This window comes from Bidens hawaiensis, unplaced genomic scaffold, assembly GCF_021521415.1.
Source record: "Bidens hawaiensis isolate Kalapana, Puna unplaced genomic scaffold, B.hawaiensis_p1.1 tig00011955_1, whole genome shotgun sequence".
Taxonomy (NCBI): domain Eukaryota; kingdom Viridiplantae; phylum Streptophyta; class Magnoliopsida; order Asterales; family Asteraceae; genus Bidens; species Bidens hawaiensis.
In genome coordinates this window covers 526,667-598,755 of record NW_027491959.1, presented here as the reverse complement: position 1 = coordinate 598,755, position 72,089 = coordinate 526,667, and the positions used below count along the sequence as shown (strand labels likewise).

The following is a 72,089-nucleotide window of genomic DNA, read 5'->3' as shown; positions in this document are numbered from 1 at the left end:
TCTTAATTTCATCATCAAGAGAATAAGTGAGAAAACTCGTCTAGCGTAACCTGAAACCCCTCTTTTTGTCACATAAAAGAGTTGAGCACAAGATCTTACTTTTTTAAAATAATACTAGGTTATTGCCCCGTGGGCGCCACAGGTGAAAATATAGAAATCGTCTAATAAACACATAAATTTCAAACCAATATTTCCCGTCCTCGAAAGTAAGTTAATAGAACTTGTCTAAATTTGAAGGATAGACAAAGTCTATTAAATCAGATATTGGATATAATGAATTGTTAATTAGAAGATCATCGGAATTTGTAAAATCATCTGTCGTCATTTGAACACCCCCTCCCCCACATTCCCTTCACCTATATCCAATAGTCAATTCACAAATTATTTTATCTCTTCAACATGTAAGGATTGGCAGCTAACTGTGAGACTCGTGTTTTTTTGATAGTTTAAGTACCTTGTGCTATTACAAGGTGTATGAAGAACTACTTAAATGGTAATTTAAAATAAACATGAAGAAAATTCTATACAATTTAACTATTTATTTAACAAAAGTATCATAAATTTAGTATCTACAACTCCCTAAATACTTCCTTGTATATAAGGTTTATACTTTAATTTGTAATTAATCAATTTAAAGGTCAAAATTAAATTAACTACGCAATTGATGAATATAAAGTAAGAAATTACCTTGTATTCAAATTCCACTGTCAAGCTCCTGATATGTAATTATAATAAAAATATAGTTTATAAAGCTTTCGATAAATAAAGTAAAAAATCTTATACAACAAACACCAAATAAATTGAGGTTTTTACCTAACACCCGATTAGAGATTGAGCATGAGTGATAGTTTATATAGTCTTTTGATATCTTATTTTCCATTAGTAAGATACTAATAATGTATTCATTTTTTAATACATACAAAAGGTGAATAAAATACCTTTAGTGGTTCTTAAATATTTAGTAGTAATTGAAGCTTACTATTGTATAATAGTATTATTCCTCCTAATCATTATATCTCCACATGGGGTGTCATCACCATAAAACTGCCTCAAAAAAGCTTTTAAAAATTCCTACAAAAGTAAATGATATAAATTTAAGTAAACATAATAAATAAATTAAATATGAAAATATGTTATTAAGCTTGGTACCAAATGTTGTGAAACTGAATCTCTTAATTTCTTAAAATTAAAAAAGTCAATACATTTTTCCATTTATATAGAGAATAATTAAAGATTTTAATTACAGTTAATTCATAAACTGATAATTTTGTATAATTATGGTAGATTGGATGATATGTGGTTTTGGTAATTGAATGTGATTTTAATCCGGTTATTCAAATGATTTTGAATTTTGGGATATTAATGATATTAGAAAAGTTAGTCTCACCATTTTTATTATAGAAAATAATTAATTTTGATAAATGACTATTATAAAGTAAATTAAGAAAACTATTAAATGATTTATCATCAAGTAAATTATCTCTTCTTTAGTAAACATCATTTTAATAAAGAAATATAGCATATACATAGGCTTAATTAATTGTATCAATCTTGTATAATAAACATCCTTTGAAGTTAGTTTATACATTTATTTTTAATTAGTTGACTCAATTAAAATTTTCAATTTCATATCCCGTCTCTAGTAAAAATTATTTTAATATATAGACTTAATTAGTATACATTATTTTTTTATAAAGCTAAACAAAGTTATATTCTAGGCTTAATTATTTATATTATTGTTAACTGGGTCTAATTTTAGATGTATGGGAATCGACAGTTCATACCAGTTACCAAATTTCGTTTAATTGATATGATTAATTATATTAATGGTAATAAATATCAATTACTAACTTATTCTTGTACATTACTAATTTTATGCTCTAGCTTGAAATATGGTGTAGAGTTAAACATATCAATTTTAATTATATTGTAATTAATCGTGTTTAAAACATTATATCACCTAACCTAACTAAAACACGTATTATAACAATCTTTATAAAAACATAAATACATTAATTAATTAACAATAATAATTTATTGGTTACCTTAATTAAAACACGGTAATTAAAAAATTATAATAAAGACATATTAAATTGGTCAAATGTATTAAAGATTCCATAATGTACGTGAGCACCGTATTATTAACTATATAATCTATTTTTGTAAGTGGTCAAGAATTCGAATTTCAAAATGGTTCAAATAAATAATTTTTATTATTCACTTAAGAAATTTTGTTGAAATTGACATTAAATTCACAATAACTTGAAATATTTATAAGAAACTAATACTTTTTATTTAATGCATGAATATTGAATAATTATGAAATGAGTTTATATTTATGGACGGTATTCAAAAAAATAAAAAGGGTTGAAAAAAATAAGTCAAATTAGGAATGAGAATTATGTTTATATATGTAAATTTTATTTAAACCTATTCAATATAAATGGTCAAATTGAGTCAAATCGTTAATTTATTCAAATTGTTGTTATTTAAACCTATTCAATATAATCAAATATGTAAATGTTATTTAAACATATTCAATATAACTGGACTTTGATCAATACCAATATAAGATTGATTATCTTACTATAGATAATTTAATGTATTATAGAATAATCAACTAAATTTCATTTCGGGATTATATAATAATCAATTAAATTATGAAAATAAATAAATACATGAATACTAACATAAATATAAATCAATATTAAACAAAAATAAAAGACATTATCAAACAATTCTCAATCCATGAAATTAGCTATACCAAGTTGGGGACAATAACCTAAAATGATAAAATTAAATACTAATATTAATCTAACTAACTATTAAAGCAATAAGCTTTAAGTTCATATACCGCCTTCCTATTGGTTGATTCTTATACTTTCCATGTATATCAATGTCTTCTCTAATTTTCAAGTGAATAAAATAAATCAATAATATATTAAAATAAGATTCATCAATGCTATTTAATTATTATCTTTCCTCTTTCCTTTGATCTTTAATTTTTCATTTTGAATACTTAAATAATAATGTAATAATGTAATATTTTAATATTACATTTAGCTAAAAGTGTAAATTTAGATTAATTAAATAACAACACAAAATATTCTAATTAATGTAATATTTTAAAATCATAGCTATAGTTTGAATACGAAATATTCAAAATTTATTTTTGAAAATTTTATTATTTTTGGTTGATTTCTTCACCACATTTGTTATTTTTTAGTTGATTTCATTCACCACATTTGTTAATTTTATAGATAATATATAATAAATAATTTAATTAATTATTTGTTATTTCATCAATAGAAGAGATTACGGATTTAATATAGAGATTACGGATAATATATATATATATATATATATATATATATATATATATATATATATATAGAGATACCGATTTAAAATATTATAATTCCGTTAAATATTATATTATTTAAATTATATTTGTCAAACTCGTAAGGAAATTAAGGAAATTAGGAAATGATGACCCATTTTATTAAGGAAAGTTTTAATTACGGATTTGTAAATTTGATATCCCCCCCCCCTTCCTATTTGAATTAATTATTGTCTAAATTATGTTCTAAATTTGAATATAAATTTTATTTAATTAACAATCATTAAGTTTTACTATAATTACGTTAGTTGACCCATTGGCCCATTGACCCACTGATTTAATTACAGTCATTTACCTTTAAGAATTAAAATACAAATCCATTGACTTAGTTTTGTTTAACAATAACAATTCAGTTACAAATCCATTGTTGACTCATTCACTTATTATTGTTAACATTGACTTAGAATTGCGATTTACTAATTAACAAGTGAGTTACATATATATAACTAAATTAGTAAATTTTTATTTTCACACCTTATATGAATTACAATACATACTATATAATTAGTAACTTACATTTTTACATTATGTAACATTGCATTTTACGGAACTATCATTACATAAAATTCAAAAATTTGGAAATATATTATTTGTATTTCGAATCTGATTACGTAAGATTGCATATTATTTGAAAATCCATTAATTACGATATCAATTCTATTCCTTCTTACTATAATTTTTTTGAAAATTTTTGAAATTTCCAAAATTTATGTTTCTAATCAATTACATTTATACCTTCCTTCTATAATTTTCTCTACCCTAATTCGTTTCGTATAAATATGTACATTTGATAGGCTAATTCTTACACCATCAAAGCCTCTTTAGTAAACACGAGTAGCTTTGTGCAAGGTTTTTAGTTTTTGTTGTTTATATATCTTCCATTTTCATATTTCATTGTTGAGGCTTAAAAGTGTTATTGTTATTAAATTTTATTTTTTTTGGGTTTTTGTTAAATTATTCTAGCAAGATGGAGCCAACAAATATCACCATGTTGAACCAACTTGATATTCTTAACAGTGAGTGTATCCTAAAGGTCCGTATTTTGAAACTTTGGCTGCTGAAGGACAACTCAAAGCCCGGGCAAGATTGGTCCATCGAAATGATTGTTCAAGACGAAATGGTATTGTTAACACATTCATTAATTTACTATATTATTCATACAACTTTTTAGTAATCTTAATAATAATTTGCAGGGCAACAAAATGCAAACCTATGTAAGGAAGCCTTGCATTCCTAAACTGATTTAGGTGCTATTTACAATTATTCTCTTAGATATGGTTGATTTAGGTGGTCATTAGAATTATTGTCTTACATATTCTGGTTAAATCCACTATTAGTTCTTGCTAAACCAAAATATGTGTTTTTAATTTTTAATTTAGTATATATAAATTATAAAATTATTATGTAACATTAATTTGATTTTATTCATTTCAGCTTCTGGTGGTCCAAGATTGTGAATTAGCAAATTGTCTCAAATAAGTGTGGATGTTATTGAAAATTTCTACTAATTGTAAACATGTTTTGATTGTTAATATGCGTGGATCTTATAGAAAATTTCTATCAAATTTAAACATGTTTGTCATTATTTTTTTAATATGCTTTTTACATAAAACCTTTTCCAGCTTTATTACAGAATTACCTTTTAAAATATAAATTAATGAATTCAGTTGATATTTAAGTTTCAAATGAAGATAGTCATTTGACTTTTCTTTACAATCTTACTTAAAATACAAGTCTTTGTTTCTTAAATTTTGCTTAATATTCATGACACAATTAATCAAGATTAAGTACGTATAAAATTAAAGCATTTTTGATGCCTAAAATATGTTCCAGCATTATTACCGAATTCCAGCATTAATGATTTTAAATACATAGCTTGACCAAAACATAAGTATTATCGTTGTTGCTTAATTTATTTTTAACTAATAAATAATTAATATTCATAACATATATATTTCCAATTAAATACGGAATTTTACTAATTACGTACTAACAAACTTTTAAAGCTTTCCATATTCTTCAATGTCAACAAACTTTCCATTTGTTTATATTTGACCATTTTTAATTACGCATAAATGTTAAAATTAATGTCTAAAAATAAACCCCCAAATTAATAATTTCAATTTTCTATTCGAAATTCAAATTAGAATCATTATTATAACTTACTTTTAATTTTAATGTTACTGAAAATATAGTAAGCGTTGCTTAAATACGGAATTTGAGATAAATCATTTCGAATTTATATTTAAATTTCAAATTTTAAATAGTCACTATAATTGCTTAATTTATGGTTAATAGTCATAACATATTTAAACCCGATTAAATAAGGAATTTTACAAATTAAATACAAGCTTTTAAAGCTTTCCATAGTCTTCAATCTCAACAAACTTTCCATTCTTTTATATTTGACCATTTTTATTATGCCTAAATGTAAAAAATAATGTCTAAACTAAACCCCTAATTATAATTCTTCAAAAATCAAAAACCTTTCCATAATTTTTTGAAGTTGACTAATTAACCATTTTTTTATATTTTGTAATTATTTTGAAACAGGTTGTTTTAATTTTAAAAGAATATCAAATTTGTTCGGTAAGAATTCGTGTCATCACAAGTTATTTTTAAGATATACTATTTTTTTAACTAAAAAGACATATTCATTTTTCATATATAAATCATTTCGTAACCAAATTTGACAAAATATGAATATTCAAATTAAACCGAAACTGATACACATTAATATTCAAATTTAATATTCAGATTTAGACAAAAACTGACATCATAATTAATTCTATCACATCCTTACAAAGTTTATCTAAATCATCTATAAATAAAAATCGTGTAATAATTTTGTCAAACAACTTTTATTAAAGCGTATGATATGATGACTACCTCTATATAATTCTTATCATAAAATTAATTCTTTCATTCCAAGGATGTATATAAAGATTTATGATTTGTTTATAAGCTTGTGAATTGTATTTGTACCTTTATTTCTCTTATTGACAATACACTGAATTTGATATTGTGGTGATTTTAGTTTTCTTTTTTGCAAGTATAAAAATTACAACACATTTTTTTCTTTTTCGATGATTGTTTAATAAACAAGACTTTATGACTTCATATATCATGATGTAATATTTATTGATATATCTTTTTGGCCTCATGGTTTAAGTTAGAAAGATGTTTTAAGTTGGAAATTTACTTTGTATGTTATTTTGTTTTACTAAAAACAACGTTGTAATACATTCTAATGATGTAAAATTATTTGTTCTTATAAATATTACACTATCAATTTATTATTATTATTATTATTATTATCATCATCATCATCATCGTCATCATCATCATCATCATCATCATCAATGTCGCTATATATATTTATATACAATTTTCACGCGTATGATACACATGTAACTAGTCATTGAAAGATATTGAAATTGTTTATTATTATTTGAGTCTTCGTCTCCAATTCTTCCAACGTTATAGAAAGACATTTTTTAATATGTGACAACATTTTTTTCTAAAAATCATTTTTATACACATAAAATGAATAATAATATCGGTATGAATGTTTTGTTTTAAAATATATCAAACATCAAGGTTTGGTTTGCAAATTATAATTTATAATTAATAGTATATAAATATATCAAAAACTTATTATAAAAGTCATAAATAAAACTAATTATATAATATAACTCAATTTACATATTAAATGTAATATTTTTTTTACTTTTATTATAACTTTCATCCGCGGTAACACGAGATTTCATTATTAAACATGTTATTATATTAATGGTATATTTAATTTGAATGATATTGGTTTTTTAAAGTTTCAGGTGTTGAAGCAAAATGAGTTTCTTTTGATAGAATATTTAAAGAAGTTAATGGTGGTTTAATATGAAATAACATGTTTAGGTTTTTTGTTGATTTTTTTGGGTGGTTTGGTGCACACTAACTTATTGTAACTTTAAACTTTTAATATCTAGACATTATAAATGGTTAACGTTTTGGTTTGAAAGTTGAAGAAATTTTGTGTTTCTTAATTTCTTGTTTAAATTTATTATGTTTGTTGACATGTTTTTCCACCTGTGTGTAACACGGGTCTACACCCAAACTGGCCCGAAATCAAACGATTTTTACAAAAGAAAAATAGCAATTCCAAAGACATGCCAGATATATTGTATAGGTTTTTCAAAATGAAGCTTGATTCGTTAATGAAAGACTTGAAGGATAGAGCTTTGTTTAGAAAGCTTCAAGCAGGTAATTGTGTGGTATTAGTTCGTTATCATAATTTTTAAAATGTTAATATTCATTACCATCGTCAAAATTATGTTAGTATACCATATATCGTTAACATATATTATATTGGTATTCAATAACTTATATAATCTACTACTACTTGTCATGTGCAGTTGTTTACACAATTGAATTTCAGAAACGCGGATTGCCCCATGCACATATATGCCTGTTTTTGCATTTCGATCACAAAATTTATAATCCGGAGAATATAGAAAAATTTATCTCAGCCAAATTCCAGATAAGAATGAAGACCTGGAGTTTTATTCGCTTGTAATCGACCACATGATGCATGGTCCTTGTGGTGTTGCTAACCCTAAATGCTCTTGCATGGTCGATAACTCATGTTCTAAAAAATTCCCAAAAAATTTCAGAATGAGACGTCAACTGATTATAATGGGTTTCCTATTTATCGAAGAAGAGATTTGGGTAATGTTGTTGTGAAGTCTGCGGTCAATTTAGACAACAGACATGTTGTTCCATATAACAAGAAATTGTTAAAAAAAATATCAGGCCCATATCAATGTTGAATGGTGTAATCAAGAGGGTTCTATAAAGTATTTGTTTAAGTACATTAATAAAGGTCCGGATCGTGCTACTATATCACTTGTACAAGAAAAGACTGACAATCAAAATGAAGTGGTAGACGAAGCTAAGGCATTTTATAATTGCAGATATCTATCTGCATGTGAGGCTGCATGAAGAATTTTTTCTTTTGACGTCCTTTATAGAGTTCCTTCTGTTACCCGGCTACCGTTTCATTTACCTGGACAACAAACAGTTGTGTTCGTAGATGATAATGATATGGAAGATGTTTTAAACAAGCCGACTGTTGGTTCTTCAAGATTCACAGCTTGGATGGAGTGTAATGAGAAATATGGTCTTGCTCGACGCTAACTTACATTGAGTTTCCAAAAAAATTGTTTTGAAACAAGATGAACGACATTGGGAATGATATAATGCTAAATATTTATGTTTCCTTTGTTTATTTTATTTAATATTTAAATTATTTTTGTTCGTTTTTAGTCAAGATTTGTATACTACTAACGTTTTTGTGTGTCGTAGGTTCTGGGATTTGATCGTGATTAAAAAGGACGAAAAACGAGCTAAAACGAGCCGAAACGGAGATCCGGAACGCGTCAGGAAGAACTGGAACAGAGAACCGGTCAGACCGGGCCGGACTGACCGGCCCCATTGGAGAAGCACGCCGCGCCGCGCCTAGGGGAAAGGCAAAAAGCCCTTAGCGCGGCGCCTAGGCACTACTGATGGGTTTTTAATTCGTTTTTGGTTATTGTCGGGCCTTGTTTTCGCTATTTAAACACCTTTAACTTAAACCTGACATAACCTGAAAGCCACCAGCCGATTTTGGAGAGTTCTTGGAGCTATTTTACGCGTTTTTGGTGATTTTGAAGGCGAGAGAACATCCGGTGAAGAGCTACACGTTCACGTTCGAGTTTACGGGTTTTATCATCTTCGATTCCCCGTTTCTTATACTTTCACCATGTTTTCGTTATTATTTGTTTTGTTTCATTTAGATTTTAATATGTTAGGCTAAATTCCATAAACTGCCTAGGTCGTGATGAACCTTAGTTCGGTTTGATTTTATTTGGATTTTCGTTTCGTTATGGATTTTATGTTCTAAGTAAACGGTTGAGTTTTATTTAGTTGATGCGTATGATTGCTTGGTTTTGTTTACTTGAATTTATTGTTTCACATTGCCCTTGTTGATTGTTTCATAAGATAGGGTTCTGGTCATTTACTGTGTGTTCTTGACTAGTTTATGATTGATATCGATTAAGATCATAGAAACAATAAAATCAATTTAACAAATAAAAGTGAACTGCTAGTCTAAAAAGCTGTAAAGTGATAGGCTATTAATAGATCTTTGCTTGTCGGGATTGCTAGATTTAGTTCTTCGTAAGGAGTCCGTCTAGATTTGATTGTCAGCTTAGTCTATTAAATTAATTGGGTTTGCTTTGCTATCTTTTGAATTCCGCACTGTAAGGTAGGTTTTCGTCATAAAAGAAACTTAGACATAAGCAATTAAATAACCTTAAGGAAGTTTAATATAAAACTGGTGAGTCTTAAAACTTGTTAGAAATCCATAGGCGTCTTCTTGAAGTTCAAGGGTCCTGTTCGTGTTTTCTGTCAAGGGTCTATCTTATGATCCCGGCTCCATAACTTGCATTATTTCATTTAAATTAATAACCATAACTTTGGGGATTCCGGCCTGGGTAGTTATTTTAATCATCTGAATTAATCCAAGTTTTCTAAATTGTTTATTAGTTAAAATTAATTAGGGTTTAAGTTTTATTAATTAATTAATAAGTAATGATTATGTTTTATTATTATTATAATAATTAGGGTTTGTTTTATTATTATATTAATTAGTTTATTAATAGTTAAATTAAAGTAATCATTAGGTAATTATTATTAGAGTTTTAAGTAATTAGTTTTAAAATCCCCCTCAAATATTATTAATAAGTAGTCGCGTCTTGTAGTTGAGTCTAATTTAGCTAGTTTACGTAATTAAAAGATCGTGGGTTCGATATCCGGACTTACTTAGCTGTACTAGAGTCGACCGGTTCACTTGCCGGTTAGTAGTTTAAGGGTCTAGAGTATTAATTTGTGTCTAGATTAGTTTATTTTTAGTTAATAATTATTTGACTACTTCAAGAACATCAAGTTTTTGGCGCCGTTGCCGGGGACTTTTGGCGATTGCATTGCTAGCTTTGGTTGGACTTATTTGCTATATACCTGCTATTGTGTTTTTGCTTTTTTGTTTTTAGGGTTTTAGTTAATTAGATAATTACGTGTTTATTTATTTATTTATTTATTTTCTTTGAGTCGTAGGTGTCTAGTTGTCCGTGTCTTTTGCTTGTTTAGATTCTTGTAATTATGTGTGAAATTTGTAATGGACCTCAGTCTACCATTAAATGTCCATACAATAGTAACCTTAACTGCGATACGTGTGGTGATCCTCATTTACACTATGATTGTCCATACAAGGGTTCTCGCTTTATTTGTTATAGATACGATGGTTGTCATATGACTCATGCATGTCCATATAATCGTACTAACCCTTCTGTGCAGCCGGTACAAAATTTTTCACAAGGACCTTTTCCATATTATTTTGATAATTCGTATAAGCAACCTCAGCAAAACCAGGAGCAGTGTTATGATAAATTTTCTAATAGTCTTACTGATGAGGATGTAGCTGCTATGGGTAGGTGTAGGTTCCGTGGACGGATCACACGAGATATCCCGATATACACAGGTGCGGAATCCCTGTGTAGATCGTTACGGACGTAGAACACAATCACACGAACACACGAATACGATACGAACAAACTCACGTTATATTAATAACCCAACACGTGATACTTACAGACTCTCGACCTCACGTCACTTGACTCACTGAATTACACGTAACTCGAACTCTAAAACCAACACTAAAACCGTAATCCGTAACCTATATAAATACACGACAACTTCGCCTCAGGAGAAGTTGTCCATAACTTCACTCGTTCAACAAGTTCGCCTAGGCGAACTTGTCAACAACTTCGCTTGGTTAACAAGTTCGCCTAAGCGAACTTGTCAACAACTTCGCTTTAAACAAACAAATACATAAACAATATTACAGACTCGATTACAGACATTAGACATATGAACTACTGACATTTATGTACCAACAGACTCCCCCTTGGCAGTAGCTTCATATCTTGATCTTTCAGCTCTTGTCTCGTAATCCTGTATCTTCACGCGTGCACTCCTTCTCTAACACACACCGTGACTACTCGCTGATATTTCCTTGCTTCATCCTTCCAAGCAGGAATATAGAATATCTTCATTTCATTCAACACTTGCAGATCAGCTTTCGATAAGTTAACAAGATGCATCGGATCATACACCCTCAGCACTTCTTGTTCGTCTTCGTCTTCCATCACGGCTTCAGCGGTCTGGCAATCAACGTACCACCATTTTAGATTCTTCAACACATCTTGAGGCATAGTCTTCATTGGAACCTCCTTGATGCATCGGATCGGTTTGTACTTCATCACCATCCATGGCTTGCCATCTGCTCTCATTCCCCTTTCAGTATCCTCCACGAGCTTTCCCTTCTGTGGCTTTAATAATTCAAACTTCTTCTTTTTTACGCTTTCTTTCCACACGATCTTCCCAATCACTCTTGCCATGTTGTCGTCACTTCTATTTATCAGGCCCAACCTGGCCAAATCCTTCACCTCACATTCCGGCAACGTATTGAGAGATCTCAACATTCTTTTGAAGTATTGAATACCATCATAACGCTTTACCACAAACAACTTTATCTGTTCATCATATATCCAACAGATAATTCCCTTCTTCGACTCAGCATAGCCTTTGATGTTATAACTCTTCTTGAACATGGCTGGAACAGCAGGCTTCTTGGTCTTAATAAACCAATGAGCACAGCCTTCCTTCCACCTAGGCTGCTCCTCCCACTCAGTCTCATCCATCTCAGTACCCATGTCGGCTTTCTCAACATCAGGGATCTCGTGTTCAACGTCTTCTTCTACTATCTCCCCCTTTTCTATCCCATCTTCAATCACAATCTGCTCACCGATCTTCTCAATCACATCACTCGGCAGCACAACTTCATCAAACAACGCATCATCGCTGAACATATCATCGTCAAGTTCCTTCAACGCATCAATCACTTCATCATCAACCAACACCACATCATCACCACCAGCCACGTCGGTAGACTCCCCCTCAGCTGTGGAAGTACCAAGAGCTTGAGAAGTTCTTGGCAGCTCACCACCTGCATCTTTCGATGCATTGGGATCATCGTCTCGGTCATTTCTTCTTTTCGTCCTGAGCTCGTCGCCTTTACAGCTCATCTCCCCCTGAGATGCCAAGAACTCCTTCAAGGCATCTATAATTTTCCCATGCTCAACCAGGAGGGATGACTGTAGTTGATTTGCTTCCACTAGGCGTTGAATAGTCTTCGATTGCTCTGCCACGATCCGCTCTAGTGAATCTATTCTCTCTGAGTCTGACATAGGCGAAGGCGAGACATCAGAAGCAGGCGTAACCGCAGGTGGTACCATACCTGATAACCCTGCAGCAGTAACGACCGTTGACTCTACAAATCGTGCAGCTACCACCGACTGAGTATGCGTTGGAGGTGGTAGAGACACAATCTCCGGAGTCGACGTCTGGATAGCAGTGATGGATGGAGTGCCGGCCGATGATGTAGCCACCACGGGAACATCCGCAGCGCTTGTACTTGTAACCTGTACAGAAGAAGGAACGATAGACATACCAGACAGTGCGGCCGGAGCAAAACGTACCATCCTTGAAGTCTCTCCAGCTCCCATGCCAGCACCTGTCCTTTCCCGTCTTGATCTTCTTATCAGCTTATGTATATCTTCTTCCTCTTCTGACTCTTCATCATCCTCCGTTCTCTTTCTCTTCCCAAAAGTTCTCTCTCGAGACACCATCAACCGTCTCCCCTCATCCATGATCTCATCCAAATCGGAGTCAGCCATCGATGTAGCTACTCTAGTAGCTCTCACACCCGAACCTTGTGCAGCCGAGACCTGCACCTCTTCAACTTGATCCATATCAAAATAACCTTGACCTCCAAAGACAGCGTCAAGATCTATATCCTCTGCAGCCGACACAACAGGCACAGCAGGAGCAGGAACAGCTTGAGTTGCTCTTGCCTGTTGCGGTTGAGGATCTCTGAACTCGTCCCCACCAGCAGGAACATACTCTGGGTTGATTAAAAACCCAAACAGTGGAGTATGCCTGGGACAACGTTCAGGGTTGCTCCTCGCACTTGAAGTGCGGCATTGAGCAAAGATACGTTTGCTCACAGATTCCACGTATCTTATCGGGCGTCTCTGAGGTAGATTCGGAGCCACATGGTTCAACATCATCTGGATAAAACGTGGATACATAATGAACCGCTCCCGAGACATCGCCCTTCTCTGTCTGTCTATCTCGTAAAAGACCATCTGACTGAAACTGTAGCGTTTATTGTAAGTCAGTGCAGTCATTGCAGACTGCATGGTCGCACCCATACCGTCAGTGCCCGCCTTCCTCCCAGACATGCAAACTATCATAACGTGCATGAGGAAGCGCCACTGATCTAGAAGGAAACCCTTCCTCCTCTGAGTATCACCTAATGGACCAGAGTAGCCCATTCGGAGAAACGCTCCATCACGGAAAGGAGCCACAAACTCAGTTGGGTCGTCCCTCGTCTCTTCTCCAAACCGTAATGCCACCCGAATCTGTTCAGAATTGAACTGAACTTGCTGATTGTTCACAGTCGCTCGCATGACCGGGGGCTCAACACGACAATCATATTCTACCGTCTGCCAAAAGTCTTCAATATTTGGTAGAGATATCGGCAGAGTGTTTGTGATGGCATGAAAAATCCTCGAGCGTAGGAGGAAAGTTATGATCTCGCGGTAATCGTCTACACTGCTCGCCTCCGGGTCTAAAGTGATGTACATATTGTGACCCGGGAAAAATTGACGTTGGTTATCACCATCGTCTCCTCCTGCACCTCCAGCACCAGCTACCGCAGCCATATCTGCAACAAACTAACCAGGTTAGATAAACGTTAATGAATAACACAAGTTCGCTGGTTACCATGAGCGAAGTTGTGATAAACTTTGTATAGGCGAAGTTAAAGTTGAGGCGAAGTTGGGAACAACTTCGCTTCAGCTTTAAGTTCGACTAATTAATATTAAGTAAAAATGATCTAGGCGAAGTTAATGTTAACTTCGCCTCATCTCAACATCGCCTCAGGCGAATTTAAGTTTCAGGCGAAGTTACGGATAACTTCGCCTCAGGCGAACTTAAGCTTCAGGCGAAGTTACGGATAACTTCGCCTCAGGCGAACTTAAGCTTCAGGCGAAGTTACGGATAACTTCGCCTAAACCCTAACTTCGCCTGAATCTGAATCGGCGACAGTGAGGATTATGGAACAACGTGCAGTTGATGTTTTCGTGATTAAGGAATCCGGAAAACATGAATGAACATGGAATATATGATAAATCGACATCTCGAACCTTGAACTTAATGAAATCTGGGAAAAATAACTCGGGATCGAAATAAAACAACAAGTTCGTCAGAGAATCGGTAAGTTCGCCGGATAAGTTCGCTGGATATTGAAAAGTGATGAACAGTTTTCCTGTTGAACATCCTTATATAGGGTTTGGGTTATACAGGCGAAGTTACGGATAACTTCGCCTAGGCGAAGTTATTCACAACTTCGCCTGTTTAACAACATCGCCTATATTTACAAAATCAAACCTTATAATTTGAACATTTTTCAATTAACTCTTTAAAACTTCCCTTTAAGGAATAAATGACATGATCAATTGTAAGTAACCAGTTAAAAAATCATAAAACTATCTAAGTACAAAAACTTAAAAAATTTAAAGTATAAGGGATCAAATTTCAGTCTCGATAGGGACTGCTACGTTTTAGAAAAGATCCGAACAGGAATCATACTAAGTATGTGACTGTCACATAGATCCGTGTTTAGCTGTATTATGACATATAGAGACAGGTTGTAAGCAGGTATAACTTAAAGTAGTTTTCATCGTTTCTGTGATACGAGTTAGGTTCGATTTAGTCTCAAAATTTAAGTGGGCAACAACTCAGAGATATTGATGCCTCCTATCTATCCTCAAAGCGTATTTGGCTTTCCCCAAGTCACCCCGAATTGACTTCGACCCATAGTGTCTGATTAAGTTGTAAGTATTCTTGATCTCCTTCCCGTTCTTCTCTCTTACTCAATGATTGTGAAGTCTTGATTTTGTCATCTCTAATATGTTTCAATAACTCCAAATATATATATATATATATATATATATATATATATATTTTTAAATAAACATAGACTTCAAAGTAGAAATGAACTGCAAGTCCCGAATCTGGATCACTGCAGTATCTTGAGACGCTATATTCACGGGAATCAGAACACACATAGGCTCGTGTATGACTGGGTAATCGCTTTTCTGCCTATCATTCGGAAAGATATATATGAAGACATGCAAAACTCTTAAGGAGTTTCCACGTAAAATCAAGTAAATTTAGTTTGTATCACGTCTACTTTTACGCACCATAAAAAGTTACCTTGACATACAATGACTGTCCTAAAGCCTTTTAAGCCTAATAACTTCACTAGTTAAGCACATAAAGTTAGTATATCTATCATTTTCCAAGGTTGGATCAATTTTCCGTTTAACATAGCTAACGAACTTCTTACGAAGTAACAGACTTGAAAAATAATTTCATTTCCCTTTTCTTTCCAAATTTTAACATTAATCGCCCCGACCAAAACAAAGTCTTCAGGTAAACGGCTATCCCGAAGATCCAATGGATCAGCTGGACCGACCACATACTAGTATGTGTCCTTCTAACTAAGTATGATCGACTAATTTTAAGCTAAAGAATGAAAAACTCATCATAAACCGCCCCGGTCACTATCAGTAATCTGGTTAATGGCTATCCTCAAAATCTACAAGTAGAAAATGAGGACCAAAACATATCCGAAGACAAGTCCTTCAAACTAATATAACCGACATATTTTTAAGCGATTAGTGACGTTTTTTTTTTTTTTTTTTTTTTAAATATCACAAGAAAAGCATGGTTACACGGGATTGATCATCCCATTCAGTTCAATAAGGTTTTGAAATCTGGATTTGTCAAACGCTTTAGTATATAAATCAGCGAAATTATCAAGCGTATCCACCTTTTCAAGCATTATCAGTTTCTTCTCAGCACAATCCCGTATGAAATGATGACGTATGTCAATGTGTTTGGTTTTACTATGTTTCACGGGATTGTTAGTTACTGAGATAGCAGCTGTGTTATCAATGCAAATAGGAGTAAGTAAGAAATTCAGACCATAGTCGCGCAACTGTTGTTGAATCCAAAGAACCTGAGAGCAGCAGTTGGATGCTGCCATGTATTCTGCCTCACAGGTTGAAATTGCGACTGAAGTCTGCTTCTTGCATTGCCACGACACCAATCTGCCACCAAGAAACTGACATCCTCCAGTTGTTGACTTCCGACTCTGATTGCACCCTCCATAATCAGAATCTGTGTAAGCGACCAGCTCCAAGTCTCCTCCTCTTGGGTACCACAACCCCAGCTTCGGCTTGCCCATGAGATACCGCAGTATCCTCTTTGCACCTTTCAAATGAGATTCTTTTGGATTTGCCTGAAAACGTGCACAAAGACAAACAGCAAACATTATATCAGGCCTAGATGCAGTTAAGTACATTAAAGAACCTATTATTGCCCGATATTGAGTTGGGTCCACATCTGCATCACCGTCTACTTCAGCACCCAATTTGTGATTGACGCAGATTGGAGTATCATATGGAGAACTGTCCTCCATCTTGAAACGCTTGAGCACATCATGAACATACTTTGTCTGATGAATGAACATCCCGTCCTTCTTCTGATCAACCTGCAATCCTAGAAAGAAAGTTAGTTCACCCATAGCACTCATTTCGAACCTTTTCTTCATGACGGCTTCAAACTCCTGACACATGGAGACTTTTGATGCAGCAAAAATAATGTCATCCACGTAGACTTGTACCAGCAGGAAGTCGCTTCCATCTCTTTTGAAGAACAACGTGCTATCAATTTTCCCTCTTTCAAAACCATTCTCGAGCAAGTAATCCGATAAAGTTGAATACCAGGCACGAGGTGCCTGATGTAATCCATACAACGCCTTGCTCAACCTGTACACATGATCTGGAAAGTCTGGGTCAGGAAAACCCGGAGGTTGCTCAACATACACAACCTCATCAACTTTCCCATTCAAAAACGCACTCTTCACATTTAGCTGAAACACCTTCATCTTTTCATAAGCAGCAAACGCTAAAAACAATCTTATGGCTTCCAACCTGGCGACAGGAGCGAACACTTCGTTATAATCAATCCCCTCTTGTTGATTAAAACCTTTAACGACTAGCCTCGCCTTGTTTCTTATAATAATCCCCTTATCATCTCTCTTGCACTTAAACACCCATTTTGTGCCTATCGCATGCACATTCTTTGGTTTTTCAACCAAAGTCCAAACTTCCATCTTCTCGAATTGAGCCAACTCTTCTTGCATGGCTTCGACCCACGAGCTGTCCTTTAAAGCCATTTGATAATTCTTCGGTTCAATCTGGCTTATAAAGCAGGTATACAGGCATTCATTGATTATTCCTATCTCCTTAATGCTTGTATAAACACAGGTGTGTTCATTCAAGCTACTTCTCGTTTGTACACCTGAGGACACATCACCAATCACATTATCCAAAGGGAGATCTTTATGAATTCTCGTGGTCGGAACAGAACCGACATGCAAATTATCTTCCAAATTAGAAGAGATCTCGTCAATGGTTGTTTCATGCTGAGAGTGAAAAGGATTGATAAATTCTTCTTCAGCAGAGGCAGCAGGGGTACCGATAGTGTTTGATGAGGAAGGTTGACATTTATCAATCAGCTGTCTTTGCAATAGATTTTCTTCCTCATCGAGTATCATCTTCGTCGCAACTCTTTCTTCTTCTTCAGAAATTTCCAAATCCGGTACGTTAAACGACTTAAAAAGCTTAACATAGTCGAAAAGCTCAGCAGGTCCATTGCTAGGTTTTGGCGGTTGGTAACTTGTGATGTCGGTGTTACACACCACCTCCACCTTGCAGGTCGAAGTATTGAAGACACGTCTGTTGGGAGTACCAACAACATAACCGACTAAGATTCCTTCATCAGCTACTTCGCCAAATTTAGAGTTTGTCTTCAAGATCGAACAAGGGGACCCGAATGGTTCAAGACCACTCAAGTTGGGCTTCCTTCCATGCATAAGCTCGTAACATGTTTTACCAAGTCACTTAACAGTTAACACTCTATTCAGAACATAGCAGGCTGTAGCAACTGCTTCAGCCCAGAACATCACAGGAAGCTTCGAATCTGCCAGCATAGTTCTGGCTCCTTCAATTAAAGTTCGGTTCTTCCTTTCAGCCACTCCATTCTGTTGCGGAGTATACGGAGCGCTGTATTGATGTTCAATTCCTTTCTGAAGACAGAAGATTTCCATCTCAAAATTCTTGAACTCCGTCCCATTGTCACTTCTGATGAACTTAACTGTTTTACTCATGACGTTCTCAACTTTGGTAATCAAATTCTTCACCATTTGAGCCGTCTCATCTTTCGATTTCAGAAAATATACCCACGAATATCGCGAGTAGTCATCAGTGATCACCAAGCAGTAAGAAGTACCTCCTAGACTTTTTACATTCACGGGACCGAAGAGATCCATGTGAAGCAGTTCTAGAGTACTGGCAATAGAGTTGACCTTCTTGGTGAGATGGGATTTCTTGTGTTGCTTTCCCTTCTTGCATGCAATACATTTGTCTTCAAAGTTAAAACTTTTCAAGGGAACGCCAATCACAAGTCCATTCCTGACAATGTGGTTCATCTTCCGAAGATGAATGTGCCCCATCCTCCTGTGCCATAGTTCGGATTCCGATTCGCTTGCTTTCGTCATTAAACATGGTTCTCCCGTGGCCATTTCAGTAGACCTCATATCCATCACATAAGTATTTGTATCACGTGGAGCTTTCATCACTATCCACTCATCTGGTATCTGAAAACCAGGCTTCAACACGATCGCCTCATTCTTCGTGAAATGAACAGTGTATTCCTTATCACAAATCTGCGACACACTCAGCAGATTGTGCTTCAACTCTTCTACAAAATTCACATTCTCAAGAGTCATTTTTCCATTAGACACCGTTCCTCTTCCAGTAATTCTTCCTCCACTTTCACCGGCAAAGCTAACTCTCGCTCCTTGAACAGGTTTTAAGTCGTGCAACAAGTATTTTTTACCCGTCATGTGTCGGGAACAGCCGCTATCTACAATCCAAAGACTGTGGGCAGCCCTGTTCAACTGTTCCTGCACAATAAAGCAAAGAATTAGAATCTAGGGACCCAAGACCAATTGGTCTTGGGTCTATACATCCCGTACTTCTGCTTTCCAAAGTTAGCATCTGGATAATTCCTGTCAGTCCTATTAGGAAATCTCCTTGGAAATTGAGTGTGAGGCCTTCCAAACCTATGTATATTGAAAGTATTATATCTAGCGGTTTGGTTATTAGCATTGTTAAACTGAGGTTTGTTTCTGTGAAAACCTGAATTAGTTACATTTCGAAACTTTGAAGGGTTTTCATTTTTAGCAGTATTAAAATTACCATTAGCCTTACTCTCAGTTTTAATAGGCCTCACACCTCTGAATTTCGGCGTCAGAAGGCAATCTGCAACAAGATGTCCTAACTTATTACACCTAAAACAACACCTATGCTCCATTTTCTTTTCAAAGGTTGTTTTGGATGTCGAGGCTGTGTTACCGGCCGTTCGTCTCACATATGGTGGAACGTACGGGTTGAGTGGAGTACTCTTTTTATAAGTTTTATCTTTTTCTCCACCAGTGGGTAACACTACCTTCTCTTTTGTCTTACCCGATTCGGACAACTTATCCGAATCTGATGAGACTGGACTCGTAACAGAAATTTTCACACTTGAAACAGGCGAACTCGTTTCGCCACTACTAACACTTGGTTCTTTACTCGTAACCTTGATTGGAACTGTCTGAGGAACTTCAAAATCAACAGATTTCTGAACACTAGGATTAAAAGTGTAATTGTGGTTATAAGGTGGTGGAACCTCGTGATAACCAATTCCTCCCCTCTTTGTAGAGGTACCTTGATCACTAACAAGGTGATCAAGAATAGCTGAGGAATTTCTGAACTGTTCAAGTTTTCGGTTCAGTTCCACCACTTTCACCTGGTGGTCAGCAATCTGTTTTTCTCGTTCAGCAATCAGTTTAGTCTTTTCTTCTAAAACCTCATAACTTAGATCAATTACTTCAATTTTTTCAGCAAGTTTTGTTTTTAAGCTTTTAACATCTTTTTCACACGCTTTTATTTTAACTTTGTAACTGTTTTCTCTTGCTTTCATAAAGTGATGATCTTCTTTAAGAGTTTTAAATTCAGCATCTAAACGAACATACTGATCAGTTATGGTAGCAAGTTGCTCAGACAAATTCTCACATTTAGTACAAAAAGATTTAGAACTTACCTCGGAGAGTTTATCATTGTTATCTGCCATGAAAGCTTTTTCCTTACCAGTAGCTTTCTCTTCTCCGGTAATCTTCTCACATTCTTCATTCTCAACCTTAGCCATATTTGCCTGTTCACTAGTTTCATTCGAATGCAGGTTCCAGTTGTATTCACCTGCTTCTCTGGACATCATGGCATTGACTTCTTTACTACTCCCAGTGTGCTGTGCAGACCGGCCTAGACCACGTTCAACTCGCTCGTTTCTGCACTCTTTGGCAAAGTGCCCATTTTGTTGACAGTTATAGCATCTCACCTTAGACTTGTCGAACCCTGGCCTGCCACCAACAAACTTTCTCCCCGTCTTTCTCATAAACTTCTTCACTCTCCTCACTATCATGGCCATCTGCCATTGTAAATCCATTTCCTCCAGATCATCAGCATCGATCTGGTCATAGTCTTCATCCAGCTTCGCTGGATCAACAACCTTTCCTTGAATATAGTTTTCATATGAAGCAATAAACGAAGCATAGAGGCCAAACTGCTCTTCAGCAGATTTGACGCTCATTGGCATCTTAGAGTAATTATTGCTTGAGGAACTTGAAGATCCACTAATCTTGCTTGCTGTCTGTTGAGTACCACTTGATCCACCTGCAACAAAGCAAACATCCCCATTTGAGTTTACTGACACATGCCCCTCCTGTGAAGAATTGGCACCCGACTCACCCTTCGAGTAGTAGGCGGCAGAATCAGTCTTTGAACTTGTATTGGAGTTTACTTTAGCACCGTACATGCCTGGATCTTGAACCTGATCCATAGATGTTTCTTTTCTTACCATATTAAGCTCAAAAGTTCTGAGCTTGTTGACAGCGGTTTCAAGATCATAAGTAGGGAAGTCCTTGTCTTCCCTCATCAGCACAGTATACATCTCCCATTTTGGTGGGAGGGCATCGAGAAGCTTTTCCACAATCTCTTCTTCTCGGTAGGAAATGGAGTAGTTACTCAATTCAGTCATTAGATGATAATATCGAGTGATAATATCATCAAGAGATTCGTTCTTTAAGTACTTAAAGACTGAAAATTGAGTTTTGAGCAACTTTATCTTTGAAGCCCGAATACCTATATTCCCCTCAAATCTGTTCTCAAGAGCTTCCCAAAGCTCTCTAGCTGATATATACTTTCTGAACGTATGGAGGATCTCCTGTGGAAGAGCCATTGTGATTGCAGCATGAGCCTTGCTTTCGGCTTCATACATCTTTTTCTCCTCCTCTTCCATTTTACTGTATTTCTTGATTTGGTCTCGACCCTCATACTCCATGACTGGTGGAATATATCCATCTTGGATTCATACCCACATTTTCGCATCCTGGTACTTAACGTATTGTATGAACCGATCCTTCCACGCGACAAAATCGGTTCCCTTCAGCAACCTTGGGGCCTTTGTAGCTGACCCCGCTTCAACTTCCATCTTTACAAGCTCCGAAATGTTGATCGACGACATTCTTCTTGAAGACTAAGAAACCCGAAAAATTCTGAGTAGGCGAAGTTAAAAAAAAATTCCTCTGAACAGTACTGTAGGCGAAGTTAAGGATAACTTCGCTTAAGTAATAACTTCGCTGGATCTTTCTTAAATTCGCGTGACTGGGCGAAGTTGAGAATAACTTCGCTTAGGGTAAGCGAACTTAGAAAGTAGGCGAACTTGAAGAAAACTTCGCTGAGCTAGGCGAACTTGAGGATAACTTCGCTGAGTTAGGCGAAGTTGAGGAGGTAGGCGAAGTTGTAAATAACTTCGCTTCTCCTTATATCTTCGCTGAAACCCTACGTATCCTGACGGCAACTTCGCCTGATGAACAGCAACTTCGCCTGACGAACTTAAACTTTCTGCAGATCTGAAAATCGGATTTTAACGACGTTTTTGACGGTTTAAAGGCTTGAACACACTGGTAGGAGGCTAGAATGAGCAAAAACACCAAAAACTCGTCACGTGAATAGCCGAAATGGGACGAATTCTACACCCGCGTGAATATCCCGAACCACACAATCGAGCAAATGCTCTGATACCAATTGTAGGTTCCCTGGACGGATCACACGAGATATCCCGATATACACAGGTACGGAATCCCTGTGTAGATCGTTACGGACGTAGAACACAATCACACGAACACACGAATACGATACGAACAAACTCACGTTATATTAATAACCCAACACGTGATACTTACAGACTCTCGACCTCACGTCACTTGACTCACTGAATTACACGTAACTCGAACTCTAAAACCAACACTAAAACCGTAATCCGTAACCTATATAAATACACGACAACTTCGCCTCAGGCGAAGTTGTCCATAACTTCGCTCATTCAACAAGTTCGCCTAGGCGAACTTGTCAACAACTTCGCTTGGTTAACAAGTTCGCCTAAGCGAACTTGTCAACAACTTCGCTTTAAACAAACAAATACATAAACAATATTACAGACTCGATTACAGACATTAGACATATGAACTACTGACATTTATGTACCAACAGTAGGATAGAAAAGACGTTGGTCCAATACATGGCTACAGATACCCAAAATATGTTCGTTGAGCATGATACCATCCTCAAAAATCACCAGGATATTATTACAGATCTCCAATGTCAAGTAGAAGAAATTTCTAGGAGACTGGATGAAGAAGATGAAATGGAGAGATTGAGATCCTTGGAATATGTTGAGCACTTAGATAAGGAGATCATTCAAGTAACGGAGACAAAAATGGATGTTGAAGTCCCACCTCCGGTTTCACATGCTATTATTGATTTTTGGAGTGAATCTGATGATGAGATAAACGAAGTGGAGAGTGTGCAGCTGGAGGAGCAACCGACACCTGGTTATAAGTATGATGTGGAAGGCAACTATTTGGGATACATGAATCGGTTGGGCGAGTTGTTCCCGACATTTCCAGAAGAAGGGAAAGAGCCAATCATGGAATATGTAGATGAAGAAGAAGAGATCATCCCGGATACGGAGACACGAGTGGTTGATGAAGTCCCACCTCATGTTTCACAGGTATGTGTTACTAATTGTACTGAGTTTTGTAGTGTCTCCGATGATGATTGTGACAAGGAGGAGTGGGCTGCATATCTGAGATCAATTATGGTGAAACCTGTGTTTGAGGAAAAGATAGAATCAGGAGAGTCACTCGAGCTAATGTTTGGTGTTGAGGATATGGTTAAGGTTGATAATGAGCTTAATGAGGAAGATGAATTCTTGAATCTGGAGTTGGATGGATTGTCGGATTATGACGGGAGAGACACATTAGACGTTAATGAGGATGTTGCGTTTTTCGAGGCCCTCCTTGTAGAGGATAGTGTAGATGAGGATGTGGTGTTAGAGGAAGAACACTATTGTCGGCACGTGGACTGTGTTTTGAATGCTTATCAGGAATCAAAACCACGGGAGAAGGCCGAGGATGATAGGTTACCTGAAAACCGAAGTTGCGTATATTTTAGGAGATGGTCTACGGGAGTGAAAAAGCCATTAAATGTCAAACACGACCAGTCTTCTCGATACTTACAACGCATTCGGCTCTTGCCAAGTAAGTTTAAATATAGGTGGTATGAACCATTACTGATTTTTAATTCTAATTTAATATTTTTCGGGTCCATCATTGATATATTAATGTTTGATAAATTCCGGGTGGAACTAAACGGGTTAGATAGGGTCCAGATAAAGGAGAAACCTCCTGATTAAGTTCAAGTGTTGGGAGGTTTCGCGGAGTTTGTATATTTAATCGAGTCACTAATGTAGTTTTTTGTAGTTTTTTTTTTTTGTATTTTTGAGTTTTGCTAGGTAAAAGAACGATTGAGTGAACTAGAGAGATGATCCCCAAGGAAGAGTATATTGAAAAAGACAAGTGTGGGGATGGAGTACCAGTGGAGCCGTATACTTTATATTTATTTATTTGCTGCTAATTATTCATGTTTTATTTGTGGGTTGACGTACTTTAATTGCATAATATCTATCATTATGATAAGATACATTTATAGATATGTTTGTTTTGTTTTGCCGCTTACGTTCGTGTGTGAGAGAAGGAGTTACCATTTGCTGAGCACGTTCGTAGTTGGAGGGCATCCATGGAAGAAGACTTTGGCATCATGTTTCATGCGCATATTACCAGCTAAGTCTTTTCCATTATCTAGCTTGTTAACTTTTTATTTTGCTTTTGTTTTTAATTTTTAGAGTCTTAGTTTTTGTAGTCCGACTTTATTTTATTTTTGTTTTAAGTCCTCCTTATCCTTGAATTGAGGACAATGCAAAATTTAAGTGTGGGGATAGGATATTTGAGTCGTAGTTTAAATCGAGTTTAAATTTAAAAAAAAAAGAAAAAAAATTAAAAATTTAAAAAAAATGAAAAATGTTTTAAAAAATGTCATTTGAATATAGTTTTTTGCGTTAAAGTGGGAGATGATGAATTTTTCGGAAATTGGTTTTTCAAACTACTAATAATATGAGATAAATAAAAGAAAACACACTTAACTTGGGATGTGTCGGTAGGCTCAGCCTTGAAAATGAAAGGGCAATTTGATAAAATGGGTCGGAAATCTCTTGTGGGTAAAGCGTTTTGTCCGTAAAAATAAGTAATGAAAGGTCAGCCATACTCAAGCCTCAATTCTTGGTATGAAAAGTGAAAATATTATAAAGTTTGAAAAGTTTAAAAAATTGAATACGTTATCATATGATTCTTGGGTAGGTTTAACGTTAGAGTATGCCGTGTAGCCTGTGATATAAATCTTAAATTGCTAGTTTAGTGTTTTACACCTCATTGGCGTATGGTTTTATAACCTTAAATCTTGTATTGATGGGATGCTTCGGGTCCGGAGACCATGGGTCTGTATGCAGTTTATTCATCTGGGTATTCACAATTTCTAAGTGGGGTTGTGAATATTTAAAATTAAGCCAAAAATAGCAAACCCTTCTAAGTCTATAAACATGATCACAAAAGTACAAAAGTACAAATTCACTATAGACTTGATCATCCACGCTGTTAGCCATGTGGGGTCCCCTTGCTCGCGTCTCATTACCATTAAGAAACGGACCACAAGGGACATGCTACATGTAGCCCTACAGATGAAATTTTGAATACTCACCTATGGTGAAGTGTTCGGGGTGTTGCTTGATAACGGGGGTATGTCATGTTGTGGGGAACACTAGCTATAAAATAATTGAACCTTAATCGTATCTAATGGCTGCTTGGTAGACTTTGATGCTTAAGCTTAAGTGGATAAACAATACCCTTGATCGTTTTAGCTATTCATGAAAAAAATATATCAACAAAAGTTTTAAATCTGCTAATTTTGAGGTTTAAGTCAAGTTGGGGTGGTCTGGTCCGGTAAAAGCTGAAAATAAGCGGGTCTTAATTGTGTAAACCACTGAGTAAAAAAAAATTTTGTCGGATCATATTTGTCCCGGTAAAGATTAAGGTATGGGTTTAGGTGGACAACAATATCGGTGATCGCGGTTTTTGTGTTTTTCTGAGCCTTAAAAATTAACCTATATGTTTGTTAGACTTTAATTTTCCGATTCTGATCCAACTGCATCAAACTTTTTCAGGGACGAAAAAAGAATAAGTGTGAGGATATTTGATATAATGCTAAATATATATGTTTCCCTTGTTTATTTTATTTAATATTTAAATTGTTTTTGTTCATTTTTAGTCAAGATTTGTATACTACTAATGTTTTTTGTGTGTCGTAGGTTCCGGGATTTGATCGTGATTAAAAAGGACGAAAAACGAGCTAAAACGAGCCGAAACGGAGATCCGGAACGCGTCAGGAAGAACCGGAACAGAGAACCGGTCAGACCGACCGGCCCCCTTAGAGAAGCACGCCGCGCTGCGCCTAGGGGAAAGGCAAAAATCCCTTAGCGCGGCGCCTAGGCACTACTGATGGGTTTTTCATTCGTTTTTGGTTATTGTCGGGCATTGTTTTCGCTATTTAAACACCTTTAACTTAAACCTGACATAACCTGAAAGCCACCAGCCGATTTTGGAGAGTTCTTGGAGCTATTTTACGCGTTTTTTGGTGATTTTGAAGGCGAGAGAACATCCGGTGAAAAGCTACACGTTCACGTTCGAGTTTACGGGTTTTATCATCTTCGATTCCCCGTTTCTTATACTTTCACCATGTTTTCGTTATTAATTGTTTTGTGTCATTTAGATTTTAATATGTTAGGCTAAATTCCATAAACTTCCTAGGTCGTGATGAACCTTAGTTCGGTTTGATTTTATTTGGATTTTCGTTTCGTTATGGATTTTATGTTCTAAGTAAACGGTTGAGTTTTATTTAGTTGATGCGTATGATTGCTTGGTTTTGTTTACTTGAATTTATTGTTTCACATTGCCCTTGTTGATTGTTTCATAGGATAGGGTTTTGTTAGGTCATTTACTGTGTGTTCTTGACTAGTATATGATTGATATCGATTAAGATCATAGAAACAATAAAATCAATTAAACAAATAAAAGTGAGCTGCTAGTCTAAAAAGCTGTAAAGTGATAGGCTATTAATAGATCTTTGCTTGTCGGGATTGCTAGATTTAGTTCTTCGTAAGGAGTCCGTCTAGATTTGATTGTCAGCTTAGTCTATTAAATTAATTGGGTTTGCTTTGCTATCTTTTAAATTCCGCGCTGTAAGGTAGGTTTTCATCATAAAAGATACTTAGACATAAGCAATTAAATAACCTTAAGGAAGTTTAATATAAAACTGGTGAGTCTTAAAACTTGTTAGAAATCCATAGGCGTCTTCTTGAAGTTCAAGGGTCCTGTTCGTGTTTTCTGTCAAGGGTCTATCTTATGATCCCGGCTCCATAACTTGCGTTCTTTCGTTTAAATTAATAACCGTAACTTTGGGGATTCCGGCCTGGGTAGTTATTTTAATCATCTGAATTAATCCAAGTTTTCTAAATTGTTTATTAGTTAAAATTAATTAGCCTTTAAGTTTTATTAATTAATTAATAAGTAATGATTATGTTTTATTATTATAATAATAATTAGGGTTTGTTTTATTATTATATTAATTAGTTCATTAATAGTTAAAATAAAGTAATCATTAGTTAATTATTATTAGAGTTTTAAGTAATTAGTTTTAAACCCCCCTCAAATATTATTAATAAATAGTCGCGTCTTGTAGTTGAGTCTAATTTAGCTAGTTTACGTAATTAAAAGAGTCTCGTGGGTTCGATATCCAGACTTACTTAGCTGTACTAGAGTCGACCGGTTCACTTGCCAGTTAGTAGTTTAAGGGTCTAGAGTATTACTTAGTGTCTAGATTAGTTTATTTTTAGTTAATAATTATTTGACTACTTCAAGCACATCAGGGACCTACATAAACGTGGTTTCTCTATTGGTCGTGTTCATCATGTTCCTCCAGCTTTCAATTAAGCATGCTATCTAAGAATTTTGTTAAACAAGGTTATAGACCCTATGTGCTTTGAAGATATTCGTACTGTTGATGGTGAAGTGTTTGCTACTTATAGAGATGCTTGTTATAAAAGAGACCTTTTAGACGATGACAACGAGTATATAGAAGATATTGAAGAAGCAAGTCATACTTCAAGTGGTTATTATTTACGAAGTTTATTTGCTACAAGTTTAATCACATATAATTTATCTAGACCGGATGATGTATGGGAAAAGACTTGGCTGTATTTAATTGATGGCAATCTTTATAAACAACAAAATGAGCAAAAAAATCCAGGTATCAAATAATTAGAATTTCTTATCTTTTTAAATACTTTAAGACATTACCAAATATGTTTAGTTAAAAACTCAGTTTATTTCGTTGTGATTCGTTATAGATTTGGTGCTTTCAGAGGCGCAACTAAAGAACCTCGCGTTACTTGAAATTCAAAACTTCCTACTCTGAAATAATTATACTCTGCGTTATTTTCCTACAATGCCTTTCCCTGATGAGGATTCTATCATTGCATCAACAAATCATTTTATGAACGAGGAGCTAGCTTATGATACACAAGTCATGACTGATGAGTTTCAACGACTTCTTATTTCATTAACGGCTGAGCAACGAGATGTGTATAATGAAATGATGAAAGCAAATGATCCAAAGAAGGGGGTATTTTCTTTGTTTACGGTTATGGAGGGAAGGGTTTTTTATTTGGAAGACATTATCGGTTTCCATAAGATTTAAAGCTAAAAATAGATTTAAACGCTGCCTCCAGCGGTATATCTTTGTTACTTGAGGGAGGTAGAACCGCTCACTCTAGATTTTTAATTCCTATAAATCTAACTGAGGATTCTACCTAGGAATCCAGATATTTGCAACATAATGAGTAAAACGGATCTGATTATTTGGGACGAGGCTCCTATGATACATAAACATGCTTTTGAAGCCTTGGATATGACTTTAAAAGATGTTTTAAAAAGTGGTAACCGTAACACTTATGAACATCCATTTATGGGGAAAGTTATTGTTTTTGGAGGTGATTTTAGACAAATCCTACCAGTAGTACAAAACGGATCACGTAGTGACATTTTTAATGCTTCACTTAGTTCATCCCACATTTGGTCCAAATGCAAGGTTCTTTGGTTAACAAAAAACATGAGGTTAATGGTCGGATGTCAGGCATCAGATTTGGAAGAGACCAGTAGATTTTGCCGAATGGCTGTTGGAGCTTGGTGAAAGAAAACTTGGCGGTGACAATGACGGTAATGCCATTATAGATATACCAGATGATATTTTGATTAGTGATTCATCCGATTATTATTGGAAAATTTTAATGATATTTCATCTTTTCAAAAAAGAGTCATACTTGCACCTTTAAATGAGGTTGTCCAAGACATTAATGACAGATTTTAGTCTTTGTTTCCTGGAGAAGAAGTTGAACATCTCAGTTCTAATAGTATAGAAAAGTCTGATGGTGTTGGTCCTGGTTTCGATCCAGCATTACACTAACCGAATTTTTTAAATGGTTTAAATATGCATGGTATGCCTAATTATATATTGGTTCTAAAGTTGGTGTGCTAATAATATTACTAAGGAATATAGATCAGAAGAACGGTTTACACAACGAAACCAGATTACAAGTAATTAACTTGGGGAGGCATTTTATCGAAGTAAAGGTTATTTCAGGTACTAACATTGGGTTTCGCACTTATATAACTCGTAGTGGTTTAACTCTTTTAGATAAGAAACTGTCATTCAAATTGAAACGAAGACAGTTTCCTGTTGCGGTTTGTTTTGCAATGACCATTAATAAAATTCAAGGCCAATCACTAGCAAGAGTTGGCATATACCTGCGAGAACCGATTTTTACACATGGTCAACTATATGTGGTGTTATCACGAGTGAAGAGTAGAGACGGTGTTAAAATTCTTATATAAAACAAGGAAGATAAGTTACAAATAAAACTACAAATGTGGTTTATAAGGAACTATTTACTAATTTGTAATTGTAAATTGGATGTTCTTTTAGTTGAATGTTATGTTTTTACATTATTTATATTTCACTTGATGCTGGAAAAGTGTGTATGTTACATTATTTATATTTTTCCACCCGTGGCGTTCACGGGTCAATAACCTAGTATCACATAATAAATATATTACAAATTATGGAAAATTTGAATCATGTGAAAAAATGTAAACTTGATGTTATAACTTACAACGGGAAAATTTGAATCGCGTTACCAGAAAAACGAAATAGTGAAGATCTCCATTGAATCTTCGATTTTGATATATAACCTAAAAAGATTATAAGAAAAAATCATATAAATATTAATATAAATACAAACAGAAACGAAAAATTATCAGTTTAATCTTGAATTTTGATATAGAATCTAAAGATATTATAACAAAGTAATATAAAAATTAAAATAAATATAAAACATTACCGGAAAACCGCAATAACTTCAACATATTAATTCAATCTTGGATCTTGATTTACAACCTAAAGAGATTACAAAAAAATTATATAGCAATTAAAATAAATATAAAACATTACCGGAAATATGAATACAAAAATGGACGATATAATAAAAACAACACAAAATAAAAACCTTTGGCACAAGGCTAATCGTTTTTGCTAAAAAGGGTTTGATGGTTTAAGAATTACCCTATCAAAGTTACGTATTTATACGAAATAATTATGAGAGACTTGTTTATAGAAGGAAGGTATATAGCTAATTGATTAGAAACAAAAATTTAGGAAATTTTAAAAAAATTCAAATAACTTTTAGTAAGAACGAATAAAAGGGAAATCGTAATTAATGGAATTTTCAAATTTTGAATTTAAATCCGTACTAAATCTAAATTTTGACTATATTTAAATATTTAAACATCAATTATAACACCATATATTATGTAATGTAATTTATATAAGGTGTGAAAATAAAAGTTAATAATTTTGATTTTATGTATTAATATTAACAGAATTTGAATACAATTGAACACTAATTATCAAATCCAATATAATCAATTGTCATATTTAAAATCAACAATTATTTAAATCAGTCAATAGGTCAACATTTGTATTTATAGTAAATCTTAAGAATGATTAATAAAATATTTAATTAATTGAGACGAATTATGGGAGACTTTTTAATCTAGGAATGTATACAGGAAATTGATTAGAAACAAAAATGTAGGAAATTTCAAAAATTTTCAAAAAACTTATAGTAAGAACGAATAGAATGGAAATCGTTTAATCTAGGAAGGTATACAGGTAATTGATTAGAAACAAAAATGTAGGAAATTTCAAAAATTTTCAAAAAACTTATAGTAAGAACGAATATAATGGAAATCGTAATGAATGGATTTTCAAATTTTGAATTTACTAAAATGCAATGTTACAAAATTAGATTAGTATAAATGTAATATTATTTAATCTAAAAGTTACTAATTTTGTATTTATTTATTAACATGCGCCGGATATTATAATTTCTATTGTTTTAATTTATCCAATATAATCAATTTTGTTATTTTAAATCATCAATTATTTAAATTAGTCAATAGGTCAAATCACCAATCTGTATATTATTTGATTTGATTATTTGTTACGTATATTTGTTATGATTAACCATCATTAAGTTTTACTATATTCATTAAAATCAATTATTGTATATTATTTGATTTAAATCCAATATAATCAATTAGAATATTAAATCCGTAATCTCTTCTGTTGATGAAATATCAAGTAATTATCTAAATTATATATAATATATTAAATCCGTAATCTCTTATATATTAAATCCATATTTTATATATTATCTATATATATTATATAAAAAAATTAAGCCTGATGTAAAGAAAAAAAAGGTTGTGAATGAAATAAACCAAAAATAATAAAATAAAATTAGTTATAAAACATAATTATATGAAGAATTATTAAGTTCAAACATAATTATAAAATATTCAAAATTCAAAATTAAACATTAAACGAAAATGAAAGAAAATACTTTAATAGCATTGATGAATCTTATTTAAATATATTTTTTATTTATTTTATTAAGATGAAAAATAAAGAAGCCATTGATATACATGGTAAGTATAGTCACCAACTAATAAAAGGGGTGATTTTGACATAAAGCATATTGCTTTAATAGTATAGTTAGATTGTTTTAGTGTTTCACCTCAATCACTTGAATTAAGGATCACATTTAAATATATTTTTTTACATATTTTTATTTTTCTAACTACACATAAATTTAAAACATATGTATCTCGGTCACCATTAGTTGGAAACAAACCGAACATATTTTTAGCAGTTTGACACCAACAGAGCACTAGAGTGAACCAACACTTTCCGAAAATCATGCAACGCGTGTCAACCGTTTTCGATCTTCACCTCTTCATCATCCCACAATACAAAACCAAACAACATTGATGCAAGATTCCTTCAAAACACCACTACACAACACTGTACATTTTCTTTTATCTTTTTTCAAAACCCCCCAATTTTATTTACATTAAAAGTTCAAGAATCCCATCAAACCAGCTTTTGATTATTACCCCTTTGGTGGGTTATTGGCAAGAATCACTTTCAACAAAGTCAGCTTGTTTTAAAGGTGTCTCCTTTTTGGATCTAGATGTAATTTCATCTCTTCTTTAATTTAATCTATTTTGTTCCCTATTTAATTAATGTGGCCCATTAATTTATTTATTCACTGTGTTTTCTTTCTGCTAGATGTGGATGTTTATTTGACCTTGGTTTTTTTGTTTTTAATTATACACTTGTAGTATTATAGTTGGGAAAATACATTTAATTTCATATACTAATAGCTGTCACTTATACTCCTTGTTCTTGTTCTTCTTGTTATTGTTAATTCTACTAGTTTATGTCTTGGATCTGAATTTTTAATTAACAGTCTAGATCTGTTAACATTATTATGTTTCTGCATGTGTCTTTTAAACTTTTAATGCTTGCAATTGCAAAATTGAACATTTGAAAGAAAACTATTTTTTTTTTGGGAATTAGGTTAATTTAGGGGAGATGGTGCAAAACTGAAATCTGGGAATTGTTAAATTTGGATTTGGGGAAAAGGGTTTTGATTGATTGATCGAATTATGGGATCGAGGGTCGAGAGGCATGAACATCAGCATCATGATCTTGTGCCGTTAGCTGCAATTGATCAGTAGAGAAATGAAAAGTGAAAAGATGGAGAAACCGACTGTTCGGTATGGGTACGCAGCTCAATCGAGGAAAGGCGAAGATTTTTTCATGATGAAAACCGATTGCCAACGAGTTTCGGGTCAGCAATCATCAAATTTTTCAGTTTTTGCGGTATGTGTTCTCAATATTGATGTAACATATTGTGGAAAGTTAATAACTTTTTTGTTTTCTAATTATCTTGTAGATATTTGATGGTCATAATGGGAATGCTGCAGCATTATATTCAAGAGATAGTCTTTTAATCCATATTTTAAGTGCAATTCCTCGGGGTCTTGGACGCGATGAGTGGCTTCAAGTGCTACCAAGAGCATTAGTTGCAGGTTTTGTCAAGACTGATAAGGAGTTCCAGAGCAAAGGCATGTCACCCGTGTTGTTAATTAGTTAACTACAGTTTTGAAAAGTTAGTGTAACTCGTGGTTGACTTTTTGCAGGTCAAACTTCAGGAACCACTGCTACCTTTGTTATTGTTGATAGATGGACCGTAACGGTTGCATCGGTTGGAGATTCCCGTTGCATTTTGGATACACAAGGTGGTGGTGTGTCGGTTTTGACAGTTGATCATAGACTTGAAGAGAATCAAGAGGAGTGAGTTATTATTATTTTTATTTTTATTTTTTTTTGAAGAAGTAATTGAGTTGTATATGAAAGATGTTGATTATGTTGTAGTGTTATTTCAGAAGAGAACGGTGAAGGCTAGTGGGGGGGAAGTAGGGCGGTTGAGTATCTTCGGTGGTGCTGAGGTGGAGGCTTTACTTAATTATAGAAGTTAAATTTAATCAAATGACTTACCTTGTATTCCAATCAATTTGAACCTAATTTTTAATATATTTTGGTAGATTGGTCCGCTTCGTTGTTGGCCGGGAGGTTTATGTCTTTCTAGATCGATCGGGGACATGGATGTTGGAGAGTTTATTGTCCCCATACCCTATGTAAAGCAAGTCAAGGTATAACTTACTTACCAACCGTTTCTATGGATCCCGTTCTGTTTCTAACGGAACCCACAATTGGATTTTCCATATTGTTCTGACCCCATGGAAACTCTTTCTTGGTGCAAAAGTTATCGCATGCTGGTGGACGGCTCATAATAGCTTCTGATGGCATTTGGGATGCCGTGTCATCAGAGTCGGCTGCAAAATCTTGTCGTGGTTTGCCTGCTGAACTTGCCGCTAAACAAGTTGTAAAGGTAGTTTCGTTTCTTTATTCTTACACATTTTGACTTTTGAGATCAAACCTAGTAAACAATAAGTTAAAACATTTTATTTGTGTTTTGGATTTCATCGTTAACTAACTGCAAGTTAGCACTTGAGGTATATTGCATATGGGTTATCATTGATTTTGCTTAAACATTAAAAATTTCAAACCAATTACGAATCAAAATTTTAGTCCATTGACTTTAAAAGTCAAGCTACAAAAATTAACATGACTATAAATTTTCAGGAAGCATTAAGATCAAGGGGATTAAGGGATGATACAACCTGTATAGTTGTGGACATAATTCCTCCGGACAATGCAATGCCGCCACCATCCCCACCACGTAAAAAGCAAAGCAAGCTCAAATCTTTCTTCTTCAGAACAAAGTCTCTTGGTTCTACTAGTAAACTGTCGAAGAAACTGTCGGCTGTAGGCGTTGTTGAGGAGCTTTTTGAAGAAGGTTCGGCCATGCTTGCAGAACGGTCGGTTTCTCTAATTACTTGTCACATGACCTTCATATTATTAACTAGTAAATGAATGTTTTATCTGGATGTAATGTAGATTGGGGAATGATGAGACGGGTGGTTCATCAACGTCGGGTCTTTTCATTTGTGGTGTTTGTCAAGTGGACATAGCAGCAAGTGAAGGCATATCAGTTCATGCGGGGTCCATCTTTTCAACAAGCTCAAAGCCTTGGCAAGGTCCGTTTCTGTGTGCTGATTGTCGGAATAAGAAAGATGCAATGGAGGGAAAACGACCAAGTGGTGTTAAAGTCACCTAACACCTGCGTTTCATTAGTTTAACATCAAATTTTAGTAGCCTAAGCTAAACGGTTCGTTTGAATTCAGAGTTGGTGTGTATATGTGGTAATTACAAATAATGAGTTCGTAGCATCTGATATGATGAGAATGTAGGTGTTGAGAGTGCCTATTATTTGGTAAAACTGTTTATATGAGTTTGTGTAGTTGAGCATAAATAAGATAGGACTAATTATTTTCATGCTCTGTTATTGTACCAACTGGTTTCTGGTTAAATTTTTTGAAACTGTGTTGCTCATTTGTTTAAAGGAAGCGCCACAAAATTTTAATATTTGCGTAACTGTAGGAAAAAAAACTAAGTGGAGTCAAAGTAATATGACAAGATGAGAATGTAGGTGACTAGGTGTTGAAATTGCTTATTGTTTGATAAATCAAATAAGTGGAGTCAAAAGTGGCGGAAGGTTAATCAGGCATCATGTGGTGACGTTGATAGCCGAAAGACAAGGGCACATGCACCAATCAGCCGGTGTCCCGATGATTGAGTGTTATGTGTCTTATGTCCAAGGCTTGATTCAAAACTACTATCGAGCCGGGGGTCTCACCGGAAGCAGCCTCTCTATCTCTATGGGATAGAGGTAAGGCTGTCTACATCTTACCCTCCTCAGACCCTACCATAGCATTGCTATTGGTGGGATATACTGAGTACGATGATGATGATGATGATGATGATGATGATGATGACTGATACGCGATGTGGGTTGGTCAAGGTCAGCTGTACTTTAAAAGGTGCAGAGATTGAACTTAGAGGAAGGCCATAAGATTGTTGCCCAGTCTGATTCTGATTCTTCCTTCATCATCCGTAACAAAACATTCGAAGAACTCATCAAAGATAAACGCTGTGAGGCACTTATGGAGAATTTCACTTCTCCAACTCCTGAACTATTTTCCATTTCAATAACTCCCTTCATCAATCTCTTTAAGTGCACGAAGAAGAACAGCAGTTACACTCAACGAGTATATGCTTACTTCAACCAACCTATTTACAATAGCTACAATGCTTGCAAAGATTACAATTTCCAGTACTATAACTATTCAGTCAGCAACGCAGCAATTCCAAGTGATCTCCCACATACGTGTCAAGTAATACGATTGCGGCGGTTGTTAGCGCCGGGCCCAGACGGTCCTGAAGTAGATTACAATAACCTATTTTCTCTTATCAATTCCTATTTCTCTATATCATTTCAGCTGTCACCTACTTGTATTGACTGTCGAAGAATAGGCGAGCAGTGTTATACTCGCTATGGAAAATTTCAGTGTTTAGAGGCCAAACAGGGTATTTTTATATTATCTCTAAACTACATCATATATATGCTTACTACAACCAAGACATGCATGCATAATTGCATTTTGTATGCATAGAAATTTTGATTGGCAATTCGTATGCAGCTATATCTATAGTTGGAGTTTAGTTCAAATGAAAACTGTAATAATTAGGGATTAAATGAACCACGTTTTGACCTCTTGAGTCATTCACGACGGAATGGTTGTGATTCATAAAGTGTAAGAGACATAAGAGAGTGAGATCTCCATGGTTCATTTGATTCCTAATTACTTAATGGTTCTCACTTGGACCTCTCTCTCTCTCTCTCTCTCTCTATATATATATATATATATATATATTGCCATACTATGTGCGTAATCAATCACACGAATTGATAGCACAGCATAAACATTTCTAGCACTGCCAATAAGTGAAAGGAACATTTCTAACATGATATTTGTATGGTTCCATTTTAGATGCAAGAAGAAAATTGCCACGGGTGATTCTTGTATTAGGTAATTATCATAAACATAGTTTCTTGTTGCCTTAACCCACTATTTCACTTTATCTACTAAACTTATTAAAGTTCTTGCGTCTATTATATGTTGCAGCAGCTTTGGGTGTAGGACTACTGGTGACAATATTAATCGCCATAATCTTACACTTTAGAAGGAAACTAGGATGGAGAATAAAGTCAACGAATAATGTCAATGTTGAAAGGTTTTTAAAGAATCATGAATTTATAGCTCCGAAAAGGTACTCTTATTCAGAAGTCCAAAAGATGACAAACTCCTTCGAAGTCAAAATTGGACAACGTGGCTTTGGTACTGTGTATAAAGGAGTGGTAAGCCGCGAAAACCTTGTAGCTGTAAAGGTTTTAAATGAAGTTAAAGGTAGTGAGGAAGATTTCATTAATGAAGTCGCGAGTGTTGGCAGCACATCCCATGTTAATATTGTCAGTCTAGGTGGAGTATTGTTTGGATGGTCATCGAAAGGCTTTAATATATGAATTCATGCCAAATGGATCCCTTGAGAGGTTCATACACCGTCGGGACCCTTCAAGTATTAGTCAACTTGGATGGGAAAAGTTGCACCAGATTGCAATTGGCATTGCTCGAGGAATAGAATACTTGCATACGGGTTGTAACACACGGATCTTACATTTGGACATAAAGCCACATAATATTCTACTGGATAAAGATTTTTGTCCTAAAATATCTGACTTTGGACTGGCTAAGCTTTTCTCAAATGAAAGAAGCATGATGTAACATCCTAAAATTTTCATATTTAATAAAGAGAGTTACGTTTAGTGTTTTCGCGTTAATAATTAATAGAGAAAAGATCATGGGCTTAGATTAATCAAGATGGGATTATGGATAAGATGGGCTTAGGGTCCATGGGCCTTAGGAGTATAATACTCCCTTAAACCACCCTTAAACCCTAAACCCTCATTTCTTTCCATCTTATTCTTTACACACTCAAAAACACACACATACCACCACATAAACATTCGGCCGAGAGTGGAAGGCGAGATCCAAGCCAAACAAGCATCGATTCTCGATAGATTCTCGTGATATAAGATAGATTCGAGACCTAAAGTTCATAACCAAGCTATACCGTAACCTCCAAACGCGTAAAGGTATGTCTTTTACCTTTAAAGTTTACGTTTTTATGAACGGTTAGCATCGAAACTTAAACGTAGAGTAGATCGGGTAGAAATGAACCATAAAGTTGTAAACTTGATGATGAAAGGAACTTAATGGACCTGCAAACATGTGCGGCTCGTCTAAAATGAACCATAGACCTAGTTTTGGGACATTTTTACCATAAAGGTTCAAACTTTATGATGTGAACGGGTAAAGATAAGGACTAGAACGGTTAAGGTAACGTTCGGGGCTAAGGCCGAACCATATCAAGCGAATCAAGGCCATGAAACGTGAGATGGAATGAACCCGTGGACAGCAGCTCGCTGCAGCAAGTTCGCTACAGCAAGTTCGCTGAAGTAAGTTCGCGAACATGCAAGTTCGCTTGTATTTAAGTGCGCCTATATATATGTTGGCTTAATCTAAGTTCGCCATGCTTAAGTTCACTTACATACAACTTCGACTAGATGCCAAGTTCGCCTAGTGTCAAGCCTGATGTTAAGTTCGCTTATATCTAAGTTCACTTATATCTAAGCTCGCTTATATCTACGCTTATATCAAGACCCGGATACATGGCGACTTGTATATGTAAACATATATGCGTACACGCGTGATGGTATGCATTGTAAAAACTAAAGAGATGGAACATATTAAAGTTAAGATAAAAGGGAAAACATAAAAATGATAAGTAAAAGTAAGATAATACTAGGCCACCAGATTAGATTGGGCGAGTTTTGATACATGTAACTTATACAGTCAGCCGAGCTCAGTTAAAGAAGGGATTTACAACTATCGGAGGAAGAAGCAGAGTTCAGGTGAGTTTCTAGCCCCATTTTCCTTGTTATGTTTTCGGGGCTGTGTGCATACTCGATGTGAAGTGTGAATACACTTACCTTAAGTGGTAAGTGTATGCTATAGATGTTATACGAGGTAGCTATTATATAATGCTTGTTGGTGCGTGAACGATCTTCGGATATTGCACGTATCGCCAATGATAGTGATTGTCAAGTGGTTATTATTGTGTGTAAATGTTATAATGTAATTTGGTTATTATGTAAATGATGTAATGATATGAAGTGTGTTGTAGACAAGTAGAGGTAGAGTGTGTTAGAAGTGGCAAGAGTCTAGTAAGAGTGTTAGTGGCATGACGATAGTACGTGGTAGGGTAAGCCTATACGTGACTTCGTTATTAAAGTGGCAAAGTGGCATAACGTTATTCGTTATTAAAGTGGCAAAGTGGCATAACGTCATTCGTTATTAAAGTGGCTAAGTGGTAGGGGTAAATAAAAGGTTAAGTGGTAAGGTGACCAGGTCAGATAGTGGACTACATGTCTTCGGATACGTATATAATGCATATAGTGGTTGTATGATAAGTTGCTTGATTAACTAGAACTCACTCAGTGTAGCTGACTTTTAGCATGCACGCAGGTGAGCTGATTATAGAGTTAGCATGAGGACGGCACATGGCATGGATTGAACGGCTGACATCTTAAGAAATAAGAAAAGATGTTTTAAATATAATGTTTTGTGTTTTGGTATCAAAGAAAAGATTTATTGTTTTGTAATAAACGGTTAAAGTTTTATACTTCGCGAAAGTTTTAATAAACTCTGATTTGTAGAACTGCGTTCATGACTAAATCCGACGCTAAAGTAGGGCTACCGGGAACGGGGCCTTACACATGATATCCATGTCCTGTATGAGAGCAACACTATGGTATATTGCTTCTGAACTATTTTCTAGAAATTTCGGACAAGTGTCGCACAAATATGATGTTTATAGTTACGGAATGTTGATTCTAGAAATGGTTTGGGGGAGGAGAAACGTTGAGGCTGAAGTTGATCACACTAGAGGAAATATACTTTCCTCATTGGATATACAAAAAGGTAGTATTACAGGAAGAACATCTTGGACTACACAGAATTAAAAATTCTGAAGAAAGAGAGACAAAAAGGAAAATGATTAGTGTTGGGATGTGGTGCATACAAACTAATCCCACGAGTCGTCCTACAATCAGCAAGGTTTTGGAAATGTTAGAAGATGACTTGGCATCACTGGAAATCCCTCCAAAGCCTTATATATTTTCTCCTCCTAGATCAGTTGCTTCCTCAAGTACAGGCTAATTAAGACATAATTGTTCATTTATTGGTTAATGGTTATAGAGTAATAGAGAGGCTGTTGGTTATTTAAGCATCGCTAAGTTGCTTATATTCCTCATAACTATTCTAAGTTGCTTAATTTATAACTGTAGCCATAAAATAGAGGAATCTTGTGTGTCAATTGCATCTTTGACGTTAGCAACTAAACTATCATTAAGGGTCAACAATACTTTCTCCTCTAAGCATTCCTGTTAAAATCATTTTCCAAATACAAAATAGTTATTACATGAATCTGAAATCAAGCACAGTTAGTGAAATACATCAAACGCACCCATTTCTGTTGCTCTTTGTTAATTATTGAATCTATGGTTTGGTATGGACTTTCCTTTGTGCCAGACACATTTTCCTTGCTTATGCTTGAATCTATTATATGAGAATCTAGCAAGAAGCTAGGGACACAAAACAAAAACAAGAAAACAATTACAACGATACGTACCCTAAACTGAAAGAGCACCAATTAGCGGCTCGAGTTAAAGAAAACGAAGTACTTTGATATTGAACAAGCAATTAATCGACACCTAAGTGTATAAAAATATTAATTAATAATTACATACGTTTGAAACATTTATTTAAAAGCTTACAAATAATAATATAAAATATATAATAAAGGAATCCTTTCTCGGGTCAAGTTATTCTATAAATCAGAACAAAATTGAGAAGATTTTGTGGATACAAAATAGACCCCTAAAATAGTTAATAAAAATCATAACTTAAAATTTAGAATAAATGAAAAAAAACACAAGAATGTTTTTTCCTGTCTTCTTACAGATTTTAACTATTGAGATCAAACCAAGTAAATAATAAGTTGCAAACATTCTATTTATGAATTGGATTTCATTGTTAACTAAATGTAAATTTGTACTTGTCTAGGCATATGATGTGTGGGTAAATATTATGTTTTTAATGTCTAATAATATGTGTTATATATATATATATATCAAACACAATTATTTTGAGATCTTTTATGATTGCAGGTGTGTTGGTGGTTAATAGAGCTCAATAGAAGCTATTGGGACGATCAGGGGCGAATGTACCTCATACACAGGGGTAGCATCCGCTACCGCTCAACTTTTCGCCGACAGTGTAAATTTTTTTCTTTTTGGGTTGGTTTTCGCATTTCGCTACCCCTAAAAATATTATGTACCCCTATTTGTTTAAAGACCGACCAATTTAAAAGTTCAAATTAAATGAAGCCCAAACAAATTTATCCTGTAACAACTCAGATTTTCTAAATTAATATTCAGTAATCATAATCCGCCCGTTTATATTCGGGAAATTTTATCCGTAAAATATCGCGTCTAACGAGCATTTAATATTTTATTCAAATTGTTTATTTTATTTTATTTATTTATTAAATATAAATTAACTTTGAAACATATTCAAATTATACCCTAAACTATACATTAATCTATTTTTGAATCCACACTTATAGTTGAGGGACCAAACGTCAAATGATTTAATAGATTTTACATTATTAATCAAGAACCCTTATACCCGTTTACCCGTACCCGTGTCTGCAACCCGTTTAGTATTCTTGGACCTCAAATCTCGTAGCTAATATGGAAATTGAATTAGTGTGTATATCATGCATTCCAAATTCGGCAAAACCGACATCCCAATTAAGCTAACTCAATCAAATTTGATTTAATACCCCAATATATCTTGGCCAACATTAACATCAAATTGTTATACTATTAAATGTTCATCATAATCAAATTAATTTTACAGACAACATCCTTAGAACCTCGCTATCGAAATCCCTATGGTTAATTAGGTTGTAGCAGCCTCGCCGTGACTGTTCGTATCATTGGTACTGCCGTCATAAATCGTCTTCGTTTAGCCTCGTCTGTTCATCATTAAAGGTAATATAAGTAGGTAATTAGTTCTTATATTATCAGTAATCAAAAATCCTAACGTCAATTCAATCAACATTTAACGGATAACCGGATTGATGATTTTAGGGTTTATTCATATCTAGGGTGGTCTGTTAGTCAGGTTATAAACTAATTTTATCATGTTATAATCTTCTGGTTGTTTAGCACAATTAGTTGTGGACATGTGTTATGGTTAAACGGCTGCCGAAGCGGGTTCGAATACCGACATCTCGTTTTTGGGTTTATTTTATTTTATTTACTTTATTTAGTTAAGCTTATTTGTTAATATGGTTAATAATTTAAATTATATTATTAAGATTATAAATATAATAATTTATCAGTATTTTCTTAAAACTGACATGTTAACTAATCACGTTTCTGACTCTTGGTTAAAATCACACACACACACACACACACACACACACACACACATATATATATATAGGGTAAGGATCCTAAGAGAACTATTTGAAAATTGAGAACTTTAAGAATCATTTTGGACTACTAAATAAACCTTTAAAAAAATAACAAAATATTTAAAAAAGTAAAAAAACCAAAATTCTTATATTTCATTACGGTTCATAAAAAATAAAAAATAATAAAAAAACAAAAAAAAATAACTTCGTATTATACACATGTGTATAATTTTATTTAATCTCTAGTTACGTAATGTACACATATGTACATTATCATATACATTAAGTTGTACATATATGTATAGAAAAACATGTATAAAATATTAAAAATTAAGTATTATACATATGTGTATAATTTTGTTAAACCGATATTTTTTTTCAATTTTTTTTATTTTTTTATAAACTGGGATGAAAAATAAAAATTTTTGGTTTTTTTATTTTTTTATTTTCGAGTTTTTTTTGTTACATAATTTTTTTTCTTTTTTTTTTTGTTAAAAAAGAGTGTTTTTTGTGGTCTAAAATGGTTCTCAAAGTTCTCAATTTCAAAATAGTTCTCACATGATCCTAATCCTATATATATATATATATATATACTAGTAGGTACCCACGCGATGCAACGGCGGTGACATTTCACAACTAGTTTTTTTTACCACTGGCCTCATAATAGAAGTGTTCACATGCAAACTGCCGAGACAGGGCAAGCTTGGCTCAGTTTTAGTCCGAAACTTAGCTCAATCTCAGGTTGGCTTCATTATAAAAAGGAAATTTATACCGAGTACAAAATAAGTCCATAACGAGTTCAACTTAATACACAATACATACTGGTTTAACTGAACAAAAAATAAGTTTAACATAATACATAGCAAGTTCAAATCAAGTTTAAACTAAAACATAACATGTCCAACCTTATTTAAACATTTAACAACCTATAAAATGCCAAAGAAATAACGCTAATAACTAAGTACCCACATGTCCAAGGAGTAGCGTATCTCAACCTGCAGACCACTTGTTAGTTATATTTGCGTATTTTGCTACTCTGTTTCCAAAATATTAACTACAATGAGTACGAAGATATTATGAGAATCTTATCATACATACAATGGATAAGCTTAAGCATGGCAATTCAATTAAATCAAACTTATTACGCGTGCAGGAGCGTATTACTGATAAACGCCTTTTAAATTAACTGCTAAAATGTAGAACAATGAGAAATGTTGTTCCATTAAGCAAATAAATGTTTTGAAGCACATTAAAAATGTACAAAAAGAAAGAGTAAAAGAACTAAGCAAACCTAAAGAACTAAGCAAACCTAATGAGCCTCATTTGGCTAACGAACTTTTTGAGAAATAAGATTTGGCTCCTAAATGGCTTTCAGTCCTTGTGAAAGATCGAGTTAATCCATGCCTAATTGCATATAGAATTTATTTTTAGTCATAAAAACTTGAAAGAAACAAAAAACGACTTTTTTGAAAAAGGTATAACCAACCCATTAGTTTCTTAATGGGCTCGACTATTTCAGCTAGGTTTAGTTGTTTCAGTTTCATGCACACCCCTACCAACCTATACTAAAAACAACATGCGTCAATCCAAACCCACTCAAAATGATTACCCAACCAGCCCGACCAGCACATTTGCATCACGCGGGTTTCTAATTAGTTGACTTTTGATTTTATGTATAAGTTATTTCTTATAACTCGTGCTCCACTCATTTCGTTTTTATGGATAATACAACCAAGGCTATGAGGGTTGATTAGATTATGGAAATAATGGCATAAAAAGGCAAACGCGTATAAACTATGGTGTAACAAAATTGTATCTTAGCAGATGACGTAGGCCCTTCGAATGTACTTCTAGACCCAGTTTCCTAATCAACCTGCAACCACAATAATATACAGTGAGTGAATACTTAACTATGATATAGGTATATTTTACAAATCTAATGACAACATTTAACTATTGTTATCAACTTAGGTGACGGTAGGATTCAAAAGTGGTATATGTGACAAAACTCAATGGTAATATGATTTAAGTTGTGTTGGAAAATCATGTCCGTAATCATCAAAAATAACTACAAAATCAGATTCCTAGACAAACCCTAAACATTTGACACCAAAAGTCAAAAATCAGTTATATTATTTGTAAGACTTATAATATGCAAGTTACATACCTCTAATTGTAGTATAAGCAATAGAATATAATCATAAAAATAACTACAAAAGCACAAATCCTAAAAACAAGTCTACACATTTTGATAACAAAAGTTCAAATTCAGCCCTATTATTTGTAAGACTTATAACAGCCAACTTACATATATATAATTGTAGTATAAGCAATATAATAAGGTAAATCCAACCTGATCTTTGAATATTAAAGTTAAAAGCCACAAAATTAAAATCAAAGAACAAAAGAGCCACAATTGCAATATACATATATAAAAAGAATGTGTTAACACATACATGACGATCTGTGTGTGATTTGGCTTCAATATCTTGAAGAAGACATCTTACTCTTTGCTGCTACAACAAGTTAGGTAGAATCTTGTAATGGTTGAGAAAATACATAAGTAGCATCAAATTCCTCTTTATAGTTCGACTGCATACGAAAAGAAAAGACGGTGCATGTAAAATTTTTGTTAATACGTTTCAGATACATGTTTTAAATTTAAAGAGCTGACTATGAACCTGACGCAAATTCCAGATCACACAGTGCCTTGAAACTGACCATGTATCATGAGAACCATCAAAGGAGCATAGCTATAACTTCATTTGAGAAGAGTTTTATCAGGTCGCGTCTACACAAAAGATGAATGGTGCAGTAAGCTTCCAAAATAAACACGGAAAACCTAAAACCAAAGTAAACCCATTTTGAAAACCAAAACCGAACAGTTTTCATTATCATTCTTGCCAAATGATCTTTAAATAGTGGTAAACGTCTAAATTTAAGATCGATTTATAGCTTTCGTAACACAAAAATATATATAGATCAAACTTTAAAAGCACATTTAAAACTTTATACCTTGCAGAATATATGTCTCTTGTAGCTAAGCCAGCTCCCAACTCATTTCAAATCGTTAAGATGATTCCACTACATTTCACTGGTTCGGAATCTGCACAATTAACAAATAAAACAAACAAATATCAAACAGTTTGCACACGTACATGGATAGAACCTTTGCAGTCCTGAAAGCATGAAATAACCTTGCATATGTGTTGTGTCCACAAATCCCTCCCATCAGTTTTAATCCTTTAATACTATTTCTTGCATCATAATCTGACTTAATATCCTTTTTTAAAATAAAGCTGGATTATTCGTATTGTCTCTTAAGAAAAACCTAAAAATAAAATAAACAGAATATTAGTTAATTAAAAACATTCATTTTATATAATTCAAGAACTAATATAGATAAATATTTAATATATTAAAGCTCGAGCACCTCGGGCTCAGACCCATTCATTAAAAAAGCTTATTTTTAGGCTCAAGCTCGCTTAAGCTCGACCCTTCGTGATTTTAGTAAGCCAATAGCAAGTAGCTCACAAGTAACTTGACTCGTTTACACCCTTAATTGTTTTGCAATAGCCGATTATACACAAAGCCAACAAGTCAACAACCAAAATCATCAAGATAATACAAACACAATCACATGTAGCATACCAAAAGTAGGCTGATGATGACATTCAATATATTACTTTTCACTTGACCAAAAAACCCACCTGCAATCGGCATAAATGTGATCACCCACTTCCATTCCTAGATATTTTAATACACATACGTGACTTCCATCTTAAATTCTTCTTGTAACTCGTAACAAGCTCCGAAAAAGACACAATGAGTCGTGAGACACCATACCCGATCTATATGTTTTTGTAGAAGGGCAACCGACACTTGTAATTATTCCTACAATAAAACAAATACAAACTTACACCCAACACTTCTAAATGGGAAATGCAAATTTAAATTTTAAAAAACCAATGTGTGACTTTTGAAGAGCTTATGAAACACAATACGCAGTCCACCCTATTCTCAGTTATGTAATCTAAAATAAAAGGTAGTGTAAGTTGAAAACCTTCCAAATAAAAATTTACAGCAGCCTAAAAAAATTCGATTTAATGCAAGGCAAAGTAGATTCTAACCTTAGATTTTGGTTTTCTTTCTTATCATCTTTAACAATATAATTCAAATAATACAATAAACACATATAATAGAAAACTATAAATAAAATTAGAAAAGTACTTATGAAAAAAATTCTAAATCCCCCACAGTTCTAGATCAGAGCCTAAAAGTTCGATAAATCCAACCCATTGCTAAAAAAATAATACCAATTATCATATATTTATTTTTTTATGACTTACATCTCAACAAAGTAAAACAACTTTTGAGCAATTCGGTTATAATGAGTTTCATCTCGGGCTTGTTGTAGCCAAAAGACGCATGCGCCGTTTCTACTGTGCTTCCTGTGATGCACACCAGCAATTTGTTTTTAACAGTACTTAGTATTCAATTTATCCTTTATAAAAAATGGTAAAGCTTTACCTTCATCATATTTGAGCTCACGATATCAAGATCAAAGATACGACATATCTCAATGTTTTTAGAAGAACTTGAAGTGATCTCTAGGTTGCTTGTATAACAAAATTTTCAACAATCAAAAACCGTGTTTCACACAAGATATCAAATATATTGGAGCGATATGTGAACAAAATAGTAAATAATAACCAATTGACATGAATAATTACAGTAATTTAAAGATTAGGATGCACTTACTTGCCAAGTTCCGGCTTGTAGTATCTGATTCAAAATGTTCATTTACCACAACCTGCAGACAAGATAAACAAGTTATTGAGAATAAAATGAACAGAAAAAAAAAGGTCTTCAACTAAGTTATATACCAACTTGTAACGAATTTGCAAATGAGAAGTTAAAAGCACCAAGAACATAAAGACAACTTGATTATCCTTCCGAATAAGTGCGGTTTAAATCGGCTGCTGGAGTTTATCAGTTTATTACTCACAAATTTGTATGGTTTGGCACCTAGTTACTTATGCACATATTATTAATTTGAAATCAAGAAAACATAAGCCAAGCATAATCACGAGCTCATAAAAATTGATAAAGAAATTAAAGAAAAACAAATAATGTAAGGTTTCCCGATTAAACCAAGCATGATAAGAGTGTCCAGTCAGATTTACTAAAACTTAAAAAGTTGCTAAGTAAATTAGTAGACAAACCTCTCATAGGAAGACTTTGGTGTTGAGTTGGTAAAAAAAACCTGGTGATTTTTTATTAGAAATGTAGTGATTTGTCGACCTTGATGGCATGCGTGGTGGTAGTGACGGTGGAGTTCGGTCTCGCCGCTGGTGGTGGTTCAGTTGGTCGCATATGGGGGTTTTGTTATAATAACTTGTAAAATCTAAAAAATCAGGAATCGATTGAGATTTTGGTATCGGTATGGGAGACTACTGGATGACGATGGAGACGATGGTGGCTAGGGTTTTTGGGGGAGAACTGGAGAAGAATTAGGAGTGAATGGTTTTGAGTAGGCGAGGGAAGGAGAGAGAGTCAAATAGGAAGATTGGGTGTATATATATTTGGGAAGTGATGAGGTTTGAGCGGGATTTAAAATTTTCAACTACATTATGCTTTGACCACTTGTATGATATGCATAAATATTTGGACACTCTTAAAATTAAGAGTTTTGAGTGAAATGACGAAATTGTCCTTTTAAGATAGTATATATATATATATATATATATATTATTAAAATTAATAAAAGTTTTAATATTTAAAAGGAGTTTTAATCTAAAATATATTTAATATAATCTTGTAAATTAACATGTTCAAATATATAAATTCAAGTATTTTATAAAATATTATAGTTTTTTCAAATATTATTATTTATTATTTACAATAATTATTTAAAAGATATATTTAATAAGAATATATATAAGCATTAAATGTATTTTTAGTTTAAAATAATTATTTTCTTTATATTATGGGAAAATTCCCAAAATAAGCGTTTATGAAAATGTTTTTCAGGTTTTAAGTGTCATTTGCAAGAAATTCGCAAAATAGGTATTATAAACTAGTCGTGACGAGTTTTATGATTACACACGAGTAGTTTGTAGAACCAGTTAAAATTTGTCATGTGCCCTTAAACTAACCATAATGAGCAAGTTCACTAATCATTTACTCGTCACGACTAAATAAGTTTCATGTCTCGTAATCAACGCCCATGAGTAACTCATAAGTCCTGTAGTCGCTACGACTAGTTTACCACGTTTACATTCCCCACACGAGTAGTTTATTAGTAGTTAACTTGTTGCGACTAATTTAACCTTACAATCTACTCGTCGCGACTAAAGAACTTATGGATTACTCGTGGGCGTTGATTACGAGGCATAAAACTTATTTAGTCGTGATGAGTAAATGGTTAGTAAATCTGCTTGTTATAGTTAGTTTAAAGACACGTGTCAAGTTTTAATTTGTTATACAAACTATCGTCACGACTAGATTATAATACCTATTTTGGAAATTTCTTGCAAATGGCACCTAAAACCTGAAAAATATTTTCATAAACGCTTATTTTGGGAATTTTCCCTTATATTATCTATCCAAGGCCTTATACATATTTATTTAAGTATTTTTACGTGTTTTTGTATAATTAAATCATATTATTAACGATAAAACTTTGATAATGAAATTATAAAGTAAATCTTGTAATATTTAACTTTTGCAAGAATATCTCGAGTCTCTGTCGAGTTATACATCAATTGATTCGTATTTATTTCTTTAAGTATTTGTTACTTAGGATTTCTCGTCGGTGTTTTCCCGAAGAGCTTGATCTACCTTTATCTTTCTTATTGAACCATTACCTCTTGCTTATTTACTAAGGTGAGTAATCACTCCATTTTTTACTTATTCTAAATCTTTTGGGGACATATGTGTACTTAATCTATTTACCTATTATTTAATACTCAACTTGCAGCTTTAAGTCTTGTGTGTTTAACATTTTATACCTAACGTGTTATATGCTTATATGCTTTGCTTGAATACTTGTCGGAGAGGTCCAACATATTCTCAGTCTTTTATGATCATACGTCCGTCGTGTTAGCCATAGTTCATTTCATCTGACATCAAGCTTACTGACATCATTATTTACTTTCTCATTGGTTAAATTGCTTATCTCACTTGATACAGTTTGCATTTTTCTTTATCTATTATATATTAAATTATATCTCACTTAACTGGTGTTTTACTCACTCAACATGTGTTGTTGACAAAATTATATTTTATACGCATATGAAGGTTAGCATAGAAATTTAATGTAGGTTGGTAAAGACTTAGTGAAGAATTTAGTTAGAAGAATATTTTACTCAAGATCATTAGAAATATAAAATTTGTATTTTTGTATTTATAGACTATGTGCTTGTTTGTATTTGATTCATTAGAAAACTTAATTTAATTAATAGATATTGTCATTTAAATATTGCATGATAGTACCTTGAGAGCTGTGAGCAATCAACTCACGCTCTGGCATTTCCGCCGTAGGTTTGGGTGTGACAGATTGGTATCAGAGCTGAAGGTTTTAAATAGGTCGTTAGTGGTGCCTTAGTAACATGCTTAGGAGCCTCATACGTGCTTATTTGTTACCTGATGTGTTCTATTTGATTGTTTACAGCTTACGTAACTACTTGCTAGATTATGTATTTATTTAACTGTTTAAATAATGATTGTTTATTATTATATTCTTATGCGCACACACACAACTCTGAGGCTATCCCTAAACCTTCAAAGAAAATTTTTCGTAAATATTTTAAATCGAAGTAGATTGCCTTTTTGTTCTTGGGAAACTTCTTAAGAATTCCTTACTTTTGTTTTTACTCCTTCATCTTGAGGCTAGGTGGTATGACAAGTTCCTCTCGGCCAAAGAGGAACACAACCATCGTACGACCGACATCTTATCTTGATTTTAAACCGAATTCACGGTGGTTCGTGGCTAAATTTGTTAAATTCCAATTTTGTGTTTTGTTATTTAAATGGTTAGTTGGGTTATAAATCCATGGTATCCATGAGCACTCCTAATATCTATTCCTCATCTTGTTTTGAATGTTATTTTTGTTGGAGCTTATCATACGTGGTGGTTCATGGGATGCTCCAACTACTCATATTTTTCTCTCGTTTTTTCATTATTTAGTTTGGTCGATTAAAACGCCATGTAACGCTCATGGGCCGACAAACTCTATTGTATTGTTAATTCGTTAATTAGTTGGGACAGTTAAAACGCCGTGTAACGCTCATGAGCTGTCTAACTCAGTTACTTTTACTCGTTAGTTACGTTGGGCCATTCAAACTGCCATGGAAAGTTCATGGGATGCCAACACACAATTTACGTTTCGTTAGTTTGTTGTTAAGTTGACTTAATAAAATAAAAATTAACTTTTAAACTGACATCATTTCCTCATGTAGTCATCACACATTAATCATATTGACTACAACATCTAATAAATATTTACGCTATGTACCCCCTCATCTTATAATCTTTTATCCTTTAATCCTCATGATATGAATTACATCCTTCACTTCTAAAAGCAGAGTTATTATAAGTTATCTAAAACAATAAAACTGTTATTATATAATTAGTTTCCTCAACTTACACTTCATCTTATGAATCTTTGTTTTTGGTCCTCATAGAATGTCTCAATTAAGAAACCACCGTCATCCTTGACATCAATAGTCTAGTTCTCATGACCACTGCATGTACAACCAAGGAGTTAACTGCTGTTACCTCTAATATATAAACTGAAATTCAAAACATTAATACAACCAATTCAAACTTGTTCATAAACTTCCTTGATTGAAATTATAATTTAATAACCCCTACTCATCCTCACAACAACAACAATGACAAAAACAAACGCAAACCTAATCATAAAAACTATGTTGTTAATCAAATCATCATCAACCTCGACAAAATCAAAGTATCCCGAGCAAGAACTCTGCATCGGTATACACTCATTATGCCCCACTAGTAACTTTCATTATTCAACTCTATCCTCATGTCGTTTTTGCACCCAATGTAATCGCTTCGATCATCCTTGCATATACTTTCCCTCCGCCGCCTAATACTCAAGTCGTCTTGCGACAACCTACCCTCGTGCTCAACCTAATTCCCCTACTACCCATGCTTGCTACCATTCAGGAGACCCTAATCCTCCTCTCGATATGTTCCCTCAGATTATCCATGCCAATCAAGTTTAAACTATAGTTACACCCTACTACATTACACACCAAGTCCAAACCTATCAATTCCACTGTTTCGGTCAAAAATTAACAAAGTAACTTTTGATCAAATTAGTACGTGAGATAGAGTGCTTGATTGTAAAATGAATGAACATAACGCTTTGATTACGAGGGAAAAAGCCCTTGACTGTGAGAATCTCCGGCACAAAAAACCCCCGGACGGTGAAAACTATCACCGTCAATTTTATTATTAAAAAAAGGTGGTTACAAGTGGTGGAGTTGATAATAAAATGGATGCTAAGTGTTACAATGAATGCTAGTAGCTAAAGCAGTGTATTGTGTGTTCTAATCGATCTTATCAGCTCGTTTAAATAAGCAAAGAGTACAACTGAAATTCCGAGAAATCTGGAATAAACCCTAGACTAATTCTTCCATGGTCCGTTGCTGCCCACGTTCGAGTTGACGAAGTTTTAGCAGTAGCCGTTATAAACCCACGTTCTTATAATCACATTAATCACGTGGTCTTATCTGCAAAGCAAATAAAAATAAAATAGGACAATTGAATTAGTCAAACATCATCCTCAGAATATTCGCATCGGTAGGATAGCTCGGAATCCCTGAATCATAACAAATCCTGAGGATAAAAAATCTGCACTCAACAATTGCCCCCAATTTTTACAGATAGCGCGTGACAGCTGTAAAAATTTCAAATTTTGAAAAAATAAAAATATCTCCTGTTACTTGAAAGGACGTGCACGCGGATTGAGGAGACCCTATAACCGTTCTTTTAGGTTATAATCAAGCCATTTCCAAATCTCAAAATACTAAACTCTCCACCGCTTCATAATCATGTCAGTTCTTCTTTCTCTCGTTTCTTAATTTTTCTGAAGCTTTTAATTCGAACAACAATGAGAAAATGAACCCCTCGATCGCCCAATCCTTACTCATTCGTAACCTCGAAGATTTCATCGATCAGGGTCACATCCCTGCCACTGATGAGGATCAGTGTCTTTTTAAAGACATCGACATTAGGTTTCTGAAAGATTCAGGCTTGTTGCCCGCCGAGGCCGTCATAAGACCTACAACCCCAAAGCCAAAGCTGACTTTTCATCCAAAACCTGGGTTTGCTTTTTCTATTACCTTTTTTCGATCGGCCTTTCGTATCCATTTTCTTCGCTCATTAAGGAGTTCTTCGATATTACCGGGTTCTCTTACTCCCAAGTCATGCCAATGGTGTGGAGAGTCTTGACTACAGTAGATCGATTGAATAGAACCCACGAACTGTCCATAGGTGTCCCTGAGATAGCCGCAACCTATAACCTCCGTACATATGGATCCCATCGCTACTGCCTTCAATCCAAATCTAGCCGCATTTACATGGTCCCTAAGGTGTACAGTAATGATCACGATTGGAAGAAGAAATTTTTTCGTTCACCGTGACTCTATTCCTGATGGAGTAAACTTGCCTGTTAAATGGGTTCACAAGGGTAGGAAATCCTTAGGATAGAATTTCTTTTTGCAAATGGTTTATATTAATATGGTTTCTTTTTTGCAGTTGTGTTTGAGGACTTGATAAGGTACAGGAAAGATACGAACCGACGGCTCAAGGCGTTGTTGAAAATTCCGGCACAAGAAAGGGAGTTTCGGTTTGAAGAGGAAGCAGGGGAAACAAGCACGACTGCTGCGAAGTCTTTTGAAAGTATGTCTTCTGGTAAGTATCTTGGGTATTTCGTAGAATTCTTAGGATTTCATTTTCTTGAGAATAACTTGGTAAATTATTGTGCAGAGATGCCAAAACCAAAATCTTCCTTCAATTTGATCGACTTGGATGATTTTATTGAAGACAAAACCATGGTGAAGCAGGAGTACTCCAAGTCTCTTTCTCCAAAGCCGATGATTCCAACTACTCGCCAAAAGAGCGCTGCCCAAAAGAAAAGGAAGGCCACCACTTCATTCGAGACTGAGCCCTTCGTTGGTATAACCACTGTTGAAATTTGGAAGAAACTGCAAGCTCTTGCCAATCTTCTTGGAATGGTAAGTTTCTTGATTTATCCTAAAAATAATATCTTGCAAAAATTTTTGTTAACTTGAGGATAACAGGGGATTGAGAATTACCAACAAAGGCTCCAAGACGACGCCGAATTGGCTCTGAAAGAAGCTGAAGGCAAGATTGCAGAACTCCAACAAGCAGTAGACACAAGGATCAAGCTTCACAAGAAGAAGGAAAAAGAGATTGTGGATCTTAAAGCTTGCTTCGAGCTGGAGAAATCCGAATTTATAGAAGAGGCTAAGAAGTCTGCAGCCATCAGTATCCTGGAGTCAATGTTCAAGATGTCAGAGGAGGTAAAGGCGAAGGGTTATGTGATGGATTCCTGGAATTCTGCAGCTTGGGTAAAGAAGCTGAAGATGTTGAGGGGTGAGAAGGTTGAAGAAGTTGAGGATGCAGGTACTTTAGGGGTGATTAAGGAGACGAGTGCTGACGAGACGGCGGGGGTGGGAAGGAAGGAGGGTGATCAGGTTGAAGATGACAAGGTTTGAACCTGGTGTTCAGGTTGTTTTGATGTGTTCCTGATGGTTGTTTGAACAATTTTTATTTTGGTTGTGTTAGGATAATATAACATGCTTAGGACAATAGTTTGGGTGGAGGGATTATGGTTAAGGACGAAGCCCAAACTAACTTTTATTTCATGTTTTTGAACAATCTGATGGTTCAGGTGGATGGGCTCCGTTTTGAGTGAAACCTGAATCATCTTTTCCTGCATTATGATATTAGTATAACAACTTTCTATGACTCGTGTTGGTATTTTATCCTCGTTCATGTTATTAAGTCTTCAAAACAAAATTGTTTTCATTAGAATTTAGAAATCTAGGTGAAGTTTCTTAACAAATTAGGTTTAATTCAATAAACCAACACTAAGTCATAAAATTCATTTTGTAAATAAGGCAAACAGTATGAAATAAAGAATATTCACAAATAGGAAGTCATACCAGAATCATATAGCAACTAACTCTGATAAGGTATAGATCATTTCATCCTTGTAATAAGAATATTCTTCATAACGTACTTCCAATTCCGTAAACATATTGATATACCTGTAATATTAACATTATCTTGAAATATAACTTCAAAAATTATGGCGACAAGGCCTCAATAAACTGGCGACTAGGCCTCAATAAACTGGCGACTAGGCCTAAACAAACTGGCGACAAGGCCCTTAGAAGAGGTGAAAACCCCTTAAACCTTAGGAATAAACTGGCGCAAGGCCCTTAGAAGAGGTGAAAACCCCTTAAACCTTAGAATTGTACGTCTACCATTAACTCGGGATTCAAACCAATAGCCGAGGATAACGAGGTAACAAGTCACTATATTTCATGTGCTAGCCCCGCCTCTCGAACTTTGGCTGAATAAATGTGCGCTACAGGCGATCTTAAGAAGAGGTGAAAAACCCTTAAACCTTAAAAGGCATTGAATAATACCTTAACTGGAGGCAAGGCCCAAAAAAACTAGCGACAAGGCCCAAATAGACTGGCGACAAGGCCCAAATTAACTTCATTCCATGTGGGGATACCACATGTCTTCAGGCTACAAAACACTCAAACCTAGGTGAGGGGTGGGTGTTAGCCTTGCTAACACCCCTCCGATGCTTAAGTCAGTAACATGATAAAGGAATAATAATATTGCAAATGAATAAAAATGTAAATTCGAATACATACCTTAGTTGTTTAACGTTACTGTTAAATTTTTCTGGATAGCAATTATCTTCGGGATAGAAGTCTTATATAAAATATTTTTTGAGGTGGATAGCGTCCAAGCCCTCGGTAATAAGTCACCATCCAAAGTAGACAATATGTATGCCCACTTTCCTGCTTCTGACTCAATCAAGTAAGGACCTTCCCACTTTGGTGAAAGCTTTCCATCCACAGGATTTGTAGTATTTTGAAAAGCTTTTCAGAGAACTAAATCCCCTTCTTGAAATTTACGAACCCTGATATTTTTGTTGTAGGACTTTGCTATCTTCTGCTGATAAGATTTCGTTCTGATCTTTGCTAAATCCCTAAGTTCTTCTACTGCATCCAAATCTTCAAGTAGACTTTTAGTATTATCCTCGGGATTCTGATGACTGACTCTAGCTGTAGGGATAACCATCTCAGTAGGGATAACTGCTTCAGTTCCAAATACCAATGAGAAAGGAGTCTGACCAGTAGCATTCTTTGAAGTGGTCATATCTGCCCAAAGAACAAAAGGTAGTTCCTCGGCCCACTTTCCTTTCTTAGACCCCAACTTTTTCTTCAGGTTATTGATAATGATTTTGTTTCTTGACTCGGCCTGACCATTAGCCTGAGGATGGACAGGCGTTGAAGTGATCATCTTGATTCCTCGACTGGCACAGAAGTTGGTGGTTCTCTTGCCAATGAACTGAGAGCCATTGTCACACACTATCTCTGTCGGGATTCCAAATCTTGTCAGGATATTGCGCTTGATGAATGAGATAATTTCTTTCTCTCTGACTTGAACAAAAGCTTCCGCTTCAATCCACTTCGAGAAATAATACGTCATAGCCAGCATACAAGGGTTCTGCTGGCTGGTGCAAAATGTTGCTATGTCTCTGGCATGTATTACATTTATGAGAATAATTCATAGCATCCCTCTTCATCGTTGGCCAAAAGTATCATGTCCTCAGGATTTTGGAGAATAGTGCTCTGTCCCCAGTGTGATTCCCACAGTCTCCTTCATGGATATCTTGAAGAACTTCTTGAGTTTTTACCTTCTCCAAGCACCTAAGTTATGGTCCTGCAAGAGATTTCCTGTATAATATATCATTCATTATAGTATATGGGATTACCTTTGTGCGAAAAGCCCTTGGGTTTTCATCCTTGGGGATAACTCCATCCTGAATATATCTCCTGATCGGGATAATCCAAGAATTTTAATTATCTTCAGGATTTTTGACTCCCATATCTTCATCATCGTCTGATAATTCGTTGACACCTTGCTCTCCTATTGTTGGGCTCAGGATATGTATGATAGGAATCTTGACACCTTCCGGCATCCTGAAGGATGAAGCTAAATATGCTAGGGCATGTGCTTCAACATTCTCTTCTCTAGTCCCCTGTGAAATATAAAACATTTCGAAACACTTTGCTAGTTTTTGACTAGCTCTAAATATTTTATTAGTTTTTCTCCTCTAACAGTATATGAACCATTAAAATGATTATTTAATAATAATGAATCAACATGTACTTGAATAAACCTGATTTTCATGTCGATTGCTAGTTGTAATCCTGCTATCAAAGCTTCATATTCTGACTCATTACCTGTGGCTTGAAATCCGCAGGATATGGATTGAGGTATATTGTCCCCCTGTGGCGATTTCAACAGGATCCCAAGACCTGTTCCTCTAACATTTGAAGCACCATCAGTGTATAGAGTCCACTTATCTTTGGTTTCTTCAAGTTGTTGGACTTCCAAGTCTGCCTCCTCTTTAAGTTCACTGGTGAAATCAAACACAAAGTATGCTAATGCCTGGGATTTGATGGCAGTCCTAGGTTCATATGCTATATCATATGTACTCAGCTTCACAGCCCATTTTGCCATCCTACCTGACATTTCTGGTTTTCTCTAAACAGACTTAATAGGGTAATTATTTTTAACACAATAGGGTGAGTTTCAAAATAGTGTCTAAGTTTAGTAGATGCCATAATAAGTGATAAAATTAATTTCTTGAGATAAGAATACCTGGTTTCAACATCCAATAGACTTTTACTTACATAATAGATGGGATGTTGTTGACCTTCGAGATCCTTTGCTAAAATTGCACTCATAACATTATTTGATACAGCTAGATATAGAGATAGAGGTTCACCTTCTTCGGGTTTTACCAGTAGAGGAGCAGAGGAAAGATAAGCTTTTAAGAACATTAAAGCTTCCTCATGCTTACTGGTCCATTTCAACTTCTTATTTTTCTTCAGGATGTCAACAAATTCTTTGCACTTTTCTGAGGATTTGGATATGAATCTGTTGAGTGCCGCTATCTTGCCAGTCAGCCTTTGAACATCCTTGACTGATGCTGGGGATTTCAGATTTAGGATAGCTTGTATCTGCTCTGGACTCACCTCTATCCCCTTTTTTGGTGACCATGCATCCCAGGAATTTATCAGCCTTCACTCCGAAATGGCACTTTGCAGGGTTCAGCTTCATGTTATATTTGTCGAGGACATCAAATGTAGTCTTGAGATCCTGGAGGTGATCCTCAGCTTTCTTGGACTTCACCACCATATCATCGATATAAACTTCCATCGTGTCCCCCAGTTGCTCTTTGAACATCATATTAGCTAACCTCTGATAGGTTGCACCTGCATTTCTAAGTCCAAAGGGCATAGCAATATAACAATAAATTCCTGTGGGAGTCTTGAAGGCTGTGTCTTCTTGATCTGAGGGCTCTATTTGGATTTGCTGAAATCCTGAGGATGCGTCCATAAAAGTTAGCATTTCGTGGCCAGCTGTAGCGTCTACCATTGAATCTATGTGTGGTAGAGGGAATGGATCCTTAGGGCATGCCTTATTCAAGTATGTGAAATCCACACAAACTCTCCATTTTCCATTCTTTTTCTGTACAATCACCAAATTTGCTAACCATCGGGGATATTGAACTTCCCTAATCATTTTTGCCTTCAAGAGTCTTTCTACTTCTTCTTGAATGATTATGTTTATTTCAGGTGCAAACTTTCTTCTCTTTTGATGGATTGGCCTAAAAGAATTATCAATTCCAAGTTTATGTGTTATAATATCTTTGGAAATACCTGTCATATCTTCATGTTTCCATGCAAATGTTGACAGCCTTGACTTGAGGAATTCAAGCAAATTTGACTCAATATCCTCAAGAATGCTTGTTCCTATCAACACTTTGACTTCAGGATCCTCGGGATAAGGAAGTACTCTTTTAACTTCTTGCTCCCTGGCTTCCATTACGTCTCGTGCCGGCTTCTTTAATTGCTACGCTTGCTGGGATTTGGCAGTACACTTATTAGAAGAGGTGTTGCAATTCTTTGCATCTTGTTGATCACTGATGATTTTGATAACTCCCCACGGACTTGGGAGTTTCACACACTGGTGGTAAGTGGAGGGGACTGCTTCCATGTCGTGTATCCAGGTCCTGCCTAATATAATATTGCAAAAAGACAAACAGTCAATAACACAAAATTTTTGCATTTTATTTATCCCTTCGACATATACTAGGAGCTTGATATCCCCAATAGTATTCTTAGTTTCTCCACTGAATCCAACAAATACTGAGGAACTGGGGATAATCTCATCCTTAGGAATATTCATCTTTTTCAGCACATCTAGTTGAATAATGTTGACAGAGCTTCCACCATCTATGAGGATCCTGGGCACATAATGGTTAGCCACATATAATGTTATTACCAAACTATCATGGTGAGGATCCTGAATATTGACTCTATCGCTTTCATCAAAGGATATTGTCTTTTCTTAAGTGAGAATGGATGTCTTTGTTGGTCTGTCAACCACTTCTAACTTTCTTTGGTCATCATTTTTTTTGCAGCAGAATAAGAGGTTCCACAGATGTTAGATCCTCCAGATATGAACATGATTTTTTTTTGCATCCGTTGGGTGAGGAGTCGGCTTTTCAGGAACTTTTTCAGGATTTTTCTCTCTTCTCTTTTTCTTGCCAAGTAGCTCTTTCAAGTGGCCCTTGCTGAGAAGATAGCTGATCTCCCTTCTGAGTGCAATGCAATCATCAGTCAAGTGCCCAAAATCTTCGTGGAAGGCACACCACTTTGATTTGTCTTTTTAGGCTCCTTGTTTTTCCATCTTCTTTGGCCACCTGGCTTTCTTACCTAAATCCTTCATGGCACACATTAATCCACCAATATCAATAGAAAAACAATATTCAGAGACCTTAGGATATTCTTCATCATCTTCATCATCTACTGCATTGATCCTGGGGTTATTAGGCTTATAGTAAGGCTTTGATCGATATGATTTTCCCGGGGATTCGGCCTTCCTGTTCGTCTGATCATACTTCGGGATATTGATCTTTTTAAAGTTTTTCTTATCGTCTTCTAGCCTGATAAAACTTAGGGCTCTGCTTCTTGCTTCATCTAATGACCTGCATGGAGTCATAATAAGATCATCAGAGAAAGGGGAGTCTTTTTCTAACCCCAACTTAAGAGCTTCCACTGCCGAAGCCGAGTTTAGATTTGGAATCTCCAGTGACTCCTTACTAAACATGGTAATAAAATCTCTTAAGGATTCCCCAGGATTCTGGGTAACCCTCTCTAAGATCACCTGTCATTTTCTCAAATGTTCTACTGCAAGAAAACTGGTTATTGAACAAGTTAATTAAATGAGAAAAGGAAGTGATAGTATTAGGAGGAATACTCAGTAGCCATTTCATGGTTGCTTCAGTCAAGGTAGACCCAAACCCCTTGCAAAGACATTCTTCCTTGATTTCCATAGGTATTGGGTTGATCTCCATGCGCTCTCTATACTATGCAACGTGTTCCTCGGGGTCCGTCGAACCATCATATAGCTTCATATTTGGTGTTTGAAACCATTTAGGGAGCTGTACGTCACCAATTGATGGTACAAATCGGGATATTCTGTGACTATCAGTGGGAACTTCAGCTATGGGACGGATTACACCAGGAACATTTGATATCATGTCCTTAAGCTTCTGTAATTCCCGGGCTAAACTTGAACTTATGCCCGCATCCTGCAAAAATCCTTGATTAGCATTAAATGGAATTGTATTGAAAGTGCTACCCTGATTAATATTTTGAGGAGCGGTTTGGGTGTTGTAGCTTGCATTCCCAAACGTAGTGTTTCCTGGAGTGACAAATGGTGCATCCGAAGTGTTAGCCTGCATCGGGATGAATTCTCCCTGGTGCACCTCAGAGGATCCTGCAAACTGCTGAGTCTGAGCAAATGGCTGCTGAGGATTGAAAGACCCTGATGGAGGTATTCCCGAAAACCCTACATGTTGCTGGAATCCTGAGGATAACGCCTGCTGATAAAGACCTGAGGATCCTGTCTGGTGGGACAATCCTGAGGACCTGGACTGTTGAAGCGATCCTGTGAGTCCTCCCTGTTGCGACAATTCTGAGGATAACGCCTGCTGATAAAGACCCGAGGATCCCGTCTGGTGGGAAAATCCTGCGGATCCCACCTGATGGAACAATCCTGAGGATCCAGACTGTTGGAAAGATGAGGATCCAGGGTTGTACGCCATGGCCGACTCCGGACGCACCAATCCTAAAGATCCTGGAAGAGTGAAATCAAGAGATCTCGGGATTAGTGGTGTAAATTCTTCCACCGGCTTTTTGGCCTTCCTCATATCTTCCAATTCCTTCACAAGCATCTGGTTGGTCTTATTCTGGCGATCCATCTGTTTATGTAACCGTCTATAAAGAGACAGAAGGTCGTTGTTGGACACCATGATGGGATCTTGGGGAGACGGCCTCGATCCCAAGAACACGGGAGTAGCAGGTTTCTTCTGAGTGTTGTCAGGTTTCTACGAGATACCATCAGCAGGAGGAGGAGGCATAGAAGGCCTCACAGAGGAATCTGAAGCCGCGACAGAAGAAAGGAAAAATTTTCGGTTGGGAAGACATGTTGTGGATGTTGAAAGTAGGGTTTAGTTTGAGAGTTGATAATGATCAAAGCACCGTTTTCCCCACGGTGGGCGCCAAATTGTTTCGGTCAAAAATTAACAAAGTAACTTTTGATCAAATTAGTACGTGAGGTAGAGTGCTTGATTGTAAAATGAATGAACACAACGATTTGATTATGAGGGAAAAAGCCCTTGATTGTGAGAATCTCTGGCACAAAAAACCCCGGAAGGTGAAAACTATCACCGTGAATTTTATTAATAACAAAAGGTGGTTACAAGTGGTGGAGCTGATAATAAATCGGATGCTAAGTGTTACAATGAATGCTAGTAGCTAAAGCAGTGTAGTGTGTGTTCTAATCGATCTTATCAGCTGGTTTAAATAAGCAAAGAGTACAACTGAAATTCCGAGAAATCCTGAATAAACCCTAGACTAAGTCTTCCATGGTCCGTTGCTGCCCACGTTCGAGTTGACGAAGTTTCAGCGGTAGCCGTTATAAACCCACGTTTATATAATCACATTAATCACGTGGTCTTATCTGCAAAACAAATAAAAATAAAATAGGACAATTGAATTAGTCAAACATCATCCTTAGAATATTCGCATCGGTAGAAAGCTAGAAATCCCTGAATCATAACAAATCCTGAGGATAAAAAATCTTCACTCAACACCCACGTCCTTCAAGCTCCTTTCATCAAACAAGATCATTCATACTTAACCCAAACTTATCAAGTTCCACACCCACAAGATCAAGTTGACCAAGCCTACTCTAACCAATCAACACTCTAGTTATCCATGCGATGCCGGATCAATCTACCTCGATTGCTCAAACTCTTATGGATCAAATCATTCAAGATGCTCAAGTTTCAAGGTTGTTGGAACCCGGTGTATTATCAATCCAATAACAATAACAGATCTCAGATCTGTATATAATAGATTAATACCTTAAGATCGATCTAGCTCATAATTACGTATGATTAAGTGTTATATGTGAATTATGTATTATCAGTATATATATTAGTAGTTGTATATATTAGGAATGAAGATCGAGAGAGAGTTTAGACATAGTTTCATTAATTATCTCCCAAAACTTTAATTAAACGTGAACAGAGGTTCACTATAAATAGAAGACGAACCTAGTTCGTTAACATCCCCTAACAAACTAGAGTTCGCTTCGTTACATACATTTAAACGAAATAAACTAACGAATCACCCCATGATTCGCTAACATCCCTAACGAATTAGGAGGGAATAACCTTAAGTCTGAGTTCGCTACACAACTATAACGAACTAGACATTACATTTAGAGAACTAGAGAATAACTTAATTGTTTATTACATTAAACATAAAAGAAATACGTTAACGATAATTACAAAGACTCAAGACGCAAAACCGTGCACTAACAAAGGTTCCAAGTCATGCGGAACTGAAGATTTAAGCTACTAGAATACTAGCCGCTCGTCGTATTCTACCTTATTTAATTTATTTCTGTTTTGTATCGACTCTTTAATAAAGTTGGATTAACGTTTTTACGAATTATTATGATACTTAATTAAGATATCATATTATTATGCCCATTGGGTAAGTTTAATTTTTATTGAATGGATTGTTTTATAAAATTTCCCATTTAAAATCACCAAATTATAAACTTTTGCCTATTTAAAGACGTCTCACTTAGAAATCCTTTCTCTAAAGTATTTCTATTCTTAAAAATTATATTTTCAAACATTTTTGTAAACCTACACGTTAAGACGAGTTATGTGGATCATCCGACGATCTACATAATTATGGTCCGAAACATAATTATCAAAGTCATCGCATGGAAATCATGATGCGTAAGATTGTGTGTCATAATATATAATCGAAGGTAGTTGGAATAACAGTAAAAATATAGAGATGATAAGGACATTGTGGATACGCCGCTGGTACATCCTATATATAAGTGCCTTTATCGGATTTGCATTTGGAGCGTTGTTTTAACTATTCAAAGTTCTGCGCTATGATAAATTTTTTAAATCTTATTTTAATTTTTTTTTCCTCAACGTTTAATGGTCTTGTTATAGTGTCCTTTAATTTCGAGATGAAATTCACTAAAGTAGGGGAGACTATAACAAACTGAGATTTTCTAAACGAATATTCAGTAATCATAATCCGATCCGTTTTTATATTCGGGAAATTTTATCCGTAAAATATCGCATCTAACGAGCATTTAATATTTTATTAATAATTGTTTATTTTATTTATTTGTTAAATATAAATTAACTTTGAAACATATTCAAATTATACACTAAACTATAGATTAATCAATTTTTGAATCCACACTTATAGTTGAGGGACCAAATAGCAAATGATTTTACAGATTTTATATTATTAATCAAGAACCCTTATACCCATTCCCGTGTCCGTGAACCGTTTAGTATTCTTGGACCTCAATTCTCGTAGATAATATGGAAATTGAATCAGTGTGTATATTATGCATTCCAAATTCGGCAAAACCGACATCCCAATTAAGCTAACTAGATAAAATTTGATTCAATACCCCAATATATCTTGGCCGACATTAACATAAAATTGTTATAATATTACACGTTCATCATAAACAAATTTATTTTACAGACATCATCCTTAGAACCTCGCTATCGAAACCCCTATAGTTAACTAGGTTATAGCAGCCTCGTCATAACTGTTTGTATCATTGGTACTGCCGTCATAAATCGTCTTCATTTAGCCTAGTTTGTTCATCGTTAAAGGTAATCTAAGTAGTTAATAAGTTCTTATATTATCAGTAATCAAAAACCATAACGTCAATTCAATCAACATTTAATGGATAACCGGATTGGTGATTTTAGGGTTTATTCATATCCAGGGTGGTCTGTTAGTCTGGTGATAAACTAATTTTATCATGTTATAATCATCTGGTTGGTTAGCACAGTTGGTTGTGGACATGTGTTATGGTTAAACTGTAAGGCCCTGATCCTGGTGCCCTACTTGGACGTTGGATTTACTCATAAACACAGTTCTAAATATTAGAGTTACTTAAAACTTTTCGCAGAATATAAAAACATCAGACATTCATTACAAAATATTAAAAACTTGTTTTAAACTTTCGAATTATCTTATCATAAAACATCATAACTTTTCTTCACTTGATGCCAGTCAGCTCAATCCATGCCATGTGCCTCCCTCAAGCCAGCTCTTTCGTGCTATTTGCCTGCGTGCATACTAAAAGTCAGCTACGCTGAGTGAGTTCTAGTTAATCAGGCAACATACATTACATATATATATATGTATGTATGTATGTATGTATAGATACACATATCCATAGATACATATTACATACTTAACTTGCTTCTTTCATTCATACATACACTCATACATATATTCATACTTCTATATTTTATACTTGCATTGTTCCATACTTTCATACTTACATTCTTTCATACTTTCTTTCTTTCATACTTTCATTCATACATAACCATATAAATGTTTTAAAGAGCATTTCGCCCTATAGCCTTCGCAGATATTATTAGGGCATGTTCCCTACATTCGCAGATATTATTAGGTTATGTTTCCCACATTCGCAGATATTATTAGGGTCTGTTCCCTACATTCGCAGATATTATTAGGGCCTGTTTCCTACATTTGCAGATATTATTAGGGTTTGTTCCTTACTTTCACAGATATTATTAGGGTATGTTCTCTACATTCTCAGATATTATTAGGGTTTGTTCCCTTCTTAACCATACAATCATACAACCATACATACATTTATTTTTAGATATATATTTATATGTACTTTCATACATACTTTTAACGTTTTCTATATCAATCATATATATTTCGTATATCATTCATAAAGCATTCACATATCATACACTTACCACTCAAGGTAAGTGTATTAAATAATCACATCGAGTATGCACACAGCCACGAAAACATAACAAGAAAATGGGGCTAGAAACTCACATGGGTCCTGCTTCTTTCAGGATTGATTGTAACACATTTCTTCAGTTAGTCACGCCTAGCTGTGTAATAACAATAAGTATCAATTAACTACCTCTAACTATATCATCTAATCAGATCATCATTCTAATCGAGTCACAATTCAAATCGAATGAAATTCCTACTCGAATGATCATTCTAATCGAATGACAATTCTAATCGAATGACCATTCTAATCGAATGAGAGTTCTAATCAAATGACAGTTCTAATCGAATGACCATTCTAATCGAATTACAATTCTAATCGAATGGCATAAAAATCGAATGTCATTATAATCGAATGACAGATTCTAATCGAATGACCGTTCGACTCGATTACTTTGTTCTATTCGACTCGAATACTCTTCTATTCGTATACTTTTCTATTCGATCCGAATACTTTTCTTTTGAATCAAGTTTCTTAATGGCTCGATTCATATATGGTTTCAATATTTATCACTTTCTAACCTTTCCTTTCAACTCGTTTTTCCCGTTTAAAAGATAAAACGGGTTATGAGTCATAACAAGTTCTTTTTCGTACTTTAACTTGGCGCAAACATCATCTGTATTGACCGTTTCATTCCAACATCTCGTTTACGTTCAAGTTTATATTTTCCTTGTATAATAAGGCCAGATTTACTATCCTACTAAGTTTCATGCAAAACCAACTTCGTTTACCCGTCCTTTTCACGATCCGAACACTACTCGTTTTACCCGAAACCAACCAACTGACCCGTTTACTATCAAGTTCATTAATTTATCCATAATCATGACCCGATCCATCATCCTACCAATTTTCATGCAAATCCATACACGAAAAGTAAACCTTTTTAACAAAAACGTACCTTTGAGGTTTGTGTCTGAAATCACTTGAGTAGACCAAAACCATATCAAACGAACTCGGAACTGAGTGATTAAAGCGGCCACGGAACCGTCTCTCCGAGATCTACCAGCGCCGCCTACTGCCGCCGATGGAAGCCGCCGCTATAGTCACCGGAAAATGAAATAAGATGGTGGCTATTTGTAACATCCTAAAATGATTCTAGTATTAAATAAAGAAAGCTGCATTTAGTTATCGAGTGTTAATAATTAATCTATCCTAAATAAAGAAAAGATCATGGATTGGGATTAAATAAGATGGATTAAAGGGTAATGGGCTTTAGGTCCATGGGCCTTGGGGAATATAAATATCCTCCTAAACCACCATAAAACCCTAAACCTCATTTCATTCCATCTAAATCTCTACACACTCCAAAACACACACACCACACACCACCATATATGGCCGACGGCCGAGAGAGAGAAGCGAGCAAGATCCGAGAGAGATTAAACGTTAGTTGGTATTAGATCTTTATTACACGAGATCTAGAGTGCATAAACAAGTTAAACAAGATCCAAACGAGCACTAAAGGTATGTTCTTGACCCTTTAAAGTTTACATTTTTATACACGTTTAATCTTGAAACTTGAACCTAGAATAGATCAAGTATAAACAAAAGATAAAGTTGTAAACTTGATAGTAAATATGAGTGAAATGAACCCGGAAATGGAAACGGCTCGATTAAATGAACCCTTAAACTAGTATTGAACGTTTCGAGCTTAAAGGTCCAAAATTTACGTGTTTGCGGGTCAAACCATATCCAAAAACGACCATAGGATTGATCGCGAGTTGGTTAAATATCGAATCCAAGAGTTTCACGTTAAAACAAATATGATTGTGGGGGATTAAGATTGAACAGAGACGGCAGCTGGGCAACTTCGCCTGCAAGGTTAACTTCGCCTGCAAGGTTAACTTCGCCTAAGGCCAAGTTCGCCAAACTGATAACTTCGCCTAAGGCTAAGTTCGCTAATGCTCAACTTCGCCATATGTTCGCCTAGGGTTAACTTCGCCGATCACTAACTTCGCCTATGCTTAAGTTGGCTTAATGTTAAGTTTGCTTATTGTTAAGTTCGCTTAATGATAAGTTCACTGGAGCAAGCAAATTAGAAAATAAATTAAAAACCTAATGAAAAATGTGTTAAGACAGTTAATGGAAATAAAATTTTTCTAAGCTTACCTGGCAGCTCGACCCCAGCCAGGGGCTCTGCCCCTTGGACCCTGCTAGGGGCTGCCGCCCCTAAACCCCACTGCCAGGGGCGCTGCCCCCGGACTCCCGTTCGTTGTGGGTTATATAAAGATAGAAATACAACATGAGTAGTAGTAGTTAATTGATACATGTAAATATTATACAGTTAGCCGTGCACAGCTCAAGAAGGGAATAACGATTAACGGAGAGCGTAACAGGATTCAGGTGAGTTTCTAGCCCCACTTCCTTGTTATGTTTTCGGGGCTGTGTGCATACTCGATGTGATAGTTAATACACTTATCTTAAGTGGTAAGTGTATGCCTTGTATGATTTATGTATGATGATTGTTTGACGGTGCGTGAACGATCTTCGGATATTGCATGTACCGTCATGTGGTAGTTAAGATATGATTGATAAGTATGATGAAAGATATGATGTATGTATGAATATATGATGTATGCATAATGTATGTATGTTATGATGATGGTACGTGAACGCTTTTCGGAGATTGCACATATTGTCAAGGAAAGTATGTATGAACAGGTACGGTACAGTTACACAAAACAAAGGGACAAGACCCAAATAATATCTGTGATGTTAGGGACCAGACCTTAATAATATCTGTGACGTTAGGGACCAGACCCTAATAATATCTGTGATGTTAGGGACCCGACCCTTATAATATCTATGATGTTAGGGAGCAGACCCTTATAATATCTGTGATGTCAGGACCAAACCCTTATAATATCTGTGAGGTTATAAGGCGAAAGGCTCTTTAAAACGTATGATTATGTATGTAAAGAAAGTATGAAGGTAAGAATGAAAGTATATGCACTTATGTGTGTATGAAAGAAAGTTAAGAGGTTAAGTATGAAATGTAAGAAGGTATTGTATGAGTATGTGATTAACAAGAACTCACTCAGCGTAGCTAACTTTTAATATGCACGCAGGTGAGTAGAATGAGGCAGGTAGCTTGAGAAGGACACATGGCATAGTTGGATGAAGCTGGCATCTGAAGATTTTGCTATGATGTTTTATTTTAAAAGACTATGTTTTGTTTTTAAATGACTATGAATGCTCGATAAGACAAGAATTATGGTTATGGAATGTAATGGTTTGAATGTTTTTAATGTTTCGCGAATGTTTTAATTAACTCTGATATTTAGAACTGCGTTTACAAGTAAATCCAACACGAAAGTAGGGCTACCGGTAACGGGGCCTTACACTATTCTTATAAGATAGGGTTAGGGTTTCATGTTTAACTTTCCATCTAATGACACTTATTACCCTCGTACTTTAGATATTTACATTTATCATTTATTTAAAATATCAAACGAAATTTTGGGATGTTACGGGTTCGAATCCCGGCAGCCCGTTTCTAGGAATTTTTTGTTTTATTTATTTATTTTATTCAATTAAGATTATTTTTTAATATAGTTAATAATTTAAAATATATTATTAATATTATAAATATCATAATTGATCAATATTTTTTCATAAAACTGCCATGTTAACTAATCATGTTTTCGACTCTTGGTTAAAATCACACACATATATATTATTTAAATTAATAAAGGTTTTAATATTTAAAAGAAGTTTTAATCTAAAATATATTTAACATAATATTGTAAATTAACATGTTCAAAATATAAATTTAAATATTTTATAAAATATTATAGTTTATTCAAATATTATTGTTTATTATTGATTATTTACAATACTTATTTAAAAGATATATTTAATAAGAATATATATATAAGCATTAAATGTATTTTTAGTTTAAAATAATTATTTTAAACAAATCTCTTTATTTTATCTATCCAAAGTCTTATACATATTTATTTAAGTATTTTTATGTATTTTTGTATAATTAAATCATATTATTAACGATAAAACTTTGATAATAAAGTTATAAAGTAATTCTAGTAATATTTAACTTTCATAAGAATATACCGGATCATTAAATCCCGAATCTCTATCGAGTTGTAGGATCTATCATTCGATTTCGTATTTATTTATTTAAGTATTTGTTACTTAGGATTTCCCGTCGGTGTTTTCCCGAAGAGCTTGATCTTCCTTTATCTTTCTTATTGAACCAACCTCTTGCTTATTTACTAAGGTGAGTAATCACTCCCTATTTTACTTATTTTAAATCTTTTGAGGACATATGCGTACTTTATCTATTTACCTAGTATTTAATACTCAACTTACAGCTGTTAGTCTTGTGTGTTTAACAGTTTATACATATTATATGCTTATATTCTTTTCTTGAATACTTGTCGGAGAGGTCCAATATATTCTCAGTCTTGTATGATCATACGCCCGTCGTGTTAGCCATCGTTCAGTTCATCTTACATCAGGCATACCGACATCATTAATTACTTGCTCATTCGTTAAATTGCTTATCTCACTTGACACAGTTTGCATTGTTCTTTATCTATTATATATTAAATTATATCTCACTTAACTGGTGTTTTACTCACCCAGCATGTGTTATTGACAAAATTTTATTTTATACGCATATGAAGGTTGTCGTAGAAATTTAATGCAGGTTGGTGAAAACTTAGTGAAGAATTTAGTTAGAAGAATAATTTAATCAAGATCATTAGAAATATAAAATTTGTATTGTTGCACTTATAGATTATGTACTTGTTTGTATTTGATTTATTTGAAAACTTAATTTAATTAATAGATATTGTCATTTAATTATTGCATGATAGTACCTTGAGAGCTGTGAGCAATCAGCTCACGTCCCGACATATTCCGCCGTAGGTTAGGGTGTGGCAATCGCCCAAAGCAAAAAAAAAAAACAACTAATCTTTTTTTATTTTGTTTGAACGTAAAACATTAAACTGATACTTCAACGAAAACAGGCTCAATGAAATCATCAATGTTTTTAAAGTATAAATCAAATAAAGCTCAATCAAAGTTTATAGCCTAAGGCAAATAGAAATAAATTATCTTTTTTTTTCTTTTGTTTGAAAAAAACATCAAACAGAAATGTGCCTAACGTAATCATCATTTTGTGGTTGAAATTTATAATACGGTTTAGGATATGCAAATTCAAGAATTGGAAATATATTTAGTGAGGTCTTAACTAGTTTGTTAAAAAATATGTCTGGATTAAATCTTGAGATTCATTTCCAAGTCTGACATATCTAAGATAGTGACATTTGAAATGTATCCGAATGATTTTAGTAATGAAGAAGGATGGTGTATTTCGGGTGATCGTACGACCTTTTATCACACTTTAAAGGAAGACGGTAAATTTTTAAAATTGGGTGAATGTATGATCTTGCTCGTGTAATGATAGAAACTAGAAAACACACCACCTTTATTTTGTTTATCAAATATTGAATCTAGCGTTGGTTTTACCGATTGCAACCGCAACCGTTAAAATATGTTTTCTAAAATGAAACTTATCAATACGGGTTTGTGTAGGCGAATGGATAATGACTTGTAAGGCCCCGTTACCGGTAGCCCTACTTTCGTGTTGGATTTACTCATAAAAACAGTTCTAAATATCAGAGTTAATTAAAACATTTAAGCGGAATATAAAACTTTCATAAACATTACATAATTCATAACTTGTCTCAAAACATCCATTGTCTTTCAACATTAAAGCATTAAAATTAAAACATCATAAGTCTTCAGATGCCAGATTCTTGTTCAGTGCCATGTGTCTCCTCAAGCGAGCTTCCTCATCCTACTCACCTGCGTGCATACTAAAAGTCAGCTACGCTGAGTGAGTTCTAGATAATCACATAGTCATACCATTCACATAACATTATATTCTTTCATTCATACTTTCATACTTTCTTACTTCCTTACTTTCTTACTTTCTTACTTTCTTTTGTATTAACTTACCTTCCTATCTTACGTTATAAAGAGCATTACGCCCTACATTCCTCGAGTATTATTAGGGCTCGGTACCCTCCTTCCTCGAGTATTATTAGGGCTCGGTACCCTCTTTCCTCGAGTATTATTAGGGCTCGGTACCCTCTTTCCTCGAGTATTATTAGGGCTCGGTACCCTCCTTCCTCGAGTATTATTAGGGCTCGGTACCCTCTTTCCTCGAATATTAGTAGGGTTCGGTTCCCTAGTTCTCGAATATTAGTAGGGTTCGATTCCCTCTTCGTTACCATACAACCATACATCATACCTCGAGTATTATTAGGGCTCGGTACCCTTTCCGTAACCATACGACCATACATTATCATTTCTTTCTTTTATTATCTTTATCACGTTCATACACATAAACATACATATCATACTTACCTTACACATAGCGTTACAACCTGACAGTACGTGCAATATCCGAAGATCGTTCACGTACCAT

The 72,089-nt window shown here is 34.7% G+C and overlaps 2 pseudogenes across 1 annotated transcript; both read left to right on the top strand.

Annotated features, from left to right (window-relative positions):
* Window positions 1–32,940: 32,940 nt before the first annotated feature.
* Window positions 32,941–35,677, top strand: LOC143539618 (putative protein phosphatase 2C 15; annotated as a pseudogene). The gene is made up of 8 exons (XR_013136471.1): window positions 32,941–33,585; window positions 33,659–33,830; window positions 33,906–34,063; window positions 34,155–34,214; window positions 34,311–34,418; window positions 34,532–34,657; window positions 34,912–35,147; window positions 35,227–35,677. The product of XR_013136471.1 is annotated as a putative protein phosphatase 2C 15 (transcript).
* Window positions 35,678–36,130: 453 nt separating this feature from the next.
* Window positions 36,131–40,508, top strand: LOC143539625 (rust resistance kinase Lr10-like; annotated as a pseudogene).
* Window positions 40,509–72,089: the final 31,581 nt, after the last annotated feature.